This window comes from Sminthopsis crassicaudata, chromosome 4 (assembly GCF_048593235.1).
Source record: "Sminthopsis crassicaudata isolate SCR6 chromosome 4, ASM4859323v1, whole genome shotgun sequence".
Taxonomy (NCBI): domain Eukaryota; kingdom Metazoa; phylum Chordata; class Mammalia; order Dasyuromorphia; family Dasyuridae; genus Sminthopsis; species Sminthopsis crassicaudata.
Window position 1 is genome coordinate 320,620,435 of NC_133620.1, and position 72,089 is coordinate 320,692,523.

The 72,089-nt window shown below is 38.0% G+C and overlaps 2 protein-coding genes across 3 annotated transcripts; both read right to left on the reverse strand.

Annotated features, from left to right (window-relative positions):
- Nucleotides 1-3,912: 3,912 nt before the first annotated feature.
- On the reverse strand, nucleotides 3,913-6,481 carry MYADML2 (myeloid associated differentiation marker like 2). Its single transcript, XM_074265465.1, has one exon. It carries the CDS (start codon nucleotides 6,248-6,250, stop codon nucleotides 5,327-5,329), a length of 924 nt encoding a protein of 307 aa, XP_074121566.1. The 5' UTR covers nucleotides 6,251-6,481; the 3' UTR covers nucleotides 3,913-5,326.
- Nucleotides 6,482-43,375: 36,894 nt separating this feature from the next.
- NOTUM (notum, palmitoleoyl-protein carboxylesterase) lies at nucleotides 43,376-60,060 on the reverse strand. Of its 2 annotated transcripts, none has more exons than XM_074260465.1 (12): nucleotides 59,937-60,060; nucleotides 58,022-58,446; nucleotides 55,746-55,798; nucleotides 55,491-55,586; nucleotides 54,665-54,725; nucleotides 54,420-54,478; nucleotides 53,739-53,841; nucleotides 52,183-52,374; nucleotides 51,578-51,678; nucleotides 49,345-49,492; nucleotides 47,260-47,307; nucleotides 43,376-47,141 (listed from the first exon to the last, which is right to left on the reverse strand). In XM_074260465.1, the coding sequence occupies exons 2-12, from the start codon at nucleotides 58,414-58,416 to the stop codon at nucleotides 46,832-46,834; spliced, it is 1,566 nt and encodes a 521-aa protein (XP_074116566.1). In that variant the 5' UTR covers nucleotides 58,417-58,446; nucleotides 59,937-60,060; the 3' UTR covers nucleotides 43,376-46,831. The 2 variants fall into 2 exon arrangements, with proteins under 2 accessions (XP_074116566.1, XP_074116567.1); XM_074260466.1 differs by lacking the exon at nucleotides 59,937-60,060 and adding an exon at nucleotides 58,803-58,957.
- Between the last annotated feature and the right edge of the window lie 12,029 nt (nucleotides 60,061-72,089).

The following is a 72,089-nucleotide window of genomic DNA, read 5'->3' on the forward strand; positions in this document are numbered from 1 at the left end:
GGGCAGAAGAGTTTTGAAAATTATATATCGGTTTTATTGCATACTTTTTTTAAAAAGCAAGCAATATGAAATGAATATTAATAGTTTCAAAAAAGAATCCTCTTTTTATGTGCAGCTGTGTGTATGGAAATACTATGTGTATGTGTATGTCTGTGTGTTTAAGTTCAGAATAAGAAAGAAAATCACATTTCTGAAGGGAGGAGAGAGAGAGTTCTTCTCCATCCTGCACTAAAAGGTAACTGAAAGCTTACCTTTGCTCACTTACTACCATTACCTGTTGTATTATAAGTATATTGTATTTCCTTGTAGTCAAAGCATGTGGAGCTTCTAGTTCCACACAATTTAAGACAGTTCAAGACTCTAAATGTCCTCCTTTGACATGGAAGTAAGATGCAATATGATGTGAAAGGGACTATACTTATGATTTCTTCATACAATTTGATCTTAGGAAGTTAAGGTCCAGTGAGCTCACTGAAATTTAACTAACACATGATAAGCTTTGATCTCATTCATTCTCCTGATGGAATTGCAGGTACTCAGCCTCAAAACTTCATCTTTGAATTTTATATCTCACTCTCTTATTTCATTCAGTTTTGAAATTTTAAAAATTTATTTTCTTAATGAATCAAAATCTATTTATTTATTTGTTTCTCTCCTCTCCACCTCCTTTACATTAGGAGAAGAGAGAAGGAAGGAAGGAAAGGAGGAAAGAAAGAAAGAAGGAAGGAAGGAAATAAAAAAGGAAGGAAGAAAGGAAGGAAGGAGGGGAGGAAGGAAACAAGCCTTGTACAAAGATACATAGTCAAGAAAAACAAATTTCCACATTGATTATGTCCAAAAAATAAATGTTTCAACCTGTACCTTGAATCTGCCAATAGGTAGACATGATTCAACATGGGTCTCTTGGAATTGTGGTGTCTATTTCATTGAATGATTCCAAGGTCATAGATTTAGTGTTAGACTAAATCTTAGAAATCATGTGGTCATGTCTCCCATTTTCTCATGAGAAATAAGTCAAGTTCACATAGATAGTAAAATCCGCAAGACCAGAATTTGAATTCAGGTCCTTGGACTCCAAATCCAGTATTTTTTCTTCTTTGCCCCCTGCCTCCAGAAACTCTGATATCTATACTCCCTTTTTCAATTCTACTAGCACTATTTTATTCCCTCTTTCTCAGACTATTACAATTGCTTTCTAGTTGATGGATCTTTCTTTAGTCTCTCCTCTCTTGAATTTATCCAAGCCACTGAAAAAATCAGTCATTCTAACTGTCATATTTCACTTATGTCCAATTCTTTGTGGTCCATTTGGGGTTTTCTTGACAAAGAGTGATTTGTCATTTCCTCTATCTCACTTTACAGATAAGACAACTGAGGCAAACAGGATTAAGTGACTTGCCAAAGGTCACACAGCTAGTAAGTGTCTGAGGTTGGATTTGAAAACAGATGTTCCTGACTCCAGACCTGGCATTCTATCCAATGAGCAACTTAGCTGCCTTGTATCTTTTCATTGCATAGGTTTTATGTCACTTCCCTGATTAAAAACTTTGAGTGGTTCCCCATAACCCATTTAATAAAGTACAAACTCTTTAGTTTGACCCAATGAAATAATTTATGTAATGCATTTGAAACCTTTAAAATGCTCTATAAATATGAGCTGTTCTTGTCGTCTGTGAGAGTTTACTTGTCCACTGGAGTAGTATGACTTTTCACCTGCTCCTACTATATCTACCAGCTACCATCTTATTTCTCTTTATTTTACGATCTAATTTTTTTAATCTTTTTTTTTTCCAAAAGAGATTTCCTCATAAGTAAAATGGTCCTGGTGAAAGAGTTGAAACATCACCTTTGATGCTTAGAATTATGTGACCTTAACCAAATCATATCTCCTTATTGCACCTCAGTCTTCTCATCTATAAAATGTCAGAAGTGAACTAAATAGCCATTGAGGTCCCTTCCAGCTGTATAAGTCTTGGATTTCAAAATCTTATCTGACTCTGATTTCATGAGTGGTGTTGATTTTACTTTGCCACTATTTTCTCACCATTCATTCAATATGTACTTATCAAACTTTCATGATTTATTTACACTGAATGAAATAATAATAATAAAAAAGCACAATCCTTGCTCCCGAGGAGCAATAGTTTAATAAGGAAGACAATTCTTTCCCCAAGAAAATCATAGACTTTTTTAAGATAGAAGGAATTTTAGAAAACATATGGATATGATACTCAAATTACATATAATGAAACTCACTTATCCATTCTTATGGCTTTGGCAGTTGGCTGTTTTGCTGTTATTTGCCTGATTAATTAGCAGGTATCACAATGGGAAGCAAAGCTGATTTGCTATACTTGCTCCTTATTCTTCCTTCTTTTCCTCCAAGGAAAAGGACAGAATAAGAATCTTCTCCAAACTGTGCTTCTTTGCACATCCAGTGGTGTTAACTCAAGACAAGGACTTTTCTCTGGGCAATATCAATAGTCTAGAAGCAACCCCAGATTCAGTTTTACAGTTCTGCCTTTGAAGAATTTAGAGAATTATTAATAAAATGAATGAAAAAACATTTGTCAAGTATCATGAAGCTGCTGCCATTAAGATGGAATTTTGTGAAATAAAACTAGCCAGAGGCTTCCCTGATTGTACTCTATTTATGATGGAAATTAGCATGAGAAATGCATACATACACACATACATACATTTATATGTTTGTGTGTATGTCTGGGTTGACCATGACTTTATGTGAAAGGGAAACTCCAAAGTCAGAATAAACCTAATTTAAGGAAATACAAGGGATGAAGAGAAACATATAGTCATCTAATAATGGATAAATTTGAGGATGGAAGGGAGAATTGGAAAGTGAGTTGGTTGACCTCTCTCTCTCTGGTCTTTATAGAATAATAGTTCAGTTCCTTCATTCCCTCCACAAAGGTATCTCCTCATGCTCAAGCCACAAAGGACAATCTGCATCTTTCTGATCATCACTTTAGTCTTACATTATCTCCTCCCTAAGTGTCAGAGTTTAGGACATGACTACTGCTAAGCACTCTGCCTCCATCTCAGTCTTCATTTCTTCTGTATTCTCTCTCTCCATCTTGTTCAAGTTTCCTGTAATACCACATAGTCCAATTCTAAATTGGTATTTCTACCACTTTTCTAAGATGAGGTAAAGCAGCAAAAACTATGAGCCCCAGAATTATTAGTAAAGATCCTGACCATTTCCTCTGTCTACAAGGGAAGAAGGTGATGCAAAAGCTGTTTTATCTATAAAGAAAACAACTTATGTAAGACATTTTGGAAGGAAAACAAGTGGATTTGCAGATAGAGGATGCAAAGTGAGATAGAAAAGAAGCTAGTGAAAGATCTAAAGGAAGGAGTCTAAGGGAGGGAGAAAAGAGAGAGAGAGAGATAGGAAGGAGCTGAGGATGAGGCAGTTTGAGATATGGACTGGCACTAGGAGGCCAGAGATAGAAATTTGTGATTCATTTGCATAGGGCAATAGTTGAAGCTGTGAAAATAGAACAGATATGACACTCAACTGGCAGGGTTTCATAGCAGTTGCTGGGAAAACTACCTGAACTGGGGTCACATTCCGAGCCTACTCTGTTGCAGGTTCTGCCCTGCCTATCTAGAAACAGCAATAAGAACTATGAAAACTTGTGTGTTATGGAAACCAGCTTCCTACCCTGGAAAGGAATAAAGAGCTCTGACTCAGAGAGATAAATATATAAGGAAGCTGAATTTGCTAATTGTATGTTCCTTGGGTATGTCTCTAGGTCCCTTTTCTGGGTCTTATCACTTTGAATAAATTATCTCAGAAGTCTCTTTTAACTCCAATATTCTATGAATGAGTCTATAATATGCTTGTCAGGGAAAGGAATATTTAAATGAAATGATGCACAAATGGTGTACAAATCAGCTTTTACTTTATTTCCATTTTTATGTATTTCCTGAAAGATTAAGAAGAACTTAGCAGCTGCTGTGTCCAAGTTCTCTGTAGCCACAGGGTGAAACCAAGATGGAGTTAGAGCATGACATGGTCAACTTTTTTCCATGATATGGGATCATCCTAGATTTTTTAGTAGTGGCCTTTTGAAAGGGAGGTGCTGGTCTAATTGAGTGTAAACTTGCTGCTCCTTATGGGAATCCAGAAGTCCATAAACTGAAGTTAAAGGGGAAACTATGCTACTCAAGATATTCCAGACATTTTGACCCCAAACACTGGCCTTCATTGCATGGGAAAGTCCCAGGTATTTTAGTTTCTTGCAATGCATCATTTTTACAGAATTCCCCAAGTGTTCTTGCCAGGTAATGGTGGATTATAGCTGGGTTCTCATTCCATAAGAAATGGTATTCATCTCCATCTCCAACCTCCTCCTGGCTGCTCTCCAGATCCAAACTTTCCTTCTTGCTAGTTCAGTGAAGAGCCAAGAAATAGGAAGCAAAAAGGGAAAGCACACTGGACAGGATGTCAAGATTTCTAATTAGAGCTTTGCCACTAATCAGCAATGTAACATTGAGCAAATCATTTGAATTCTCTAATTTTCCATTTCCTTACCTGTATAATGAGGGGATTACACTAAAGGGTCTCTAAGAAGGGAGGTTCAGACAAATCACCTGCTAAAAAGTAATTCTCCAAAAATAAATTTTAAAACAAAAGTAATAACAACAACACTGATAATGTGACATTAAAATAATAAACCAATGAAATTCAATAGACATTTGAGGCATTCTATGGGTGCAGTGCTAATTCCTGAGGATATGATAAATAAAACACTTCCTGCCCTCAAGGAGCTCTCTCTCTCTCTCTCTCTCTCTCTCTCTCTCTCTCTCTCTCTCTCTCTCTCTCTCTCTCTATATATATATATATATATATATATATATATATATATATATATATATATATATATATATATATACTGAGCTCATACTATAAGGCAAATAATTTTGAGACAAATGGGTTTTAGGCAAATTTTCCCATTCTGGCTAGACAATATGATATCTCTTTCCTCCCCATTTAGAATCACAACTTTCCCTGGGTTACTAAACACTTCACATGAACTATTCTTCCCTAAACCATTCTTTGACTGTGGTCTTCCCAATGTCAATCTCCTCTTTTCTCTAAGTCTACTGTCCTCCCTGCCTCAGTCTTCCCTCCTTGAAGGCTCAGCAGCTTCTCCCCAGACATTCTCCCTCTGCTCTCCCTTCCCCACACACTTTTTCTTTGCCTCAGGTAAATCTAGAGGGAGAAGAGGGAAGCCCAGAATAGAGAATGTGTAAGTGTCTGTGGGTAGGTGGGCAGAAGATGGCATTCGCTCTGTTGGTCCTACAGACTGGGCACAAAGCGGATCCTCTGGGAGTAGGCCAGGTCAGCAATATAAAAGAGAAAGTTGACATAAGTGAAGATGGCCACCACCAGTTGGCTATCCCACGGACAGCTTCCTTGAGGACATCCTGAAGGCCTTGAGGGAGTCCCATACTTGGGGTCAAAGCAGAAGACAGGCCAGACCACAGCTGCACTAAGGTAAAGCAGCACAGCTAGAAAAGTGTACACGACTACTATGCGGTCAAAGGGGAAGCCCAGGGTTCCAGCCCGACCGGTCACACTCATGCCTACCACTACCACGGTGCCTATAAAGCACACGCTGTACACGGCCACGCACCATTGAGTGGCCACAAAGCGCCCATAGCGGCTGTCCTGGACCAGGGCCCCAAAGATGATGCAGGCCACAAAAGCCTGGACTATTTTCAGTAAGCCCGACACTGTGGCCATGTAGCTGGTGACCTGGCCCGGCCGAGCCCTCGTCAAGACTACTTCGGTGGCATAAGTGACAAAAACTAAAGCCGCAAAGACGCTGGCGGCCAGGCGGAAGTCGCGGGCAGTGCAGCCTTCTGGCTCCGGGGGGCACTCGAGCCTGGTAAAATAGAGGGGGTAGACAATGGCGGCCGTGGCAGACAGAAGGGTGGCCAGCATGGCAAAGGCTGCTGTGAAGTTGCCCCAGGAGAGACGGAGGCAGCCATGGAGTCTGGTGAATTCAAAGGCCACCACCAGACCAGTGAGGGCAAAGCAGAAACACCAGGCTGACATGCAGAAGGTCCCATAGGCGGCATCGAAACCGCCCCGGTGTGCCACGAGGCTGAAGGTGGTACAGCCAAATGCCAGTTGTAGCAGGCGGGTGGTGCCCACTGGGGAAGTCACAGCTCCCAGGTTCAGGTAGGGACCTCCTGGGGGGTCCATGGTACTCCCCATCCCTCCGACCTGAGAACTCCAGCCTCACCTCCTGGGGGATACTCAGCCAGTCTGTTCCATCCTACCGGTATCTAAATCCCATCAGGATGGGGCTGCCTTCTTCAGGGACTTCTCGGTTGTCACCAGATTCCCCTTTCAGTCTCCGTTGCTGTCCGGACATTGCAGTCAAACCAGCTCAGTAGTGGCAGCGGCAGTGCCAGCAGCTCTGCGTCTTCTCTGCAGTAGAAGGCAGCTGGCCACCCCAGCGGTATAAATAGGCATATGTATTCATAGACCCAGAATAGCCCAGCCCCCAGGCTTGGACCCTCACGGCTTCCTAATTATGCCAGATCTATTAACCCGGTGGTGGCTGGAGCTGAGTCTTTCACTGCTCAACAGCCACATTTAGGCTACTGGGGGTTGTCTCTGCCAAGGACAGGAGGAGGTTGTTAATCCTGGAACACGCTGACTCTCGTCCCAGTGGCTGGGACCCACAGGGCTCCTAGGAGAAGGACTGTTGGGGGAACTGGCCTCAGGGCTTAAGAGCTGGGGGTGGGGACGGTTGAATGGGATGAGAGTGACAGGGCAGATGGCCTTAAACTCAGAGAGGTCTGTTCCATTATGACCTTATCTGTCCTTTCTCTCCTCATTCTTACCCTAGCTAGTCAGTCACTTGGGCAGACTTGCACTGATTTCAGGAGCCTTTTGTCTTTGGCTAACCTTTCCAACTCTTCCCCCTCCCCTCTCTTCACGCCTCCTCCCCTCCACATTTTAGCCAACTCATCCCTTTTTTCACGATGCAAAATATAATAATCTGTATATGGGAGCAATAACTGTCTCACTATGATTTCCCTGGTCAATTAAGATGGTTTAGTGAACACTGGATCCAGAGTCAGGAAGACCTGAGTTCAAATATAATCTTAGACACTCACTAACTGTGTGAAGCAGGGCAGGTAACTTCTGTTTGCTTTAATACACTGGCAAAGAAAATTTCAAGCTATTCCACTCCCTTTGCTAAGAAAACCCCAAATGGGGTCACTAAGATTCAGACATGACTGAACAACAAGAATAATTTCCCTCCTTTCCTGGTCTTCAACTCCCTGTCTTCTTCACACTTTATTAGATTAGGGTTTGGGGTAGGGGAGGGAGGGAGAAACATTTCTTTAACCTTTCTTTTCTTTCTAAAACTGCGAACACTGAAAGCAAAAATAAAAACCAAAAATAATTACCACCACTTCATACATACTAATTTTTATAGGATTTCTACTTCAATGAAATGTCTAAGGGAAATGTTTTAAATTTTGAATTGTTATTCTAAAAACAATAATCTCACTTTTGTATAGGATTTTAAGGTTCACAAATCTTTTGCTCACAGCAACTTTTGTGAAGGAAGTAACTCAAAGTTTTTTCTTTCGTTTTCTTTTTCTTTTTTTTCTTTTTTTTTTTTTTTGACTGGACCTGTGATTTCATTGGCATAATAAGGAATTTCCAACAAGGAATCATTCTATACCAAAGTGGAACTATATCCTCTTAGAGATGCCTAGGACACTGAGAGATTAAATTACTTGCCCGAATTATAAGGAGCCAGAGATTGGACTTTGTTCTAGACAAGATTTTACATCCCATTTGACCATCTATTCTAGACAGCTCCTTGCCATCTGCTTTGCACCAACTCCCTCCAGGTCTCTCGAGGCTATGCCCTAGATAACTTAGTTCACTTACTTTAGAAATCATAACCTTGGGGCTATGTTGTCCTGATTGGTGAATAAGACAGTGCAAATGCTTGTGGTTCTCTATATCTAGGTTGCCCCTTATTTCTGACCATGTTTTATATCCTATTTGATCATTTACTCTGATTACCTCCCACCCTGCTCCCACACTCCTGCCCATTACACTTCTTCCCAATTATTTATCCCTATCTTTGGAAAAAACAATCAAATCAATTCTACCATTGCTTGCAAATGGTATCATCCTTGTTAGTTTTCAAACCAAAATAACTTTTCCAGGAAGATAGATTTTCTGATTTCAGGCCCCGCACTTTATTCACTTCACCACCTAGTTGCCCTGATTCCCTTATACTGTTTTCACTAACAAGAATATGGGCTCCTTGAGCAATTTGGAATTATGCCCAAAAAGTTATCAAACTGTGCATACCCTTTGACCCAGCCATACTACTACTGGGCTTATATCCCAAAGAAATACTAAAGAGCGGAAAGGGACCTGTATGTGCCAAAATGTTTGTGGCAGCTCTTTTTGTTGTAGATAGAAACTGGAAGATGAATGGATGTCCATCAATTGGAGAATGGTTGGGTAAATTATGGTATATGAAGGTTATGGAATATTATTGCTCTGTAAGAAATGACCAGCAGGAGGAATACAGAGAGGCTTGGAGAGACTTACATCAACTGATGCTGAATGAAATGAGCAGAACCAGAAGATCACTGTACACTTCAACAACAACACTGTATGAGGATGTATTCTGATGGAAGTGGAAATCTTCAACATAAAGAAAAGCCAACTCACCTCCAGTTGATCAATGATGGACAGAGGTAGCTACACCCAGAGAAGAAACACTGGGAAGTGAATGTAAATTGTTAGCACTAATATCTGTCTGCCCAGGTTACATGTACCTTCGGAATCTAATGCTTATTGTACAACAAGAAAATGGTATTTACACACATGTATTATATCTAGGTTATATTGTAACACATGTAAAATGTATGGGACTGCCTGTCATGGGGGGAGGGAGTAGAGGGAGGGGGGGGATAATTTGGAAAAATGAATACAAGGGATAATATTATAAAAATATATCTAATAAATTAAAAAAAAAGAAAAAAAATAATATGGGCTCCTTGAAGGCAGAGATTACCTTGCTTTTATTTTTGCATCTCTAGTGCTTAGCACAGGAGTTGGCATACAGTAAGGGTTTCATTAACTCCTGACTCCAAAACTGGCTCTCTTTTTACTGTTACTTGGTTTTTCTTCTTTTAAAATAAAACAAACAAATTTTCCCACTGAGTGGATGCCCATTATTTGGAGAATGGCTGAATAAGTTATGGCATATAAATGTTTTGGAATATTATTGTTCTATAAGAAACAACCAGCAGGATGATTTTAAAGAAGCCTGAAGAGACATGAATTGATGCTAAGTGAAATGAGCAAAATCAGGAGATACATGGCGACAAGAAGATTATACAATGATCAATTCTGATGGATGTGGCTCTTTTCAACATGAGATGATTGAGTTCAGTTCCAATGATCTTGTGATGAAGATATATACCCAGAGAGAGGACTGTGGGAATTGAATATGTACTATAGCATTTTCACTCTTTTTGTTGTTGTTTGCTTGCATTCTATTTTCTTTCTTATTTTTTTTTTCATTTTTGGTTTGATTTTTCTTGGGCAGCAAGATAATTGTATATATATATGTATATATACATATATATATATGTAGGATTTAACAAATACTTTTTACCATTTTTAACATATATTGGATTACTTGCCATTGAGAGGAGGGAGGGGCGGGAAGGGAGAGGCTGGAACACAAGGATTTTGCAAGGGTTAATGTAGAGAAATTATCCATGCACATGTTTTTAAAATAAAAAGCCTTAATGAAAAAAATTTTTTTTAATTTCCCCAACTATATGAAAAGCAATTTTTAACATTTCATTTAAAATTTTTTTGAGGTCCAAATCTATCTCCTCCTTCCCCGTCATTGAGAAGGCAAACAATTTGATATAGGTATTACATGTACAGTCATGCAAAGCATAATTCCATCTTAGTTATGTAAAAAAAAACCAGACAAAAGTTAAAAAATCATATGCTTTTATTTGCCTTCAGACTCCATCAGTTCTTTCTCTAGAGATGAATAGTATTTTTCATTATAAATCCTTTGGATTTTGGATCTTTGTATTGCTGAGAACAGCTAAGCCATTCACATTTGATCAACCTATAATATTGCTGTTACTGTGCATAATGTTCTCCTAGTTCTGTTCACTTCACTTTGGATTAGATCATGTAAGGCTTTGAGGGTTTTTCTGAAAGCATCCTGCTCAGCAGCTAAGTGGCTTCCTGAAGTCAGGAAATCCTGAGTTCAAATTTGACCTCAGTTACTTAACACTTCCCAGCTGTGTGACCGTGGGCAAATCATTTAACCCCAGTTGCCTCAGAAAAAAAAAAAAAAAAAAAAAGCATCCTGCTCATTGTTTCTCATAATACAACAGTATTTCATCACAATCATTTACAAGTTGTTCAGGCATCTCCCAGTTGATCGCATCTCTTTAATTTCCAATTTTTTTGTCACATAAAAAAAGAGCTGCTATAAGTATTTTTATACACAAATACATTTTTCCTGCCCCCTCCCACTCTTTTGGTCCTAGTAGTGTTATTGATGGGTCAAAAGTTATGCATGATTTTATAGCATACAGTTATCCCTTCCACATCACAATTTACTCCATCATGATTTTGAATATCACAAATCAGCAAAAGTAATTAAGTAGAAATTTTGAGGGAGTTTTGTGGAAGAAGGCCAGAAGAGAACACATAAAAAGTTTAGAAACTATGAAATGCACAAAATATGTGTGTAGTGTTATATAAAATTAACATATTCTATGTTTCAATTCTGTAAATACTCCAAAAAAGAAAAATAAAAAATTCTTCTCTGGTACAAAAGAAGAGCCAAAAATTTTACTTGAATTTTCTAGATTGCTGGATTACCCTTAACCCTACCATCAACCTTCCATCTCCATGATACAGAAGTGATAACTGGAGTGCCAAATTGTTTTTCAGAATGGTTGGATTAGTTCACAACTCCACCAACAGGTGCATGGTGTTCCAATTTTCCCACATCTCCTCAATGTGTCCTTTTATTTTTCTATCATATTAGCCAATCTAATAGATGTGAGATGGTACTTCAGAGCTATTTTGTTTTTCTAGATGAAAATTATAATCCCCACTTTCCAAATGAAGAAAATTGTGTTAGAAATTGAGTTATTTGTTTTGTTTTTGAAATATAACATATCAAAAGCAGTATTTCAATTAAGTTTTTTCACTTCTGTGAGGGCCATCCCATGGAACTATCTTAAGAGTTTTTCTTTCTGATCCTGACTAGGCACAAGCTCAGCATTTGGGTGTATCAGAGATGAAGAACTCTCTGGTGGTTTCCAATCTGGGAGACTCAGAACTGAAAGGACTTGTTTTGGTATGACATGGAAAATCCTAGGTGGTCCCTGGATTCTTCCTGTGAAACTAATAGGGATGTAGGGCTCTGTATCAATTACAAAGAAGAGCTATGTGGTTCCCTCTTTTGTTTGACACTTCTACATGGCAACTTTTTTCACTAAATTCCCTATGGGCAGGTAAGGAGGAGAGGCAGTGTTCTTCTCCCTACTCATTCCATCCCCAAATCCCTCAACTCCTCTCACATGGAACATGAACTCAGTTGAGTTTATGCTTTGTTTTCTTTCCTGGGTATGCAAACAATTATTCCTGAAACTTGGAGGCAACCTCAGTACCAGAAGTCCTCATTCCAATGAGTGGCAACAAAGGAAACTTCTGACAAACACCAACAAAAGGATGAACCCAAGTCTTCAGTCTAACTTCTCAGAAGTCACAGACTCTGAGAGATTGAACACAGAACCAAAGTGAAATGTGAAATGCTTAATCAAGAGTCTTGCAAATGGATTTATATTTTGATCAGTATCAACTGTACATCAAATGATAATAGAAAATGTAAGTCAAGTTACTGAATCCTATTTTAAGTTATTCTGATAATGGATAGTTGAAATCTTTTATGTCCATCAACATTTCTTTTTGTATAGGAATTGTGTATTGCATAGTGAATATATTGTGTATTTATTGTATATTGAATACTTTTAAATTTCCTAATTTTTGGGAAGACCCTATACATAAATTGTAGTCTAAATTTTAAGGAATTTTTTTCAAAGGGAGTCTTAATCAGCTTAAGAGGATAAGAAATGAGAGTTAAGAAGAAATAGAATAGTGGAATAGGTTAGGTTTACATATAATAGTCAACGACTGTAGTAACCTAATGTTTGATAAACCCAAAGACTCCATCTTCTGGGATAAGAACTCACTATTTGATAAAAATTGCTGAGAAAATTGGAAAAGAGTGTGTTAGAAACCAGGCATCGATCAACACTTAACACCTTATGCCAAAATGAGGTCAAAATGAGTTTATGATTTAAACATAAAGGATATTATAAGTTAATTAGGAGAATAAGAGATAGTTTAACTCTCACATCTGTGTAGAATTAAAGAATTTATGGCCAAAGAAGAACTAGAGAACATTATGTAATGCAAAATAGATAATTTTGATTATATTAATTTTAAAAGGTTTTGTTCAAACAAAACCAAGCAGTCAAGATTAGAAGGGAAGCAGAAAACTGGGAAACAATTTTATATCCAAGGGTTTGGATAAAGACCTCATTTCTAAAATATTTAGATAACGTACTCAAATTTATAAGAATATAAGACATTCTTCAATTGTCAAATGATCAAAAGATATGAATAGACAATTTTCAGATGAAGAAATTAAAGCCATTTCTAGTCATATGAAAAAAAATGCTCTAAATCACTATTGATTAGAGAAATGGAAATTAAGATTTTGAGGTACCACTTCATATATCTCAGATTGGCTAAGATGACATGAAAAGAAAATGATAAATGCTAGAAGGGATGTGGGAAGATGGGCACTAATACATTATTGGTGGAGTTGTGAACTTCTCCAACCATTTTAGAGAGCAATTTGGAACTATATTCAAAGAGTAATCAAATTTGTTCATTCCCTTTGATCCAACAGTGCCACCACTGGGCTTGTATCTCAAGGAAATCATAAAAAAGAAAAAAAAGACCCACATGTGCAAAAATATTTGTAGTAGCCCTTTTTTCAGTAGCAAGGAACTGAAAATGGAATGGATAACCATCAGTTGGGAAATGATTGAATAAGTATGGTATATGAGTGTAATAGAATATTATTGTTCTATAAGAAATGATCAATAGGATGATTTCAGAAAGACCAGGAGAGACAACACAAACTGATGCTTAAGGAAGTGAGTAGAATCAAAAGAACATTGTCCACGGCAACAACAAGATTATGCGATGATCAATTGTGATATACTTGGCTTTTTTCAGCAATGAAGTGATTCAGGTCAATTCCACTAGAATTGTAATGGAAAGAGCCATCTGCATTCAGAGAGAGGACTATGGGGACAAAAAAGTATTTTCACTTTTTTTTTTTTATCGTTGTTTGCTTGCTTTTTTTTTTTTCTCTTTTTGATCTGATTTTTTTGTTTGTGTGTAGCATGATAAACCTATATTGGATTACTTGCTGTCTAGGGAAGGAAGGAGTTAGGAAGGGAGGGAGAAAAACATGGACACAAAGTTTTGCTAGAATGAATGTTGAAAACTATTTTTGGATGTGCTTTGAAAAATAAAAAGCTATTGTAAAAAAGAAATGAGAGCTTATCTCCCTTTTATTAAAGACCAGATTCCACCATGATTGATGTTGGCCCCAACTGTGTGCCTAGTTCCAGAGAAGTTGAAATTGTTGGTATCAAAAATGAACAAGAATTCACAACAATTGAAGATGATATAATGGAAATTCTAAGTTTCATACATTACCTTTTTCTATTCTACCATTCATATGTAAATATGGATATACTTATTTTATCTTACTTAGGGAGAAGAGTAGGTTATTGGGGAAAGGGAGAAGGAAATATGTATTTATATAGGATCTTTTATGTGCCTGATAGTGTGCTAAGAGTTTCACAAATCTTATTTCATTTGATCCTCACAACAACTCTGGGAGATAGGTGTTTTTAGATTATCCCCATTTTTTTAATTGATAAAACTGAATCAGAGATTAAATGACTTGCCCAGTGTTACACAACTGGATTTGAACCCAGATCTCCCTGGCTTCACACCTAGGACTGTCTACTGTGCTAATAGCCCTTGTGTCCAACAGTAGTTCTTTAATAGTAGACAAGCATACTACTCTGTATACTATGTTGTTCCTTAGACTAAATAACAGTTTATTTAAAACTAGTTACAATATCAGATACTTGCAGTTTTGATACCTTGATGGATCTGCATAGCTGCATTGCTCTCAAATACAATGTCATGGTACATTTCTGCCTCCAGAGGGCATATTCATTTCGAGGAGAAACAGCAGAAAAATTCAGGCTTTCTTTCCTCATTGGCCTTCTCCTTTTGCCTTTTAATCTAGATACTATTGAATAGGCACCAGACCTTATAACTCTCAATTGTTCAATTGAACAGTGGTAATGATGAGGTTTAGATTTGGGGTACCCAAATGAAATTAGGGTTTCTGGTGGTCAGGGAGTTAAATGAGGTCTAGTGGCAGGTTTGGGGTATTAGGAGTCAAATGGAGCTCCCCTGCAACCCCTCAGAATTTTGAAAGGGTAGGGAATTAAATGAGGTCTAGTGGCGGTACAAGCAGTTTCTCTGTAAAGGAATTTACAGACCTGAAAACCTAGATTGATAAAAGAGGTTTATTATGGGGATTGTAAGTAAGGTTAAAGTCTGGTTAAAGTCTAGTTAAAGAAACAGGTGAGAGTAAAGAGGCACTGGAAACAGTGGGCAGAGACCCTTGGCATGCCAAGTGTAACGTAGCATGGCATGTTTAGAACCTCTGCAAAGAGAGGATTTTAGTTTGACTCTTTTTATAATGAGAGATTTAGCTAAAGGGGCCTGTGGGTGAAATCCCAAGTTGGCTCAGATCCTGTGAGGCTGGGACAAGCCCGGATCTCCTATTGGAATTCAAAGGGGTGCTTTTGACCAGGATTTGTGAATCAAAGGTGCAGGCTTCCTGAACTAATAATGCATTAGCCACAAGGGGCCGGGAGTAATCTGAATCACAAATCAGTTTTCTTAAAGGATCACAAATCAGTTTCTTAAAGGGACCACCACAACCCACTTCAGTAATAAAATCCAGTTGATTTTATTTTTTTAAGATTCACTTTAAAAATTTGAATTTAACAAAAATAAAATAAAATTAGTATATCCACATATAAAGTAGAACAGAAAAAAAGTTATATATGAAGCTTAGAAATTTTATTATTTTATCTTCAATTGTTGTGAATTCTTTTTCATTTTTGATACCAACAGTTTGGTTTGCTTATTCTTTTAAAAATCAGGCTAGCTAATTATTTATTCACTTTATTACTTTTCCTTAAGCTCCTAGTTTTACTTGCCAATAAAATGGATTTTTCTCTCAATTTTGTTAATCTTTTGATTTTAAGAATTTCTACTTCCATATTTGAGTTTTTTTAGTTACTGCTTTTCTTTTCTTTTCTTTTTTTTTAGTTCTCTGATAAATTTATTGATTTGTTCATTTTTTTGTTAATGAAACTGGAAATATAATGTGTTCCCTAAGAACTATTTCAATTGCATCCCAAAAGTAGCATTTTTAAAGATAATTTTCTATTATTTGTGTGATTTGTTTTTTGATCTACTAATACCTTAGAATTAAATTATTCCAGATCCAATTAATTTTAAATTATTTCTACAAAGAATCTTTAAAATTTTATTAAATATAATTTATTAAACATAATTACATGTGTTGTGCTATTTATATAGCATATAATTAAATATGTTAAATATAATTATTAATTAAAGAGCCATAAAATATAAATTTTTTACATTATGGTCTATAAATAATACATTTAATATGCATTTTGAGGAGTTTTTATGATATAATACATGGTCAATTTGTGTGAAGATATCATATACTAAGTATAAAAGTATACTCAGTATAGAAATATGTATAATTATTTCTGTTCCCATTCAATGGTTGCCAGAGATTTATTATATCTAACTTTTCTAAAATTCTATTCTATTAATTTCTTTCTTGTTTATTTTACTGTTCAATTTGTTTATATCTAAAAGAGGTACATTAAATTTCTCTACAATCATAATTTTATTCTCTATTTCTCATTGCAACTTTATAAACTTTTCCTTAAAGTATTTTGATGTTATACCATTATTAATGTTGATTCCTTATCTATCATTTCATTAGATATAGTGTAGTTTCTCTGTTTTAATCTCTCTCTCTCTCTCTCTCTCTCTCTCTCTCTCTCTCTCTCTCTCTCTCTCTATCTTTTATCATAGTGGATAAAGCACTAGACTTGGAATCAAGAAGACTCCTCATCTCCAAGAGATCAAAGGTAGCCTCTTATTAGTGATGTGACTTTACTCCACCTGCCTCAGTTTCTTCATCTGTAAAAATGAGTTGGAGAGGGAAATGGCCAAACACTCCAGTATCTTTCCCAAATAAAGTCACAAAGAGTCAGATATGACTGGAATGAGTGTACAACAAGTTTACTATTGCTTTGTTTGAGATCATGATTGTTATCTCTGCTTTTTTGGACCATGCCTGAAATATAATTGTTTTTTTGCTCCAGCTTCTTTTTTAAAGTAAATGTTTATGTTCTAAGTGCATTTCTTATAAAAACATATGGTTGGATTCTACTTTCTAATCTATTCTGTCATATTTCATTTTATGGATTAGTTCATGGTTGTTATTGTTACTTCTGTACTTTATCCTTTCTTCTTTTGCTTTTTTCCTCTCTTTGTTTTCTCTCTTATTTATTATAAAGAAGAGAAAGATGGTGAAAAGAGAAAATGCTTAATACCAGTGTTCTATCATTGAAGTGATTTGTTTCCATTTCACCCTCACTCTTTCTCTCACCCATTCCAGATCACAGGTTTTTAATTTTCTAGTTTATTCTTTTTTCATTTACCAGCCCCCAATAGTAGAATTTGTTTTGCTTATGATTGATTCTTCACCAATGCTAACTTCTCTTTTAACAGCCTATACACACACATATATTCCTTTTCTCTGTCTGCCTATTTCCATAATGATCCTTTGTCACATCAACACACATTCATTAAGCTCCTACTACAAGCCTGACATTGTGCTATGCACTAAGGATACAAAGAAAGACAAAAACAAATAAACAACAACAACAAAAAACGGTCCTGGGTTTCAAGGACCTCACAATCTGATAAGAGAGAAAAAATGCAAACAACTTTGTACAAAACAAAACACAATCAGTACCAGATGAATAAGAGATAATCTCTGAGGAAAAGACAGGAAGATTAGAGAATCAGGATAGATCAGAAGAGTAGACATTTTTAAAATGTAGGACTTTGACGGAGACTTGAAGAAATCTGGCAAACTCAGGAGATGGAGAAGAAAACAGAAATATCCAGGTTTGGGGAAGAATTGATGAAAATGCTTAAAATTGAGAAACAGAGTTTTGTATATGACGAACAGTAAGGAGACTAATGTCAGTGCGACGCTGGGCAAGTCACTTAACCCCAATTACCTCAGCAAAAAAAAAAAAAAAAAAAGAAAAGAAAAGAAAAAGAAAAGAAAAAGAAATACTAGATTGTAGAAGAGCGATTTGGAATGTGAAGAATTCACAACAGATGTTATCACAGCCAAAAGGTGTCCTTTATTGACATGAAAAGCTCACAGGCAAAATAAAAAATGATTTAGCAGTTAGTTGTACATAAAGTGTACCTTTTAAAGATTAGAGGGAAAATCATGAGAATGATGAGGTGAAGTCTAGTTTTGGGGTTTCCTTTCAGGGAACCAAAAATATGATGTTTAGGTTTTGCGGTTCCCTTTCATAGGGAACTGTGTTGGAAGGGTGGGTGGGGTGCAAGACCCCTTCCCAATCCAATTAACTAATTGGAGACATCATCGGGTACAAAGAGAAAACATTTATTTAATCCCTGCAGGGAGAGACCCAGACACACAACTGGGAGACATCACAAGTCTCACCATGTATTCCTGGAACCTGGCCAGCTACTGGCTTGTCCAGGTTTAAAAGGCAAAGAACTCTGAGCTTTTTCATTGGATAGACTAAAAGGACGTAACCATCCTTGACCAATAATCACCAATGCTGGCTGCCTCCCAAAGGTCACATCACTTCCTGAAGCTTCCTGTATCTCAGGTTCAAAGTTCATTCCTACATAGAGCAAATGACCTTTCCAAGTTCTCATTCTGGGAACATGTGACTCAATACTGAGAAATACTTCATCCAATTAGTCCCATTCAGAACCAAATGATGAAGTCTAGATTTAGGGAACCAAAATGAGATTGGGGTTTCTGGTGGTCAGGGAGTTAAATGATAAGGTCTAGTGGCAGGTTCGGGGTTCAAGGAACCAAATGGAGAGATTTGGCTCCCCTGCACTCCCTTGGGATTCAACACAAGGATAGGGAGGTTTGAGGAATCCCCATCTGGCGGTGCAGAGATTCTCTCTAAAAGAATTTATAGACCCAAAAATCTTGATTGATAAAAGAGGTTTATTATAGGGAATGGGAAGTAAGGTTAAAAATCCTGACAGAGAGACATAAAGTCTCATTAGGGAAATAGATAAGGGTAAAGAGAGGGTAGCACTGGAAGAGAATATTATTCCAGTGGGCAGAGGCTTCCTTGCCATAGCAAACCTGGCATAGCATGGCATGGCATAGCATGGAATATTTAGAACCTCTGCAAAGAGAGGATTTTAGATTGGCTCTTTTGTAATAGGAGCTTTGGCTACAAGCTGAAGGGGGCTAGTAAATGAAATCCCAAGTTGGCTCATCTACAAGCTGGGTTTCAGCTTGAGCTGGAACTTGAATAGAATTGAATGAGTTTCTTTAATTCAGTAGGGTTGGAATTCTTTTGCTCTGGACTGAACCAACCCCACCTAGATAACAGAATAAAACTGTTTGTCTTGTTTTCCTCGCGTGGGATCTCTCACTGAGGCAGAGTTGAAGGAGATTTTCTCTTTTAAGGAGTTTCGAGTTTCGGAGTCCCTTCTTTAAGAGGAAGTAAGGGCAAGATATAGAGAGTTAGGGAGGAATTGGGGAGGGTCCTGGTTGAGAACAAATTTTCATGAGTGAGATGTCTACTGAATAGCTGCTGGAGGAAACAGTTGAGAAACAGTTGAGTATGCCTTTAGATATTCTGACAAGACAATCAGGAATTTGGACTACCTTTGTGTGTGACAGTAGGAACAGGATGGGTTCAATTAATCTATATCATTCCTGACAATAGAGACAAGATGAACTGATCAAAATTCCTGTGCCACATCATAGGGAATAAAATATAATCCTGGAAAGACCAGGGTATGAAGGGCTTTAAATACCAAAGAGATGATTTTATATTTGATTATGGAAATGATAGGGAGCCTACTAGAGTTTATTGAGAGAGGAGGTGGAGGGAGGTGTCATGGTCAGATCAGAGCTTTAGGAAAATCAATTTGACCACTGAGTGGAGAATGGGCTAGAGTAGGGAGGGGCTTGGGAAAATGAAGAAATGAAACCCTGAACCAATTTGGTAGCAATGTCAGAGGGGAGAAACCTCTATTGACAACTTATTGAATATGAGAGGGAATGAGAAAGGATGAGGAGTCAAGGTCAATATCTAAGTATGGAGCAGATGACTGGGAGATAGATGATGCCATCAACAGTAATAGGGAAGTTAGGAAGATATGAGATTTTGGGAGGAGAAATAATGAGTTCAGTTTTGGATATGTTGAGTTTAAGATCTCCACAAGATATCTAGTTAGAGCTGTCCAACAAAGCTGGTGGATTTGCAAGACTGGAGATTAGGAGAGAGTTTAAGGATGAGTAAATAAAGCTGAGGATAATCTTCATAGGGATAATAACTGAATCCGTGGGAGCTGATGAGATAACCAAAAGAAATAATATAAAAGAAAAGAAAAGGGCCCAGACATAGTGGAGACAACCATACTTAGCAGTTGATACAAGGATGAAGACCCAGCAAAGGAGAACTAAAATGAGAAGTCAGATAGGCAGTAAGTGTGTGTGTGTGTGTGTGTGTGTGTGTGTGTGTGTGTGTCCCACCCTCTTTCAGTTCAGATGAAATTGACTAATTCTTATTTCCCAACCCCTTTCTTCTATTCCTCTTCTTCCAATAACCCATCATTTTTCATCATTTCTCTTCTTTTCTCCCTTATAGTCAATTTCCCTCTTTATTTTTTATCAATACCATCAAAACTGAACTAAAAACTACCTTCTATTTTCTGTTTGTCTTATTTAATTCCATCTTTGATCCTTGAAACTATTAGGGTTTTGAAAAGACATTAATTTCCTCTCCAACATTAGAATATAAGTACTTCATTTTCGTATAACTCCTTTCAAAAGATCCACTGTGTTTACCTTTATAGTTTTCTCTTGAATCATGTTTGCATTTCAAAGCTTCTCCTCAGGTCTGCTCTTTTTATCAGGATATTTGAAAGTCTTCTCTTTTATTAGAAATACATATTTTTCATATAGAGAAATGACTCAAATTTATAAGAATGTGAGCTATTATCCAATTGATAAATGGTCAAAGGATATGAACAATTTTCAGATGAAGAAATTAAAACTATTTCTAATCATATGAAAAAATGCTCTAAATCATTATTGATCAGAGCAATGCAAATTGAGACACCTTTTGAAGTACCACTTCATATCTCTCAAATTGGCTAAGATGACATGAAAAGAAAATTATAAATGCCGAAGGGAATGTGGGAAGATTGGAACATTAATATTAATTAATAATATTGGTGGAATTGTGAACTGATCCAACCATTCTGTAGAGCAATTTGGAACTATGCTCAAAAGGCTATCAAGCTGGAGTATCCTTTGATCTAACAGTTTCTCTATTAGGTGTGTATCCCAAAGAGATAATAAAAAAAAGGAAAAAGGAACCATATGTGCAAAAACATTTGTTGCAGCTCTTTTTGTAGTAATAAGAAACTGGAAACTTAGAGTATGCCCATTAGTTGGAGAATGGTTGAATAAGTTATGGTATATGAATATTATTGTTCTATAAGAAACCAACAGGGGCAGCTAGGTGGCATAGTGGATAGAGCACCAGCCCTGAATTCAGGAGGACCCTAATTCAAATCTGGTCTCAGACACTTAACACTTCCTAGCTGTGTGACCCTGGGCAAGTCACCTAACCCCAGCCTCAGGGGGGAAAAAAAAAAGAAAGAAAAGAAACCATCAGTGAGGTGATTTCAGAAAGATTTGGAGAGACTTACATGAATTGATGCTGAGTGAAATGAATAGAACCAAGAGAACATTGTATACACAACAACAAAATTATATGATGATAAATTCTGATGGAAGTGGCTCTTCAACAATGAGATGATTCAGGCCAGTTCCAATAATCTTGTGATAGAGAGAGCCATCAGTATCCACTTGTGAGGGTTATGGGGACTGAATGTGGATCATAATATAGTATTTTCACCTTTTTTGTTGTTGTTTGCTTGCTTTTTGTTTTCTTTCTCATTTTTTTCTTTTTGACCTAATTCTTCTTGTGCAGCATGATGATTATGGAAATGTGAATAGAAGAATTGCATGTGTTTAACATATATTGAATTACTTGTTGTTTAAGGGAGGGAGTGGGGAGAAAGGAAGGAGAAAAAAATTAGAATCTAAGGTTTTGCAAGGGTGAATATTGCAAACTATCTATGCATATATTTTGAAAATAATCCCCCCCAAAATACAATATTTTTCCTTGTGGGATTATGTATAGTCTTATATTATTAACTATTTTAGGTTTTTTTATCCTTTTGAATAAAACTGTTTTTAATATCCCATTCCAAGGTTTCTTTTTCTTTTTCTTTCTTTCTTTTTTTTTTTTTTTTTTTTTTTTTTTTGCAGTGACTGCCAAGAACTAGCAAATGCCAATGTGACTACTTCCTTGATATTTGAACACTTTCATTTTAGCTTTTTAAAGCTTTTTTTTTTCTTTAACATAGAAATTCTGGATTCTGACATTTCTGGGAGGTTTTTTTTTTTTGAGGGGGGGAAGGTTTCTTGTAGAAGATAATCTATGAGTTTTTACTATTTCTAATCTGCCCTTATTTCATTAGATCTAGAAAGGTGGGTTATATTTTAAAATAATTTTTTGAAATATTATATCCCAGTTTTTTTCAGTCATGATTCTTAGGTAATCTAATTACTTAGAGTATATCTTCTTGACCTGTTTGTTTTTAAAATCTATTTCTAAAGCCAGTTATTTTGCACAGTATATGTCTTACAGTTTTTCCTATGTTTCTAATTTTTAAATTTTGCTAAAGCATTGTTATTTCATGGAGTCTCTTTTTTGTCTGATCCATTCTAACTTTCATGGAGTCCAATTCTTGGCTAACTCTATTCTAAGTAATTCACTCTTCTTTCCATTTTTTTCCTCCTATATTTCTTGCTTCATATTTTCCCTCAAATACTCTTTTAGTCTTTATGGGTAAGTCATTCTGGTTTTTTTGAAGTTCTACTTAGATTTGTGGAAAATTTTAATTTTTCTGGATTTACCTCTTGGGCTTTTCTCAATCTTTAGTATTTCTTTATTATGTTCAGCATTTTCTGTTTACTCATATCACTAACCTTATTTTCTATATTAAGGCTTTATTTTTGTGTCAGACTTTGCTTGTTCCCATATTTTCAGAAAATGTGGGCAGGATCTGCTTAGTCTTAGATGTAGTTTCTATGATTACTTATTTGTCATGTCTCTATGACCTGTTTTTCATGCCAGTTTTTTTTTTTTTACATTATTTACCTTACATTTTCATTCTCTGTAAAAATTCTTGGCTTTTGGCTTACTCTCCTGGTATTTTTATTTAAATTTAAGTGTCAGTATGCTATCTGTCTTTTACACGATACCAAATTTGAAGTTGGCTTTCTCTCTACTGTGACCCCCAACAGAAACCTACCAGATGTTGATTATTCTGGTAGCAGGACTCCTTAAGATTCAAGATATTTTAATTCCCAGATATTGCTTTGAACTTCTATCTTTTTGTGGCTTCTGCTATAGTTTGGCTGTAGACCAACTGAGTTCTAGGAAATCTAGGCACTGGTATGGTCCTTTCTTTTTCTGAAGTTTTAGATGCAAAATGCCTTAGCTCTAGACATGGATTACCTGGGTGGTTATCTGACTCTATCTCCTTCTGTTGGTTGAATGTTTTCCTGGGCCTGATCTTGGACATTAGTCTGACCTTATAGTCTACTGTGGATTGTACTGTTAGCACCATCCATGTAGCAGTTTTGTTCACTCCCTATGACACAATTACAAAAGGTACTAATTAAAGCCAAAGAGGAAGGACAGGATACATCTGATTTGAGAATAGAAGCATAACCTGTGACTAAAGAGTTTGACTCTTCAGGTCAAGAAAGGAAAAGATACACTCCTTTTAATCTGGAAATTATCAAAGATCTGAAAAAGACTTGCACTCTTTATGGGTCTACATTGTCTTATGTTAAGATGGTATTAGAGAATTTGGCTTATGAAATTTTAACTCCTAGTGATTGGAAATCTATAGCAAAGATATGTTTAGAACCTGGACTAAACTAGTTGTGGCTTTCTGAATATAGTGAACTCTGCAGAATACAATCCCAATGAAATAGGCAACATGGAGTTAATATACCAGTCACCTTTGATCAATTAGCAGGTACAGGTCCTTATGAAGACACTTTAGTGCAGATTAATTACCCTGTAGCGGCATATGAGCAAATTGCTTCTGTTGCTATCAAAGCATGGAGCATCCTCCCAGGAAGACAATTTAGAGGGGGAGCCTTCATGAAAATAGTGCAAGGTTCAAATGAACCCTTTGGTTCCTGAAATTAGTGTTACCCCTTTGAGATGGATATTTGAAGGTGAAACTGTAGTTTTTTACTCCTTTTGTAGTTCAAAAAATCCCCATCAATCTATGGAGCATAGACATCTTATAATAGTTAGGATTACAAATGAGTACTTTGGTTTTTTAGGCAGGGTTGATGTTGAAGGCCTGCCTGCACTCTCCTCTGTTTCCATTCAATGGAAAACTGATACACCAGTGTGGGTGTAACAGTGGCCTTTAACCAGTGAAAAAAATCAGGTCTTATCAGATATAGTACAAAAGCAACTTGACCAAGGACACCTATAACTTCTCTAAGTCCTTGGAATTCCCCTGTATTTGTTGTAAAACAGAAATCTGGAAAATGGAGGATGTTGACTGATTTAAGAAAGGTAAATGAACAGATGGAAACTATGTGAACTTTTGAGCCTAGACTTCCATCTCCTACTCAACTGCCTAGAGAATGGTCTTTTTGGGTTTTAGACATTAAGGATTGTTTCTATTCTATCCCTCTGGATAAGGAGGATATGAAAAGATTTGACTTTTCAGTACCAAGCGTTAATTTAGCTGAACCTTATAAAAGATATGAATGGACAGTTTTGCCACAGGGAATGAAAAATAGCCCTACTATGTGTCAAATGTATGTTGTTGCTGCTCTTACTCCAGTAAGAAAAGTATTTCCAAAAATTATGTTGTTACAATACATTAGGTGTGCACGTGAGGGGCAAATGTTAGAAGCATGTCTACAAAACACCATAGAAATACTGAGGAACTACAAATTGCATATAGCTCCAGAAAAAGTTAAAAGACACTCTCCTTTTCAATATTTAGGATATGAAGTATATCCTAAGGTACTTATAGTACAAAAACTTTTTTTTAAGAACAGAGAAGTTGAACACCTTAAATGACTTTCAGAAATTGATAGGATGCATCCATTATATGACATTTTAAGGGGAGATAATGCTTTAGACTCACCACACCAGCTTACAAAAGAAGCTCAAGAGGCTTTGAGAGAGGTCGAACTGGTTTTGTCCAACGTGGTTTAAAAAGTCACTCAAAAACCCTTGGAAATATCAGTTTTTGCTGCAAAAGAGGCACCCACAGCAGTCCTTCATCAAGGACACAATGTGATAGAGTGAGTGGACCTCCCAGCACAACCAGACCAAAGCCTTACTCCTTATCCCATGCTTGTGGCTAGAATTTTATTAAAGGCCATTAAGCTAGTAGTACAATTATCTGGGATAATACCTGACAAATATACACCTTTTATACCAAGGCACAAGTTAATGTATGCTGTGAAAACATCTGAGAGTAGCAAATTTTATTGGCCATAGCTCCAAATTTTACACATGGGTCTCCTTTAAAGATAATGCAGCTATTACATAATTGGCAACAGATTTTTGAAGAAAAGGTTTCTAAGGTTCCTCTTAAAGGTCCAACTATCTTTACAGATGCATCCAAAATAACATTTGTACTGTATACTCTCATGAATTAACTATAAAGAGAATTCCTTTTCAGTCCACTCAACAGAATGAATTGTATGCAATCATGCTAGCTCTTATTTATTATCCAGTGGATGTAAATATAATATCTGATTTGGCCAATTCAGTAAGTGTGGTACAAAGAATTGCCACAGTGCAAATAAAATGTGTAGCTTCCTATATATATCAGCTCTTTAAGGAACTTCAAGAGCAAGTGAGAAAGCATTGGGTAAGATATATATCTTGCATGTCTACTCTCATAGTGGACTTCCAGGTCCTATTTTTTATGGAAATTCAAATCCTTCAGATCAAATCAGATCATCTTCTAACCATGTTAGCCAATACTCCTTTATTTCACTCAGCACAAGAATCTCATTTTAAATATTATCAGGCTGCTTGAGTTTTACTTTTGCAATTTGGGATAACAAAAGAGGAAGCTTAGGAGCATAGTAAAAGCCTGTACAGCTTACCTTCCTTTCCATGCTCCAACACTCCCTCCAGGGAAGAATCCTCATTGCCCAATGAAATTTGGCAAATGGATGTGACCCATTATAATTCTTTTGGTCATCTGTCTTTTATCCATGTTGTAGTAGACACTTTTTCAGGATTTACTTTTGCAATACTAGCAGCAAAAGAGACAGCCTGAGTGATCACTGAATTCCTTATACAAGCTTTTGCAATTATGGGTGTGCCACAAGCAATAAAAATAGAAAATGGACCTGCATATATTTCTAAACATTTTGACACTTTTGTGCACAGTATCAGATTTTACACACTACTGGCATACCTTTTAATTTTCAAGGACATGCAATAGTAGAGAGGAGAAACAGAGACATCAAGACACTCCTCCAAAAACAAAAGAAAGGGAGAGTCACAGGTAACCCTAGAGAACTTTTAAATTTAGCTCTTTACACTATTAATTTTAAAAAAATTTTTGATAACGATGCATGGCTCCGATAGACAGGTTTTATAACCTGACAGAACGTCAGTGTCCAGTGAGAGTAGCTTCACTATTTTTAGGTAATCACCAGGTGATGTGGAGAGATCTAAAAAGTGGTGAATGGAAGGGACCAGATAGGTTAACTGCTTGGAAGAGAGGGTTTGCTTGTATCTCTACAGATGGAGAAGGAATCAGATGGGTGCCAAAGAGTCATATTCACCTTGTCCATCAGAGAGAGACAGAGAAGAACCTTGAAACAAAGCAAAAGACCCAAGAAACATTAGATAGTTCCATCTCTGACTACATGTGCCACTGATAAAACATGACTGTTAACCCAATGTGTATTTCCAATTGAGTCACAAAATCAAAAATTGTCAATGAGACTGCTGCAGGACTTCAAAATCTGTGGGAATCAAATGTATGTTGTTGCTGCTCTTACTCCAGTAAGAAAAGTATTTACAAAAATTATGTTGTTACATTACATTAGGTGTGCATGTGAGGGGCAAATGTTAGAAGCATGTCTACAAAACACCATAGAAATACTGAGGAACTACAAATTACATATAGCTCCAGAAAAAGTTAAAAGACACTCTCCTTTTCAATATTTAGGATATGAACTATATCCTAAGGTACTTACAGTATGGCTGCTGAAGGAGGTGTATGTGTGATTATTATTTATTTACCCTCCTTCTAGGACTTATGAATATGTATAATTTCTCATGTTGATTCATGTTGTTTGTTATATCATTATTAGCTGTGTTATATTACTTTGTGCTTGTGTAATACCTTCCAAGCTGGTGGATTTATGTATACCTGTTTAAAGTAAAACCCTTCAGTCCAGAGGAAACCTGTTAACACTATCTGCTTTGGTGTTCTCGCCTCCTTTAGAAGTTAGGGAGGATATGATCACCTCTCTTTTGGTGTTTTCACCTTCCTTCTTGAGAAGTCAGAGAGGCCGTGATCACCTGTGTTCTAAAACAAAAGAAAGTGGGAGATGTAGAGGGCTGGAACTCTGGAGAAGTATACTTGAAACAAGGATACTTACAACGAGGTGTTAACTTAGTGTGATCCATGAGATAATGGTTCTCTAGTTTACATATACTTAATACTTAGTATAGTGATGTAATGGCTCTCTTGTTCACATGTACTCAGTATGCTGTAAATATGTAATTGTAATAGGGTATTTAAGGGCTGAGAGAACTGGAGACACAGTCAGTCAGTGAACAGACTGTGAAGAAGAGAATAAAGACTTTAGACTCTATTCCTGACCATCCTCTTGGTGATTATCCTGCTGAGACCAAGGCCCATCCAGAGGACCTCCAGAAAGCTAGTCCAGCCATTACAATATCTCATTGGAAAATAGATCCAGGAGACAGAATTTAAAAATTATTGGTCTACATGAAAACTGTTAGAAAAAAAACCTGCCGTGATATTCTAAAAGCAGAAAGTAAAATAGAAATTGAAAGAATCCACTAATTACCTCTTGAAAGATATTCCCAAAATGGAACCTCCTAGAATATTTTAGCCAAATTCCAGAGCTCCCAAGTCAAAGAGAAAATGTTGCAAGCATCCAGAAAGAAACAATTCAAGTATAGCAGAGTCACAGCCAGGATAATACAAGGTTTAGCAATTTCCAAATTAAAGGATTGGAGGGCATGATTCCATGATATTCCAGAAAGCAATGGAGCTAGGATTACAATTGAGAATCACCTATCCATCAAAAATGAGTATAATCCTTAAAGGGAATAAGTGAATAGTCAATGGAATAGGGGATTTTCAAGCATTTGTGATGAAAATTTGATTTTCAAATACAAACTCAGGAGAAGCATAAAGAAGTAATCAGGAAAGGGAAATTATAAAGGACTTAATAATGTTTATCTGTTTACATTCCTACATGGGAAGATGAAACTTGCAATTCATATATAGACAGAGGATACAGGTGTGATTTCATTTTGAAGGGATAACATCTAAAAAATAAAATAAAATCAATATATTCCAAAAGTAATATACTGAGAGAAAGGGGAATGGAGAGATGGAATAATGTAAATTATTTGCCATAAAAGAGGCAAGAAAAAAGCTTTTACAATGGAGGGGAAAAGAGAGAAGAAGTTGCTTTCATTAGAACTGGTTCAAAGAGGAAATGACATACAAACTCAATATAGTTAGAGAAATCTATCTTACTTGCAGGAAAGTTGGAGAGGAAAGGAAAGGAAGAAGGGTTGTTACCTCCCAGCTGCTTACCTCAGTGGGGGTCAACTGGTTTCTCACCTTCACCAGGTCTTCAGACTTCTCCGGCTCTGATTATCTCCATCAGAGAGCTACCTCTTTAGAGGTTCCACCACAGAACACCAGAGTCACTCAAGTATGGGGCAACAGGTCTTTATTCTAACTCTTTACATAGTGTTCCCTAACTTCCCTCTAGCATTCCTTCTGGAGTTCCCATCTTTCTTCCTCGGAGTTCCCTAGAGTTCCCTCCCCCGCCTTCTGCAACTTCCTTTTTATAGTCCCCTGGTCACATGACTGAGAGTGCACGAGTTTGAGCAAGATCAGCAAGAGCAAGGAGGCTTTTCCTTATTAATGAGGTCTACTTAATACCTTGAATGCCCTGTTATCAGGCTCAGGCAGAATAAGCCTCCAAGTGCCTCTTATACTCTGCCCTTGAGATCTGCCCCTGACCGTAACAAAGGGTGACAGAAGAAAGGACACATTGGTAGAGGGGCTGGTCAGAAGCCCCATTTGAGGAAGGACAGGGTAAAAGGAAAGAGAGAGTAGAATAAACAAGATGGAAATAAGCTAGCAATAGTAATTATGAAAAGAATTTTGAAGCAAATTTTTGTGATGAAGGCTTTATTTTCCAAATGTATAGAGAACTGAGTTAAATTTATAAAAAAGAAAAGCTATTCCCCAATTGACCATGATAAAGACCTGGAAACAAAGGAGATACCCATTAATTGGGACATGTCTGAATAAATTATAATATATTAAGATAATAGAATGCTAACAGGCCATAAGAAATGAGGAAAGAGATGATTTCAAAGAAACTCAGGAAGATTTTTATGAAATGATACAGAGTGGAATGAGCAAAATCAGAACAATTTATACAATAACAACATTTCACCCTCATTTCCCAGCAATTGCACTGCTTTTGGACTTCTTTTGATTTCTCCATCATACCCCCTCTGCCAGGTACCATTTCCCCATCTTGCTTTTCAACTTTCTTTTGTGTATTATCTTTCCTCATTAGATTGCAAGCTCTTGGTGACAAGGGACTATTTATTTTTATTTGTATTATTTGTTGCATTGTGCCTAGTATACAGTAGGTACTTAATAAATGTTTATTGACTATTAATTATTTGAACATTGTAAAGACAAAAATTTTGAAAAACTTACGGTCTTTCTTCCACCAATGTAATGATCAACCACAGCTACAGAAGATTGATGATAATCAGTATTATCCATCTCTTGACAAAAAGGTGAATTTGGGGCAGCTAGGTGATGTAGGGGTTAGAGCACCAGCCCTGAATACAGGAGGACCTGAGAGTTTAAATCTGGCCTCAGATACTTACCTCCTAGCTGGTGACCTTGAGCAAGTAACTTAACCCCAATTGCCTCAGAAAAAAAAAATAAAGAAAAGAAAAGAAAAGAAAAAGAAAAAGAAAGAAAAAAAGAGAAAAAAACAAAAAGGTGAATTCAAGATGCAGAATGCAATATAGATTTTAGATTATGGTCAATATAGGAATTTGTTTTCCTGGACTATACATATTTGTCACAAGAGTTTTGTTTTGTTCTTTCAAATTAGAGGGTTTGAGAGAAAGAATAAGTCATCGTTAATTGAACAATAAAATGAAAACAAATTACACCATCAAGAACATGGTTTCTCATATTTCTTGATGATTGTTCATATCTTTCTATAAATCCTTCATAAAAGATTATCTTAGTTGCTAGTAATCTTCATTTAGTTTCTTAAGATTATGTAATTGTTAGTGAACTTCTTGGGATGTCCATCTATTCTTCCTCTGTCTTCTTACATGCCTGATCCAATCCTTCTTCACTTAATGTATTTACTAAATATTATTTTGAAATAATTTTCTACCCACAAATCATTGTTGGCAATATGTTACAGAGTACTTAGATCAATTATACCTGTCTCTATTGTCCTTTGGCTCATCTACAATTTTCATTTTTTGGAAAATGTTTCAAGCGCTATATAGCAATAAGCAATATAATATTGCCAAGAGAATAATGATGTTTAAAATATGAGTTATTTCAGAAAACATCTTGAGATTGTTGAAAACATTATGTAACTTTAGAAATTCAATTTAGTTCATTCACTTCTTTTCAATTTAGTCACATATTTTTTTGAGCAAGCCATTTGTATTGAAAGATAAATTGAATGAGCTGCCCTATATTATAACTTGAAATAAGGGAGATTGTCTTTCACAGTTAAACTGCTAGGAAATGGTATCTACCCTTCTTTCTTCCACTTCCTCTCTCACTCACTTTTCAACCCTTTGCAGTCTAATTCCTTAACTCATAACTTAATTAAAACTGAAAATTTTCTAAAGTTAAGAATGATATCTTAAGTGCCAAATCTAATCCTGATTGTATTGATGTATCAATCCTCATTCTTCTTGACTTTTCTATAGCATTTAACATTCTTGACCACCTTCTCTTGGATATTGTCTTTTCAGAGAGACACTGCACCGTCTCTGGCTTCAAAGAAATAGAAAAGGAGCTTGTCCTCAGACTGGATAGGGGTGAGATATCATCTTTGTCTCCTATGGCAATGAATACATGGCTATTGAGTACTCTAAGATGCATATATTTAAACAACAACTTAGAGGATTCAGGCAAACCAAAGATTGTAATAGTGGCCAGAGCTAATGGGTGTCAGAAAAAGAATTCATCAGAATCATAGGAACTTGAAGATAACTGATTTTATATATATATATTTCAGGAAGTTACATAAGAACACTGTCAGCTTCAAAAAGCTCTCTCTTGGTGGACAAATGTTTCTTATGTGGATTCAATTGAACCAGTAAACTTTGGAACCTACCTGGACTATCTGATAGGACAATAGGAAGCTTTATCTTAAAGGGAGAAAAGAACTTAAAGGGCTAGGATTTCTTTACTATATTTATTCTCTATGCCTGTGGTTCATTCCATTTGTATTTTCAGTTAATGCCCAAATTTCCATAGGGACCTAGTGTATGCAAAGGGAGAATATGTCTCCAATTTGAGGGAAAATTTTTTTGTGCTAACAATTTGTGTTGACTTTTAGCAAATCACTTTTTAAAAAATTTAATGTTCTTCTAATTACATGAAAAAACAATTTTAACATTATTTTTTCTCAAATTTTGAGTTCCAAATTCTCTTTCCCTTTTCCCCACATTGAGAAAGCAAGCAATTTGACATAGGTATACATGCGTAGTCATATAAAACACATTTCCATGTAAGTCATACTGTGAAAGAAATAAGAATGAACTCCCCCCCCAAAAAAAAAAACCAAAGTAAAGAAGAAAATACCTTTTTAATCTATATTCAGGTTCTATCAGTTTTTTCTCTGGAGATAAACAGCACCTTTTATCATAAATCCTTCAGTGTTGTCTTGGATCATTGGATTGTATTGTAATATTAATATATTATTATAATAGTTATTCATAGTAGATATTCACACAATATTGCTGTTACTGTATATAATGTTCTTCTGGTTTGCTCATTTCATTTAGCATTAGTTCAAATAAGTCAGGTTTTTCTAAAAGCATTCTGCTTATCATTTCTTAAAGCAAAGCTTCTTAAACTGTGGTGTTGAGTAAGTGAATGTGGAGATCAGGAAAAAGTTGGCAACAGTAAAAAGTATCAAATATTGTTCCAAGATTAAATTCTTTATATAAAAATATATAAGCACACCCATCTCATTAGTATGACAATTTACTTTCATCTTTAATAAATGGTAAAATAATATGCATACAAAAGAATTGTTTTAAAATATTTTTTATGATTTATTATCATAAATATTAAATTTGTATACCTATTTTATATACATATATATTCAGGATTGCTCAAAAATTTTTCAAGCAAAAAGAAGTCACAAGTAGAAAAAGTTTTAAAAGCCTTGTATTAAAGCACGAGAGTATTCTATCACAACAACTTGTTCAGCCATTCCTTAATTGATGGACAGCCCCTCAATTTCCAATTCTTTGCCACCACTAAAAGAGCTGTAAATCACTTTTTAAAAAGCTAATTTATGCCTGTGGACTAAACGTTAATGAAAAACATACTGGTGGAGGCTTGTGAGTGGCAGTATAGTAGTAGGAAACCTACTTCTATTTTCTAGGGAACCATACTGTCACTGCCAGTGTTGGTTGGGAGAATTATCTTAGAGCAGGCACTACAAATTGAAATCATAGCATTATCAAAGAAAAAAAGAATATAGAGAACTTTATTTCAATAATTTCAATAAGGACAAACCTTTGGTTTTCAGAATTTCATAAAGATAATAAAAATGCAGCATCACAAAAGAAAACCTACAAAAACCTACAAAGAAGCAAAGATGGACAGTTCTGAATACAATGTTTTCTATTATTATATATGCTTCATTGAATTGGAAATGTTATATTTTGAATTCTCTCTTATGTTTTGCTATGTGCCTAACAATATTTTTTCTTTTCCTATTTTGTATTTAAGTTTCAAATAAATAAATACATTTTAAAAATAACAAATGTTAGCCAGATTTGGAAGTTTTGCTTATAATTCACAAGTATAAGGTATGGTATTTGTAATTTATGACTATAAAACAATGAGAACTGATTTTCTTTTTCTTTTCCTGAGGCTGGGGTTAAGTGACTTACCCAGGGTCACACAGCTAGGAAGTGTTAAGTGTCTGAGACCAGATTTGAACTTGGGTCCTCCTGAATTCAAGGCTGGTGCTCTATCCACTGCGCCACCTAGCTGTCAATATATAAATCATTCATAATTGATTATTATATAATATTGCTATCACTGTGTACAGTGTATAGTATACTATGTACAGTATTCTCCTGATTCTACTCATTTCATTTTGTATCAATTCATGTAAGTCTTTCTGAGTTTTCTGAAAATATCCTCTTCATCATTTCTTATAGCAAAATAGTACTACATCACAATGATATGCCACAGATTCTTCAGCCATTCCTCAATTAATGGGCATCCCCTAAATGTCCAGTTCTTTGCCAACATTAAAATAACTGCTATAAATATTTGTGTATATATAGATCCTTTCTTTTCCTTTGTGTTTTTATCTCTTTGGAATACAGATCTAGTAGTGATTTTACTGAGAAATGACTCATGTTTAAACATTTTATGCTTTCATTGTAAATAAGAGGAAATCCTCCTATAATTGTTTATATTGATCATTTCTTTGCCCCATATTAGTCTTTCTTCTTTGGAGCATTGGTAGAATTCATTAAATATTTGTAAAAGTTTGTGAATATATATAGAATATATACTCTCTCTGTATATAAATAAAATTTTATCTTCTTATGTAATAACCACTATTTTGCAAATTTATTTATTTTATTTTTCTGGTATTTTGGAATAATTTAGCCTTGTTTGCATCTTCATTAATACAATGTTCAAGAGATTGTCTCATCAACAGATTTTAGAACTAATAAGAAATACCTCCTTCAACTTATCCAATGTTTTACTTTCAGATAATGAATTCAATGACATGAATGCTACATTTGTAGAGAGTGAAACAGAAAAAGAGCATTCCTCATCTAAGTTCAGCATAAATGAAATTATTTAATAACTAATAATCTGAAAGATAATTAGCAACATGATGCTTATTGGATCCAAGTTCATGGTAAAAAAAAATGAAGAGTCACAATTCAAATGTAAAAATAATTCTTGGTGATAGGTGAACTTCTCAAGCAATGTGATGATACTTGCAACAGCTTAATATTATACTTCAGTAAGGTCTTACTGTGAATTCCACAGCTCATGTTATTAAGCACAGTTCTCCTTTAAAAAAGTTTTATTTTAATGATGAATGTTGGAGGGGATGTGGGAAAACTGGGACACTAATACATTGTTGGTGGAGTTGTGAAAGAATCCGGCCATTCTGGAGAGCAATCTGGAACTATGTCCAAAAGATTATCAAACTGTGCATACCCTTTGATCCAGCAGTGCTACTACTGGGCTTATATCCCAAAGATATACTAAAGGGGGGAAAGGGACCTGTATGTGCCAAAATGTTTGTAGCAGCTCTTTTCGTAGTGGCTAGAAACTGGAAGATGAATGGATGTCCATCAATTGGAGAATGGTTGGGTAAATTATGGTATATGAAGGCTATGGAATATTATTGCTCTGTAAGAAATGACCAGCAGGATGAATTCAGAAAGGCTTGGAGAGACTTACATGAACTGATACTGAGTGAAATGAGCAGAACCAGAAGATCACTATACACTTCAACAACAATACTGTATGAAGATGTATTCTGATGGAAGTGGATATCTTGAACATAAAGAAGATCCAACTCACTTCCAGCTGACCAATGATGGACAGAAACAACTACACTGGGAATTGAATGTAAAATATTAGCACTACTGTCTATCTATCCAGGTTACTTATACCTTCGGAATCCAATTCTTAATGTGCAACAAGAAAATTGGATTTACACACATATATCTAGGTTATACTGTAACACATGTAAAATGTATGAGATTGCCTGTCATCTAGGGGAAGGAGCAGAGAGAGGGAGGGGAAAATCTGGAAAAATGAATACAAGGGATAATGTTATAAAAAAAATTACTCATGCATATATACTGTCAAAAATGTATAATTATAAAATTAATAAAAAATAAAATAAACTTACAAGAAAAAATGTTAATAAAGTTTGGCAATTTGGCAATATCATGTAAGAATAGAGTGGAGAAGAAAAAAAATAAAAATAAAAAGTTTTATTTGGTGAATCAATGCTTAGACTTATCCAAAAATGTACAAGTTTTGAGGACCAAAAAGCAATAGTCAATGCTAAATGATCCATTACTCTAGATTATTTAGAAAAAATGTATTGGTCTTATTGTTGCTTGTGATGGTCTTGGTGAAAGAATCTACCCATTAAAAACATGTAGAATAGCATATGGGTGTGTTCCTTCTTCAATAAAACCATGTCATATAATCAACTCCTAGATATAAAGAAGTATCTTTCCTTTGACTAGAAAACTGAAAAGTGGCAAAATCTATCTTAGAACAAGTTTGTTTGTTTGTTTGTTTTTTCCTAGAATCATCTAGCAATGACATCAAACTTGAATAGGAATGCATCCCTGTAGACTGATTATTGACTTAGAATAGTACAAATTAAATTTTATTAAAATTGTCAGAAGGTGGTTAGGTGGAGCCATAGTATCAGGTCTGGAGTCAGGAAGACTCCTGAACTTGAATCTGGCCTTAGACACTTAGTAACTATGAGACCCTGGGCAATCACTTAACCTCATTTTTCTCATCTGTAAAATGAGCTGGAGAAGGAACTGGTGAACCACTCCAATATCTTTATTAAGAAAATCCCAAAGTGGGGTCAACAAAGACTTTGACATGGCTGAAACATGTCAGCAAAAATATTCCCAATGTATACATAATGGTTGCCGAGCCATTGCTGCCTTGCCAAGGTACACTGTAAATTTATCCAATATATATCAAACAAGCCAGACAAATTTGACCTAAAATTTGGATTGGTAGTAATTACTAAAAGCAAAAACTTGTACAACAGAACCTTATTAATAGCTGTATAATACTTTTTTTTTAAGTTTGTGATTCAAACGTCAACCATCAAGAATATATGATGAGGTTATTAGAGATTGTCCAAGTAGGAAACTGGAAATTACAACTATGGTTGAAGATACAGATGTTCTTCTAGCCAAAATGTGCCATACACAACACTACAAAGTACCTTAACAGGACCACAGTTGTTATTTGAACAAAAACAAAACAAAACAAAAAAACTTTACACTAAATGAACAATGAAAAAGTATGAACATTAAAATGTGATTTCCATATTATTGGTTACAAAAATATATTTGATAATAAATATTTTCTTTCTCCTATCTGCTTAAATGAATTTTAAAAACAAATAATTATAAACAAATATCTTATTTTGAATAAAAAGTTCCATCCTATATCTATTTTCTTTGCCTTATAGATTTAAAAAAAGCAATGAACCAATGAACACTTTTGAAGAATTCTTAAATTCTGGTCCTTCTTAAGAAGAGGAGATTTATTTTGCCAAGGCAAGGAAACATCATTGACCAGTCTATGTCATAGTACTCCCCCTACTTTACTACACCCCTTGGTAGCAAGGTCATAAAGCATGAGTTTTATAAAGTCTAGAGCACAGTCTCAAACTTGCATAGAAATGTATCCCTATGGGCTGCATATTGACTTAGCATATCACAAATTAACATTATCTATATTGTGTTATATTTTTATTAAATATTTCCCAATTAAGTATCAGTTTGATTTGGGTTCTATTCAGAAGTTTTGCAGACTGCTTATTGCTTCCAGACTGTAATTTTTTTTTTCCTTTTTCTGAGGCTGGGGTTAAGTGACTTGCCCAGGGTCACACAGCTAGGAAGTGTTAAGTGTCTGAGACCAGATTTGAACTCAGGTCCTCCTGAACTGAAGGCTTATGCTCTATCCACTGTGCCACCTCGCTGCCCCAGACTGTAAATTTGATATCTCTGTTCTAAAGAATTTACTAGCACTTACCATCAATTTTAGTGCTGTTTATTTTGACAATACTAATCTTGGGGTTTAATGAAATCTAATATGTAAGTAGCATTGGAGAGAGAACTTAGCATAATACAGAAAAACAGCAATAAAGATATCAGTAATATAATAGTATCCTGAATGAATGAACAAATATGGAAAAGAATGAAGAACAGAAATCTTGGGTTTTTCTTCTCCTTTCTGAATAACCAAGTCCTGTATTTTAACAATGTAATCCATATGGAGGAAATTGTTAAATCTCAATTTCATAGTGGATTTCTTCTTGTAAAGGAGTGACAATGAGCAATATTGTCCTTAGAAAAATCCAGGTTACATCAAGGCCATAGTACAGATGATGTCACCTCTGGCATAGTGATTGATTTGCATTATGGGCCAGGGTCATTTCAATAAAATAGATTGGACCTGTCCCTGTGCCAGTATTAATTTTAAGACTTCCTTAGTGGGTGGCAAATCTTTCTGCCTCTCCTGAGGGACTTTTCCTTTCTTTCAAAAGAGCTAGGTAAGGACTCTCCCTCACTTTCATCCAGAAACTGAGGATTGCTACAATGAAGCTAGTTTCCCACTCCAACCTCCCCCCAAAAATACACATTTACTATAATTAGTTAGAGATGGTCTCTCCTTTCCCGTGGCATTAAAAAGAAAAACATTTCTCAATACCATCCTGGTCCACAGTATCCTTTCTGGAAAAAAAAAAAAATTATCCAAATCATTTAAAGAGAAAAAAAAAAAAAAGACATTTCAAGTCAAGGATATCTAAGTTGTATTACCAGGGTTCATAGATCTTCTGGTAAGAGGGATCAAGAACCTTGAAGAACAGAAGAGTCTGAACCAGAGATAGAATAAAGAAGAGATGGAGAGAGTCACCTACAACTGACTAAATAAACACAGCCCATTGTGTATTGTGTAAAGCTTCTGAAGGCTAAGTTTCAAAAAGTGTTGGAATTGAGAATTTCCCTCTTTAATAAGATAGCACTGAATTGTCATGGATATGACTTCCTAAGATGTATGTCACACAACTCCCATAGTTAGGAGTGTGTGGGACAAGGGCCACTGGCTCAAATAAATTGAATAAATTAAGGGGATTTCTCAAAGTAAAAACAGAAAGGAATTTTATTATGCTTTTATGAGAAAGGGTATCTCCCTTCCAAAAAGCAGTTAGGCAAGGATAGTTGAGGCCCAGGTAACAGATAGGAATTAATATATGGACCTGGTTTAACACTCCCTATAGGCTGGATCTTTGCCCTGATTAGCCAGGACAAATGACCTCACATTCTAAATCATAAATGAGGAAAAACTTTCAACCCAACCACATCTTGGAGTTTCAGTACCAAAGTGGCCCCAACTTAATCTCACAAAGAAAAGATCCCACTCCTTGTAAACCATGTGATCTCTGGAGAAAGAAATGTGGCCCTGGGGCACAGCTGACCTTCACTCAATTTTATAACACTGTCTCCATCTTGTGAGACAGCTTTCACAGTTCACTTCATTTAGGAACATAATGACAAAACTGTTATTTAGTAGAGGTATATCTCTTATTCAGTTGGGAATAGGTCAAACCATGAAAGTAGTTAGCACAAAAGCTTAAGAAGAGAAGCTCTGTTGGATAGAAGTAGCAGCTTCATGTAATTACTGTAAGTACCCTGCATGTGATGGCTGAGTTAGCACCCTGGATACCTTAGAATCAGCCAGAGTCAGGATAAGCAAAAGTCCTTGGTCTTTATTCTTGGTCTTTAGGGGTAGGAGTGAATTGGATGGAAGCAGAATCTCCGTGATCTACCCCTTTGTCTCCCACCCAGAAGTGACTCTGGCTAGTCTTACTCCACTCCCTAGTCCCTCCTACAATTCTCTGTATACACCAAATGATTGGGTCAGCACAGGATAGTGGGAAGGGCCATTTTCCAAGCATATTCTAATACAGTATTGTCCAATGGGTAATCAGCCTTAAGTGCTTGATTGTCCGACCTCGGTGCATTAACTCAAAGGTTTCAGCCCTTTACAGCCTCATCCTTAATTGGAAGAATTGTAAGGTCCTATCCTCAGTACAGTATTGCATTAATGGTACCCATATGCAAATTAACAATAAATCCACTGCCCATTTTCTGCTGTTTTTGTAGTAATTGCTTAGTTTAATAGAGTTACTAGAATATCTCTGAGTGATATTGAAGTGCCTTATTAATAATGGTATGTAATTGGAGACATTGACAATATTCTCTTGACCCCAAAAAGAAGGGTTTTTTATTGTCTAGTCCTATTAACTCCAGGCCCCAGGTCATTAGACTATACCTTGATACTATCTAAGAATTAGTTATAGATAAAGATTTATCTGACCCAATTCTCAAGACTCTTTAACTCATGAAATTTATAGCTTAGCTCATTGGGAGTACTGGTCTAGACCCCATCCCTCACAATATCAATGCTTAGCAGACCAACAATAGTCAATGAAGTATAGTTTCACATACTTTTCAAAATGAGAAGTTTCTGTAACTAGACAAAGTAGTCTTCCAAAAGCAAGGTCTTTCCTTATAGGTTCGTTGGGCTATCCAAGGATACAAGGATCTCTAGCAGAGTGACAATATTTTTTAAGGTTATTAATACCTGGGAGACTCTGCTGAGCATGGACTTTAAATACAGAATTTAAATTCAACAATAAGGCTTTTTTGTTTTTTGTCCTATACAACTTCTTAGAGATCATTGTATTTTCTTCTACCCATAACATGTAACTCTGGATGGGATGCGATTATATAACTCTGTATCATGTATTCATTCAATAGCAACTGGGGCCCCAAACCAGATGATTAAATGTTTTTCAAAAGTGGTATAGAAAGTACCTACTTTGAGGAGCTAGTTATCTCCATAACTTTAGTGGTTATTTGATGTGGTATTTCTGAATGCCTGCCAAAGACTTCACTTAACCTGGTCTTTATGAACAAAAATATTTAAAAGATCTTAGAATAGAACTAGTATTTTCCTGACACAGCTTTTTCTGGGCTTCTCTGATAAAGCTTTCTTCCCACACAAAACCTGATTCTCTCTCTCATATAGATTCCTAATAGATAGGTATAAAAATTTCCAGCCACTTGTAGTCTAGGTCTGCTGGAACTCTATCTTCCCAGAAATCAGCAGGAGTCAGGATCACTAAACGTCTTTATTCTAGATCTTTACTGTCCCCTCCAACGCCAGGTCACGAGTGTGAGAGAGCATGAGTTCCACCACCCAAGTTTCTCCTACTCCTCCCACACAAGTCACTTCCCCCTCTTTGTCCCACCAATCAAGTCAGCACAGAACAGCTCGGGAGGGTCAACCTTCAAACAAGTTAATAGGGAACCGTCCAATTGGCAATTAGTCTCACGTGCTTCATTATCCAAGTGCATTGCTCAGTTCTAGCCCTTTACATAGGTCTCTTAGACTTGTTGCCTGAAACCACACTAGTTATCATATTCTAATGATCTATTGACCTATATCTATATTCTAATGATCTATATTACTATTTGGAGATGAGGAAATCCTCATATCCTGAAAAGCTAGGTGCTGTTGAATCACTGTTGAACTTTTTCTTTGTTAAATATTCACGGATTTATGAATACCTCAATTAATCCCAACAATGAACATATTCCAGGGGTCTGGAATTAGAGCCACACCTACATAGGCTTATGGGGAGAGACTGCTGAAGGGCACAATATAGGCCTTCCAAGACTGTAGACTGTTTTGTGCCTCATTGGGAAGAGATAGACTTGTGGTGAGTGAGTTGGTAATTGGGTAATCTTTATAAATATGAAAAATTCCATGTGTAGAAGTAAATTTCCCCTAAAATAAAGATGCAAATAGAAGAGTGTAATGACTTCTGCCCTATTTTATCTAATTCATGTCTTCCCACAAAACTAAATACAGATTAAGGAGCATGAAATGAACAGTCATTTGAAAGGAGGCATGAGATCCTTTCCTTTTTCTTAGATAAGTGATTCCAAAAATTATGAAATTGGCATGCATAAAATGAATAAAGTTGTATCATTGTCTTTTCAGTCTATTTCATTAAAGAAATAAGTTTTTTCTAATTGCACTGATGCCATTGATGGCAGCTTGCCATATCAGAGAACATCTGAAGAATAATTGATTTCTGAAGTGGGGTGGTCATATAGCAAGAGCAATAAATAACCAGAGGAATATCAATATGAAACATTGGTGACCATGCAAGGCCAAGGGAAGGCCATTACCTGGCTAAGTATTTTGGAAAATTTATTGGAGGATGTGAGAGTTGCATAAAATGAGATGTTGTGGAAGTGTTGCAATCTTCATTATTGGAAGAAATTCCCCTATGGGGATTCCCAGTGGATAAAAGTATCCAAGTAAACAGTAGTACTGCCTTAAATGTTTTGCCTGGTTCTTACCATTTCTCTCACACTTGTCTGGAGATGGACAGGAAATCTCTTGTACTTTCAAGATCTATCCGATAAAAAGGCTCTGTAAATTAAGTCTTCTTCCCATTTCCAAACTTTAGCTCTCCCCATTGGCCACTCTCTTGGATTAATTTCCCATTATCAACATCTCAAAGTCCTTAGCATTTTGGGAAACCAAATCCAAGAATTACATTCCAAAAGCATGGGGTTCTTCCAATCCTCCTTGTAGACCTCAAAAGCACAGAATTCTGGCAGATGGAACTTCTGGGTCACCTCTAGACTAGTTCTGTTCCCTGGAATTAATTCTTCTCCTTCATAATTTTTAATCACCATATTTTTTGTTACCATTTTTTCTGAGCCACTTGAGTTCCATGGATTATTTCATGACACTTATGAAACCAAGGTTACGGTAGCACTGCACAGAGAAAAATTACATCAAAATCAACTGTTCTAATCTTAACTCCTTGTGCACTTAATTCCATCTCCTTCAACTCCTTCAGAACTGCTTCCTTGATCATTTCTCCCAACTTTCATTTTCAGTTTCTCTTTTCCCTGTATCTATCAACAAACTTACACTTCCAGAATTTTTTCCCCTCAATTTGCTACCACTTAATCTTTCTCTTCCTGTTGACTAAACTTCTAGAAAGAATTTCCTAACTTTTCTGTCTCCATTTCCTTACCACTCATTAGAGTTATAAATAGAACCTGCTGGCAATGGTTTGCTAGGCAATACAGTTAAAAGGATGCTGCTAGTACAGTGTAGTTCAGAAGGAAGAAGCAATTGAATTTAGCACTTAAGTTAGCAAGAATAATTAGTTTAAATGGAAAGCTACTAATCTCTTTCCTTTCCATACTTCTAGGTGAGCTCCTCCTCAGTCCATTCTTCTTTCTTATTCCTGGCAGATGAACTACATGCAAGGGTCTCAATAGGGCCTTGTGTTCTGGGGTCAGAGGTTTTGCTCCCTAATGAATTTGTCTAAAAAATATCATTTGTGTTGGAGGTTTTTTTGGTCTGTGTTTTCTTTCACAGTATAACTTTTATTGAAATGTGTTTTCCTTCTTACTCTTGTAACAACGCCCTAACTGACTTCCCTGATTCTGATCTTTCCCCTCTCCAATTCATCTTTCACACAGTTGCCAAAGTAATCCTCCTGATGTATTGATCTGACTACATCCTTTAGTAACCCAAATCCTTTAGTAGCTCCCTGTGGAATAAGATACAAGTTCCTTAGCCTAACATTCCTAACCCTATAGTCTGCTTCTAACAAAACTAGAGTAATACTTTTTATATTTTTGTCTGTAATAGACATGTCTCCACCATAGGCATATCTGGAAAAGTCTTCTCCTACCACATACACCCTCATCTTTGTCCATTTATACTCTTATCTTCTTTCAAAGACCAACTCAGGTGGTGTCTGTTCTATGAAACATCATCTGATTTTCCCAGTCAGAAATGAACCATCCTCCTTGAAAGTTTCAGTCCATGCTTAATTTCCCCCAAGGAATTTAGGCTTTTTCTGACAGTTATTAGCATACATCCATTGTTTTATTTCATCATTGTATCTACAGAACCTAGGACAATATTTTGCACAAAGTGCTTAATAGATATTTATTCAATTGAATTAACAAAGTAAGCATCATCTGAAACTTGACAAAGTTGAGTTTCCTACCAGAAAAAAAAAAGCAGGATCTGAAAGCAAGAGTTTCACCTGAAGTAAATGCCATTCCTGTTCTTGGTACTCCAGACTGAGTACCAAGGATGCCATAAACCTATTAAGGGATGATGCTCTAATCTTAGGCTTTCCAAACCAGACTTTAGGCTTCTCTTTACTATCATCTCTTAATAGGAAAACCAGCAGGAAACAAAACTGCACTTTCAAATAAATAAGACAGTAAGATGAGGTTCTTTGGTTTTTTATTATTTAAAAAAAAATATGTTACAAAACAATATCATTCATCTTATATTCTTGCTTAATTCCTTTTAAAAAAATTAAAGTAATAAAAAAGTCACTTTATAAAATAATACAAAAGGTCATGAAAAGGCCTGGAAGATGAGGACTGAATTAGGGCTTCTGGTAAAATTGAGGAATCCAGTGCTTTAGGCTCTGCCCCATGGACCAAAGGTTCTGGGAAGAAAGGGTAGAAAAGGATAACAGGGAAATCCATGCTGGTGACAGAGGTAGAGCCAGGTGGGGGTTCAATGAGGGTCTTGCTTCATTTGATGAGCAGTCAGTCTCTGGACAGATTGCATTGGAAGCAATGGGGAGGAAGAGTTAAGACCAGAGACCTCAGCCAGGGAAGGAAGTAGGAAGAGTGAGTGGAAATGATGGGAACATTATACAGAAAATAATTACTCCCTCCTAGAATTTTTGATCAAGAAAAAGATGAAAGCCAAGTAAGGACTGAAATGCATCCTAGATTTTTGAAAAACAGTAATAAGGGCTCAGAGAAAAGACTGCGTAGGATTCCTATGGACTAAAAATTCTATGGGGGATATCTGCCTACGGGAATGAGATACTCTCAAGAATTTCTTGGTGATTGAAGTCACTAAGGGAAACAATTCCAATGAATAAAAATAGATGACCAAAGACAACAATGTGGATATATTGTGAACCAGACAACTGAAATTTCAAAGAGATATAGAAAGAAGATAGGAAAAAAAGGGAAAGGGATAGAGAATGAATATAAGAACATGACACTGTCCCATAAATATAGTGTAACAAGTGCTAAAGCTCAGAATAAGCTGAGGATAGCTAGGAAAGCTAAAGATAACCAAAAGCAAATGATATTTAAAAAACCCTATTCAGACAAAAGAAGACTAAATAAGACCAAGGACAGATTCTTGAGGGGTGTGTATATAAGTGAATGAAATAAAATAACTGACAACATAAAATAAGGGTCTTTGATTCTAGTTTTCTTTTATGTTTTCTGACAAAGAAGATGAACTCTGAATTGATAATAACAGAGAAAGGAAGATAGCAGGGAGTTGATATCGAAGAGGAAGAAGGAAAGAGTAAAAGAATAGCTAGATGTCCTTAATCAGTTACCATGGCCAAAATGGACTCCTCTTTGGATCCTGAAAGGGGTGCCATTGATGGAAGAACTACCTGTCAATGGTATTTGAAAGACTTTAGAAAATGGGAGATGTATCACAAGACTAATGAAGAGCAATTGTTAGCCCAATTAAAAAGGGATGGAAAAAAATTGTCTACAGGCCAGCAAGTGTGACTTCATTTCTTGGGAAAACTCTAGAATGAATCTTAAAGAGAACAATTGTAGAGAGTTGGAACTCTGGAGAAGTATACTTGAAACAAGGTGTTAACTCAGTGGAATTGATGAGATAATAGTTCTCTAGTATACATATACTTAGTACTTAGCATGGTGATGTAATGGTTCTCTAGTTTACACATACTCAGTATACTATAATGATGTAATTATAATAGGGTATTTAAACTGGGGACAAAGTCAGACTCAGGGGGAGACTGGTTGAGACTGGCAGACTGATAGAAAAGATTGGATCAGACTATGACAGACACAGACTATATGAGACAATAAAGACTTTGGACTCTATTCTTGTCCATTCTCATGGTGTCAATCCTGCTGAGACCAATGCCCTTCCGGAGGACCTCCAGAAAGCTAGTCTGAACATTACAAACAATCAGTGAATATCTAGAAAAAGGATATCAATCAAAAAGAGCCAGCATGGCTTCGTCAAGAACAGGTCATACCAAACAAATGTTATTTCCTTTTTTTTTTTTTTTTTGAACATGATTACTGAAGGAGCAAATTAGAGTGCTGTGGATATGATTTACTAAATTTTAGTCAAGCATTTGATGAAATATCCACATTTTTCTAATGGAAAAGTTGGAGAGATATGGGGTAGGTAGCAATATAATTAAATGGATACAAAATTGAATGGCAAAAAAAAGAAAAAAAATTGAGTGGCAACTCAAAACAGTAAGTCATTCATAATTCAATGATAAAAATTTATAGGGAGCATCTAGGAAAAACCCCCAGGGATCTGTGTTTGGCTTTGTCCAATTGAATATTTTTATCAATGACTAGGACAAAGTCATAGTAATCAAATTTTAAGTGACACAGCAGGAATTTAATGATAGCACTGTCATTTATGACAGGCAGGATCCAAAAAGGTAGGCTAGAGAAATCAGTTGTTGAAAACCAATAAGATTAAATTGAACTAAATTGAAGTAAGATTAAATGTAAATACTCACCTTTCCATTAAAGAAGTCAACTTTCCAAGGATAGGATGGGGGAAAGGGCATTGTTTAACAATACTATGTTGGGGAAAAATCTGGAGGTTCTGCTGGACTACCAGTTTAAGATGAGTCAAAGTAGGAGATGGTAGATAATAAAGTTAATATAATCCTAGTCTACATTAAGAGGAATAAGATAGGGGGCAGCTAGGTGGTGCAGTGGATAGAGCACTGGCCTTGAATTCAGGAGGACCGGAGTTCAAATGTGGTTTCAGACACTTAACAAACATTTCCTAGCTGTGTGACCCTGGACAAGTCACTTAACCCTAGCCTCAGAAAAAAAACAAAAACAAAAACAAGAAAACAAAACAAAAAAGGAGGAATAAGATAAAAGGAGGGGACTGGGCCTGTATATTCTACCCCTGTTGGATCCTCTTTGGAATATTGTTTTCAATATCAGATAACACATTTTAGGATGGACTGGATAATGTCCAGAGAAGGGTGCACAGGATGATAAGAAGCCTAGAGTCCATGCCATGAGAGCATTTGAAGGAGTTAGGAATGTTTAGCCTGTAGAAGAGAAGATGTGGAGTGGGGTTAGGGAAGGGGAACACATGGAAGTTCTAAGTATTAGAAGGACTGTCATGGAAGATGGATTAGACTTGCTCTGCTTGACTTTTAGAGGGCAGAAACAGAAGCATTGGGTAAAAGTTGCAAAGAGACAAATTATTAAGAAATAAAAATTATTAGAAATAAAAATTAGGAAAACAATTTCCTAACAAAGCTATCTAAAATTGAAATGGGATGCTTCAGAAGGCTCTCTTCCTATCCCCATTGGAGGTCTTAGAGTTAAACTGAATAGTCCACATTGAGCAGGTTATAATGAAGATTTTTTTTTGACTGTCCATTGAGAGCTCTTCCAAGGTCCAGTGGAGGATGAACAGGTGGTTTAGTGTTCTGTTGGCCCCAATGGGACACATGTGTCTAGATCTAAGAGGCAATAGGCACAGAGCAAGAATGTGAGCTTGGTCGTATGAGGTGAGGTGGAAAAAGGAAGGGAGGCAAAGGGTCGGGGGAGGAGGGGGAGGAGGGGGGGAGATCACCCTCTCCTGTGCTGGCCATGAATCATTTCCACATGCTGACTTCATTTAAGTCCCACTGCTAAGCATCCCCAGGAGCTTGCCTGGATCTAACCCTTGTTGCTGAGCCATTTTTTGTACATCAAAGCCCATGTGCATGAGGAACTGGATTATGTTCATCTCTTGTCCTGTAAATTGGTCTCGGATAGTGGGACAGGAGGGGTTACAATGGGGCCAGGGGCAATTGTCAATTAGGTGAACTGGACAGCCCTTCAGGGGGGGTGCTTTGCCATTTTTGTTGCTCTCATGAAGACTTCGGTCCCAGCAATGAAGTGCTCGAGGCAATGAGGTGCCCTTCACCTGAATGTCTGTCCAGTGGCTAAAAAAGATTAAAGCATACAGGTGAGCGAGGGGGTGGCAGAAAGATGGGTTAGGAGAAGAAGCAGAGGGAAGCTTGTAGGTAGAACTGAATCGAATTATTGTCCTGAGATACTTACTTTCGGATGATGATCTCATGGGATAGGCAGGCAGGGGCAAAACTAGCCCTGTATGGGGGAAAGGAGATATAATCAGTGATTATCAGTTACCCACTGGTGCCAACTTCAACCCCTTTCTTACTACAATGTACTCAGATGCACTCTGTCTTCCAAATTCTTTGGCCTGTGTCTCATGCTTTTCTACCAGTTCTTTGCCCCCTACATGTAGAATCACAGATTTAGGGCTGGAGAGTATTTTGGAAATAAGCTAGTCCAATGCTTTCATTTTGCAGATAAAGAAACTGAGATGAAATGAATTGCTCAATTTCATACAGCTAATAGTTGACAGATCTAAAATTTGAACTTGAGTACTCTCATTCCAAATCCATTGTCTTTTATGTTATACCATATCATCACTAACTTCATTTTTCTGTTGTTTTTTTTTTAACTTATTTTTTTCTGCTTATACATATACATTTTTTTTTAATAATACATTTCCTTATGAATCATGTTGGGAGAGAAAAATTAGAACAAAAGGGAAAAACCACAAGAGAAAAGAAAAACAGAAGAAAAAGATCTTTTCCACAAAGATGTTTCTTTCTAATTAGAGGCTTCTAGGTGGTACAGTGGTTAGACTACTGGGCCTAGAGTCAAGAAGAGTGAAGTTCAAAGCTAGTCTCAGACATTTAGCAATTGTGTGATTCTCTATCTGCCTCACAGTTACCTCAACTATAAATTAGGAATAATAATAGAACTACCACTATGGATTTGGTGAGAATCAAATATTTGTAAAAATTTTAGTGCAATAGGGTAACTAGGTGAATAGAGCACCAACTCTGAAGTCAGAAGGATTTGAGTTCAAATCAGCCTAGTGACCCTTGGCAAACCACTTAACCCAGACAGCCTCCAAAAAAAGTGTTTAAGCACAATGCCTAGTACACAGTAGGCACTTAATAAATTCTTATTTTTTCCATTTATATGAATCTGCTCACTGACCTCCACTTATGAATTTTTTTCTTATGTAAATGCTTTTGCACATGCTATTTTCCACAATAGGAATGTCCTCTTTCCCCTAATGCATCGCTCTATCACCTTCAAATTTCTGTTCAAAATCTATTTTCTCCTGGAGATCTCATCTAAATTATCCTATCTGAAACCTCACTCCTTTGCTCAGGTTCTTGCTTAGCCTTTTTATAGGCATTCACTAAATACTACTATTTTCATATTTCCTCATTCAATTTACTTTTAAAGAGTTTTTCATATTATCTAATAGATTGATTATAGGCTATTTGAGGATAAGAATCAGTTTGTTTTTGTTTGCTTTTCCAACAGTTAGCACAAGGTTTTCTATATAACAGATACTTAATAAATCTTTGTTGAACTTGCTAAATTGAACCAGGGGCATGTGATAGGGGAATTATAATCATAATAAAATTAACATTTACATAGTGCTTACTATGTACCAGGAACTACTGTTAATCTTCACAACAATCCTGGGTTCAAATATGGCCTCAGACAAGTCACTTAATTCTCTTTGCCTCAGTTTCCTCATCTGTAAAATGAATTGGTGAAGAAATAGCCAACCACTCCAAGAAAATCCCAAATAGGATTATGAAGAGTCAACTACGATTGAAAACGATTGAACAATGCAACCATTTCATTTGACCTTCACAATTATCCTGTTGCTATTAAAATCCTCATTTTAGAATTGAGAAAACTGAGGCAAACAGAGTAAGTGCTTTACCCAGGCTCATACAGCTAAGAAACATGTGTGACTGGATTTAGCTTCAGGTCTCTCTGGCTCCAGGGCCAGTACCATATTCTGGATGATTGTAAGATATTTTTCTAACCAGGGAACTCAAAGCAGAGGTTTTCATACAAGGAACACTAGAAGTAGTGGCTAATGACTGGCTCTCACCTGCCACCACATTCTGTCTCAATTTAGGAAAAATATTTAATCTCCTTAAAGGATCTTGCTTTCTCTGCTTAGGAATTCAATGGTAGATGATCTGGGCATGGTGTCCAGGAAATTGGAATAAACTACCCCCAAGTTTTTTGACCTTGTCCCTCACCTTGTGCCCCCACCTTCATGCTGAAGATACTCACGACACATCCTTTAGAGTATTCCGAAGCTCCCTGCCAAGGTTCTGTATATAAAGCCATTGCCCTTCTTGCACAGGCTGCCCTGTGAGATGTACATTATCCACAGTCAATTGGGCCTCATCAAACAGCCATTGTACTACAAACACAGGACCTAGGACAAAGCAAAGGCATATATTGTCTCAAAGCATAGTCTTCCCACACCTCCATCCCCACCTGATTTTCCTCAGGGACAACTCCAAGTATTCCCCCCTAATCCCCTACTAGTTTTCTCCTACCTTTCTTTAGGGATGGGAAGTATTTATTGTCTTCTGCCTATAACTCAAATTTTTCCCACCTTTAGGTCCATGCTCTTGCTCTACACCCTTCTCTTGGAAGATCTTTCCAATTTCTTTCTGAAAGCATCTTTCCCTTGCTTTACAATTTGACTGTGAGGACTTATCTTCTGGGGAAGTTTACCCCACTGATGGATCTTTTATCCTGCATCCCCAACCTCATCCCACCCTCCTGATTTATGCACAGGAACCCAATTTCCCTTTATTTTGGGCTTCAGAACCCTAAAACCACAGAATGTCTGAACTAGAAAGGATCTAATACAGTTCCTTCATTTGACAAATGAGGAAATAGAGGCAAAGAAAAAGGAAAATGATTATCCCAGGTCACACAGCTAGTTAAGTGGTAGAACTGAGACTAAAAACCAAGACTTAGGTTCAGCGCTCTATATTCATGAGTTCTTTCCATTCTAACACAATGCCTCTCTTATATACTCTTATATTAATGCTAAAAGGAAATTTAGAGAATGAGTGACTTGATTCTGGAATGAGGGGTGGGAGAATAGGAAAAGGGAGGAGTTGGAATTACTTCTTGTTTGGAGCCCATAGTTAAATTTTCAATGTGAGGATTCACACTTTGGAAATAGGCCACCACTACAAATCAGAGACTGGGTTGTAAAATCATTGAACAGAGCCCAAATGAATTAAAAGGCTCAAAGAATAAAGTTATCAACAGGATGAAGGCTAATAATAACTGACATTTATATAGTGCTTTAAGGTTTGCAAAATGTTTCACATCTATTATTTCATTTGAGCCTCACTTTACCCCTTGTTTGAGCTCCAATTCCCTCCAATTCTAAGCATCCCCAGTGGTTGTCCCTCAGTGACAATTCCTTTTAAACAACTTCAGTGGTTTCTTAGCTCAGAGCTGAGTACCACAGAAGTCAGTTCATTTCATTTGGGAACAGCTCCAGGTGATAGAAATTTCTTGGTTCTTTTTAAGTATGCACTAACTCCTTTGAGGCATATTGATCTCCTTAATCAAATAGCTCATATTCTATCTCAAATATTTCTTGGCTGTGTAATCCTGCACAATTGATAAATTCTCTGAACTCTAATTTCCTTATGTAAGAAATAGGGACACTAAAGCCCATAGTACTTACTTACTTACCTTTCTTCAAAGTGAGCTTCAAATCTTATATGCAAAAGTGCTTTACAAACTTTAAATTACTAATTAATTGTCTGTTATTGTTATGATGAAAATAATAATTAACTTCTCTAAGGCTAAAAATCAAAAGAGAAAGTACAGATTTGTATTGGATTCCTCATTTGGAGCTTCCCACAGCAATCAAATTAGATGCCCCCTTAAAAAAAGGATAAATAATGAGTGTAGGCGTAGCTAGATGGTACAATGGATAGAGCACTAGTCCTGGAGTCAGGAGGAACTAAGCTGAAATCAGCCTCAGATACTTACTATCTGTGTGACACCTCCCCCACAAAAACACACACACACACAAAATCAGGAAGATCTGGGTACAAATTCTACTTTTGGCATTTACTTGCTGTGTGATCAAGGATAAATCACTTAATCTCTTAGATAACTCTCCATGTTATAGGTGAATTGCCTAGCTACATCACTGGAGTTTTCACTCTAGGCATCCCTTTACACCAACTAAATTACAGGTCCAGATTAAAACAAAACAAAACCCACACAACAAAGAAACCAAACCAAAGCTAGACTATTAGCTCCCTGAGTGTAGGGGCCAAGGCTTTTTCTTCCTCTATATCCCTTAAACAATGTAGAGAGTACAGATTCTGTGCTGACTATGAGCCCCTCCCCACATTCCCAGAATTTGATCTCTCAACTGTTTACTTGTATTCCGAATTTTCAGGGAGAATAAGTGGGGGCTTTGAGATCTTTTGCCATCATGCCTCCTCCTAAGCCCCAAGCTCCCACCCCCACTCACAGCGCAGGGTAGGGTAGATTTTGTATCCGAAGAAGCAGTTCCACTCCTCGCCTTCCTTGAACTGTAGCCGGCAGCGCTCGGGGACGACCCCGTTCCAGTACCTGGAAGGCCAGGAACTTTGGAATCAGGCCAGCTCTTGAGAACCTCTTCCAATCCCTCAACTGTGGGATGGGGGGAAGGAGGATCCCATATAGGGTGACAGCTAGATAATTTTCCCTCTAGTTAACTCTGCCCACCATTCCATGGGTACTCACCTCCCATCACTGGGGCCATGGGCCTAATCCAACACTATCCCAAACCCAAAGAACTCAACTATTGGAATTTGTACTTGATTCAGTCTTTGGTATTGCTAAGAATTTCCTTCTACGCTCTCATCCCTGTCTTAGACTGGAAACGCAAGCCATTTCCAAATCCAAGCCCTGGATTGGGGTGTCATCCTTCAAGCCCCAGCTGTATCCTGGGCAGGATGGGTCTTTTCTATTTTGGGAAGAAGGGCTCAAAGGGCAGTGATGTCTGATGCTAAAAAAGGGGAGTGGTATGGACATCTGCAGCAGGATGTCAATAACTTGGGAGGGGTAGTAAAGGAGGGCAGAGAAGGCTGTCACCTGATCCCTCGGCGAATGGCTTCAGTGGGTGCACAGGTAATCGTGTCAATGCAGTCTGTTCGTCGGTACTGCCTGTTGTCCAGGAACCATCCAGAGTCAGCCAGACCCCGAACCTGGATGGCTGAATAGCCCAACTCCTCTAACTGCTCTGCAACCCGGTCCACATTCAGAAGAACACCAGTGCCTCCAGCACTGCCAAGTGAGAGAGAAGACATAGGGTCGGCTGATCCAGCCAAACAAGTAAGCCAAGACCATTTCTAGAAAGGTCACTTAGCCCTGGGCTCATTGCATATTTTGATGTTATTTATTTTAAGAGAGTCATTGGAAAAGTGTCTGAATTTGGCAATAATGGTACTCAAATTGAATCCTGAATGGGTTTGCTACTCACTGCCCATGTGAATTTGAACAATCACTTCACCTCATTGGCTATGTCCTCTCTATAAAATGATAGCACTGGACAAATGTCTTCAAGAAGATATATAGAAAAACAACAGCACTCCACTTCTTGGCAGAAGTAGGAGAGCCATAGTTGTGGTATGTGGCATACAGATTCAGAATTAAAATGTATTGAAATGTACATGTACAAACATATAAGAAATGTTTTTTTTAATTATTATTTTCCCTTTAAAATGTTATATGAGATGGCTCTCAGGCAAGGATTGGGGAAGAGGGATCATGGGAGAAATTCTGGTAATGTAAGAAAATCAGTTAGTCAACAAGCATTCATTTATTGTCTACTACATACCAGACATTGTGCTAAACAATGAGAATGCAAATACAAAAAAACAAAACAAAACACCCAAACCCAAACCAACCCCCAACAAATATATCAATAAAATTTATTTTTAGAAAATAATGGGAATAGACTAAATAATTTATATGATCCCTTTCAAATGTAAATCCAGTGATTTTAATGATCTCTTTCTTTCTCTTCATTCTTCCCATCCCATACTTTCTCAGAACATAGTCATATCTAGTGTTTCTTCTGAGAAGTAAGGGCTAGTGGGATAGAAGGATCACCATCTTGGGAATGGAAAGACCTATGTCCTATTCTTAGCTCTCTATCCCTTCTTCTGAGTCCACTTTCTCATTTGCAAAGTCAGGGAGTTGAATGAGATGATCTCTAAAGTCCATAGAAAATCTTCATGTTGTACTTGTAGGTCAAGTACCTGGAGCAAGCCCTTACCATTTTCAAAGATATGCATATCCCTAAAACGAATTGGGATTAGTAACTGATGTGTTTAGCTAGAATAGTTAGTCAGTTGGTCTAAATAACTCAAAACAAAAGCTTTTACTGGGATGGCATCAGAAGTATAGTAGTAACAAATATAATAGGTAAAATAAGATAACTCTAACAAGTGCTTTTTAAAAAATGAATTCCTGTGAAACAAATTATTTGAGCATTGACCAGTGTCCTTTCCTTTGTTTTCTACCCTGCCCTGCCCCCAGTTTAATGCAATTTAATGGTTAGCAGCTCCTGGAAATCATTCCTCTATATTCTACATAGTTTATTCTCTCCCCTCTCTTAGCCTCATGTTCCTCCTTCTGCTACTCACCTGCTTCCAGCAAGCAGCAGTACCTTGGCACTGGTCAACCCTTTGCCCAGGAGTTCTCGAACCACTTCCTGGATAATAAGGGCTCCCATGAAAGCATACTCATCTGTAAAGCAAAGGAAGTGTCTCTGCTTTAGAGAAGCATTATTGCTTAAGCAATAATGGTCCTTCTAATGCCCTCTCTCTACTCCAGCCCTATGAAGAGTTTAGGCTTCATTCATTAAAATGGCTATCTCTCACTTGGAAAATTGGGCTCTTTGGGAATTTTAAGTTTGGGTGGACAAGGCCGAATTGAGTGCCCACTTTTTTTTTTTTTTTTTTTTTTTTTGATGAGGCAATTGGGATTAAGTGACTTGCCCAGGGTCACACAGATAGGAGGAGGTATTAAGTGTCCGAGACTAAATTTGAACTCAGGTCCTCCTGACTTCAGGGCTGGTGCTCTATCCATTGCACCATCTAGCTACCTTGAGTGCTCACATTTTAAAGACAAAACTATGTCTACCATGCCCCACAAAAGTCAGGGCTACTTGTCTAAATGAAGAAGATAGTACGAAGGACAAATACCCGGGAGGAGATTTAAAAGGTTTTAGGACTAGAGGAATCATGACTAGGTTAGAATAGCCATGGATCCCTATGGCCATGAAAGAAAAGAGAGAGAAGGGACAGAAGAAGAAGAGAACTCACTGGTTTCAGACTTTGAGGAAGCTCCACTCCAGACATCACTAGAGCAATAGGGAATAAAGCTGCAAAAGAAAATGTTGATAAGACTGGCAAAAAAAAAAAAAAATTTCTCTATTCTAAATTGATACTTCCCCCAGGAAGCTTAAGCTCTGCTTTTCTGTTGGATATGCCTCTAAAATTTCTCCATGTTGTGATTTCACCCCATCTCCCACAAGGAATAATCCGTATCCCCCATACTTATCCCTTACACCATGTTGGCATTCCACCAGTGTGGATTCTCCTCTGGTTGGGATGAGAGAATGCCAGTACCTATAGGGGAGCAGAGAAAAATAAGGGGACTTTTAGTCAGGCTTGAAAATTTTGATAGAAGGTGTGCAGATATGTTGGCACTATAGGGAAGTGTCAAATTAAGCCCTAGGGATAGTGGAATATTAGAGTTGCTACCTCTATCTAGCCTAAGACAAACATTAACTATATATATATATATATATATATATATATATATATATATATATATATATATATATATATATATATATATATATATATATATATATATATATATATATATATAAAAGACACTTTGTGTCTTTATTATCCTTATCAAAGAATGTTTGGTAACCTTCTAAGTTTGAAAATACAGGAGATTAGGAGTGATGAAGAAGAGCTATACAAACAGAGGATGCTTCTGAGGACCTGAGAAGTCTTTTTAGACAGAATAGTTTAAAAAGTTAATAATTAGAATTTCTCATTTCTTTAGACCAAAGGCCTCAAAATTTAAGATGATTCCCTTTTACAGCTGCCAAAATTGAAGCACTGACAGAGTCATAACAACTTAGTAATAGAGTAATAGAGCTGAAAGCTGCCACTTCTCTTTCTCTAAACATAACTCCTGAGAAAAGTCAAGGAGTTAGGGCCAGGCAGTGGGAAGTTACCTAGTACCAATCTTTCTTTAGGGAAAGGGGTCTAGAGTCCAAAGGAAGATTGGGAGCTATTAAAGAGAGGCCACATAGACAGGAGAGTGAAGGAAAAGATAGCCATGCAAAGTGAAAGAGTATATGTATGACTGCTGACCTGTGCGAGTTCTGGGCCAGTCTTTGGAGCTCATAAGGCGCCTCATGGTGTCATAGCGAGAATCACAGTTCTCCCGGTTGAAACAATACCAGCCGCCTGCCAGGTTAGATCCATATTGAGTGGTTTGCCAGCCTTCCAGCCCTCCTTCAAAAGGACCCTCCCTAACTATCATTCTTTACCCTTTTTTAGTTCCACAGTTCTTAGCCTTTTTCTCTTCCCACCCTCATCATCCCCACTCTTCACCCCAAGGCCTACCTTCCAAAAAGAGCAACCAACGCCGACTGCCCTTAGACTCCTTGAGGTAGTAGCTGTAAAAGAAATAGGATTAGTAGGTCAACTAGATCTCCCCCGGCTCTCTCTATCACACAGATAAGAAAGGGTTATTCCACCTGTCACCAAGTCAGGGCAGCCCTGTGCCACATGGGGGCGCAAGAGACTAGGTAAATCTGTAGCAAGTTGAAGGTTAAAAACTTTAAAGAAGGATAAGGTTTTGGAAAGGACAGAAACAGGTCTCCTGGGGCTAGTTTTAGGAAGAAGTTAGGGCAGGTTCAGATTCTTTTTACCCCAGAGGGACGAGCCAGCTCAAAGGAAGAGTTGTTAAAGGAAGACAAAAGGGTGTTCCTGTTCTAAAGGAAAACCCGGTAGAGGCAATCCAAAACTTTTGTTCCCAGGCCAGCTCTGAAACAAAACATGTTTGTGACCTTGGGCAATTCATTTGACCTCTCAAAACCCCATTTCCTTAGCTATAAAATAAAGAAGATAATAACCCACTCTTCATGCCCTGCACTTGTGATGGAAACTTGAGAATATTCTACAAACTTGTGTTCTACATTGAAGTATTGTTGCTAGGGGAAGGAAGCAAGGGGCACCTTCTACATTGATCTCCAGTTAATCCTAGAGTGAGAACTAAAGGAGGAAAAAGAGGAGTGATCTGCATATTCCAGTCAGTCAGAGGTGTAGTTAGGAAGGACAAACATGGTCATAAGAGAAGAAAAGTAGGGGGAGATAAGATGGAAAAGAATGATGGAGAGTTAAGAGTAGGAAAAAGGATTTAGGGGAGGGAATCCTGGTTCAGTTTTGCTCACTGACTCATCACCACCCTCTCCCAAAAGTCTGCTTGTCTGCTGTGTCCCACAATGTAGTCATGTGTATGTCCAGTCTTTTCTTTTCCCTCTCTCCCCCCGCCCCCCGGCCCAATAGTTAGAGTTCTCTTCCAGGGCAGTAACAAGTGTTTTCTATTCCTACTCCTTACTTCCAGTCCCCAAGTCTGTGCATTTCATGGATATTAAATTCATGGGGTTGATAAGACATTTGGTAAACAGCTGTTTATGATGACTGTCACTAATTTGCTGCATAATCTTTGCAACATTACCTTTCAGCCTCATTTTCTGGCTCTCAATATATAGAGAAGTCCTACTTCCCTTCCATTCTCTTCAAGGTACTACTTAATGGCATCTTTCCTTCACTCCCCACCCTCCATCCCCCACCCCATACACACACACACACACACACACACACACACACACACACACACACACACAGAGCCATGTTCTTTCACCTAGAGGGAGAAATAATATCCCCAAAGTTGGTTATTTAGTTTCAGAAGGTGGAATCCTGGATTCCAACAAACCCAAGGGCTTACACTGTGCTGGGCACTGAGGGTATGGATATTGGGTCCTCTTCTTCTTCTTCTTTTTTTTTTAAAGATATTCATTAGCCAAGTCAGGTAGATTAATGAAGCAATCTTTAGGCAAGGAAGTACCCCTGTCGCTGACTTTCTTCTCTACATTCTCTTCATTTCTTCAGATGGAAAGGAACCTGAACTTATTCTTAAGATATCATGGCATCCTTTCAAAGCAACTGACTTTCTTGCAGGGAAACTGAGTGGATTACTTTTCTTCCCTCATTGACCATTTCTTTGGAGCCACATATTGGACAAGACAAAGGATAATAGGTAAATTCAGGACTTTTTATAGTCTTGAGCTAGAGTGGATTCAAAGTCTTCAAAGGCTTCAAAGTTTAGAGTCTTTCCCTAACCTATCATAAGCTGGGAAAATCTGAGGGATGCTTTTCTACCTAGAGTCTACTCCAGGAAAAGGAATGGACTTAGGACCAGAGGAGAAAGGGCTCCCACTCACTTTTTCTTCCTCCTCTTTCTTGGGAGAAAAAGCTCCAGGGTCTCTAAAGGAAGAGCAGACTAAAGTCTTCTGCTACTACTACATAAATGGGGGGGGGAGTGGGAGGGGGGGAAAGGAGGATGTATGCGGGAGGGGGGGAGTGGGGGCAGAGACTGTGGTGTGGGATGGGCTGAGATCCTGCTTCTGTTCTCTTGTAGTTTCCTTAGGAGAGAGAAGGCTGAAACGGCGTCCACCTGCTGCAGAAAGGAGTGGAGTTGGAAGAGGGCTGCAAACTAGGGAGAGGTGAATGTGTAACCATTGGAGACCCGAAGGGCCTGCACAGATCGGGATCGTGGGACTAGAGTTTGGAGGAACGGGAGAAGGTGAGAGGATTCAGTCTCTGAAGTCACTTACCCGGCGGGGCTACCGTCATTACAAGTCACCGAGGTGTTGAGCAGGAGATGAAGCCGCAAGTCCTCATCCAGCTTTTGCGCGGAACAGGGATACAGAGACTGTGCCAGACTCTTGATCTGAGACATAAAGCTGTCCATGTTGCCTTCCACGGCCGTGAAGTCCAGCGGGAAGCTCTCCACTGGCTGCCCTGCTACCTCGCCCAGCTCCCGGCCAGGAAGCGCCTGGGGTTGGGTCTGGGGCTGAGAAGGAGGCTGCTGCTGCTGCTGCTGCTGCTGCTGTTGTTGCTGCTGCTGCTGCTGCTGACCACGCCGTCTCCAGGTTTTCCTTCCTTCGCTGCCGGGGCCCCAGTGCAATAAGCCCAGGAGGAGCAGTACTCGCACCGCTCTTTGGCCCATGCCAGCGCTGGTCCTGTCTTTCCGGGCCACCTGCAGGAGAAGCGGATCAGCGGATGAGCCCCAGCGGACTTTGAAATCCGAACCCGGGCGCCGCAAGGTCTGTGGATCCCCGGCTGTAGTCCTACTGCCCTGGACTGGGCACTGGACTCCAGCTAGATCCTTGCTTTTTCGAAGAGATTGTCCTTCCTAGGGTGTCCAGATCCACTCCGCTCCACCGTGTCTCCGGTGGGCTCTGGGCTCTACGCTAGCCGCTAGGCGTCAAAGCGATCTCCTTGGCCCCGAGGCTCAGTCCTCTTGCCCCAAGCTGTGCAGGCACTGGGTAGCCTCTACTTGGACTGGGCTGGATTGGTCTGGGCTGGGCTAGGCTGTCCCAGGCAGATGCTTACTCTCTCCCCGCACCCTACTCCCCGCGTCCTGCTCCCCGTTCCGCGTCTAGAGGAGGGCAGTTCTGGGTCTGGGCGCTTTGGCTCGGTCCCGCTCCAATGAGCGGCAGGGGCAGAGCCTGGGCGTAGTTTGCGGGGCCCGCGGCTGTCCTGGTGCCCACGCGTTAGATGTGCAGCCACCGCCTCCCGGGCCTTCGCGGAGCTCAGGGGCGGGGGTGTGGGGGGTGTGTGTCTGGGGTGGGGGTGGCGGGGGAGGCGGTGATCTAGCTTTTTTCTAGGCGGAGGCATCGTCTTTTCTTCCTAAACCGCAAACATGACAGAGGGGGCCTGGATTACCCCGCCGTGACCGCCTGAGGCGCTCCCGGCCCCGGCTTGGTGTGGGGCAGCGCGGCTGTGGCTCCTAGCGCTGCCACAGCGGCTCCCATTAAGGGAAAGCCAGCCAGGCGCCTTTCCCCTATCCCGCCCCTTCCTCCCCCCCACAGAGGGCTGGGGGAAAAGTAAGGAAGGGATTGTTTTTACGGGAAGGGGGGAAGTCACCTGCGGGGGAAAAAAATTAACTCTCTTCCCCTCCCCCCCTCCCAGAACTCCTAAGAGCTGGCGGTAAAAACAAAACAAAACAAAAAAACCCAAAAAACAAAAAACAAACATCTCCCAGGGCGGGGACAAAGTTTGGAGACTGGAGTTCACTGGGACTCTATCCCTATCCATTCCTTTCACCTCAAGTTTGGAGAACGGTCCCTGAAAGATTAAGGGAGGGCACAGCTGGAGAGCGCACCTGGAGCAACAGGACAATGACATCCCTGGAATCCTCTAAACTCCTCCGGCCCCCTCCCCACTTCTGCCCGCCTACCCAAGCGCAGCGCGAGCAGCACCTGGGGCCGCTGGCATTTTCCGAGAGCTAGCAACATCTGGAGGGAAGGGGGCGGTTCATGGATTTAATTCGTGGGTCTTTTAGCCTTGAAGATTCCTCTGACAACCATGCTCCCCAGGGTTGCGTACCCTCGTCCCCGCCCCCATTTGCCTATCGGGATTCGGGAATCGGGAGTCAGCGCCTGAGAGTTTCCCGACACCCCCACCCTTCCACCCTGGACATGATAGGAGTTTCTAGCTCCTGACTCAATGGAGCCCCGAGCTCACCGCTGGCTGTGCCCTGCACGGAGTTGCCCTGCTGATGGGGCTTCCAGGCCACTGGATCTCTCCTCCTCCCTCGCTCCCCTTCCCAGCTCCGCTCTCTGGCGCTGGCGGACAGCCGCCGGGGACTTTTATCTAGCTAGGACCGCCGGATCAAAGCGACGGCTGCCCTGGGCTTCTCCGAGTCTTGGGTGTGTGTGTAGCGGGGGTGGGGGATAGTAATAGTCATCTGAGCCAGGGTAAAGGGTGGAGGGGGAAAGAATGGACAGGTGTAGCTGGGAACAAGGGGCTGAAACAGTAAGGGGAGCGTTGGTAGGGAGGAAAAACTGGCTACCTCACATCACATAGGAACAGAAACCTCTTAATCCCGATGTGAGCAAGTTAGGATCTGCCTGAACTAAATCTTGGCACAGGTTTTTTTTTGGGGGAACTGTATTGGAAACCCCTAACCACAATGACATAGAGAACTACTATTTGGTACTACTCAGTGCCCTTTGGATGACTTTTTATCCTCTCTTAAAAGAGTCTGAGGACTCTTCCGCCTCAGCCCCACTGTCCTCAGAATTCAATGCTATGGGATCAAAAATGTATATTCGGGAAGCAACCTTAGAGGCCGTGTAGTACAACTATCTCATTTTACAGATTAGGAAAATTGAGATGCAGAAAAGTTGAGTGGTTTGTCCAAAGCCACTTCTCGTTAGTAAATGGCAGATCTAAAATTAGAATCCAGATCCTCTCACCCCAAATCCTGTGCTCTTTCCACAAGATCACACAAAATAATGTGCGGCAAAGCTGGGCTTTCATCTGACCTCTGACACTGAGACAACGCAGACAACTGGGCTGGAATCCGGGAGCCCTGTAACCAATTCTTTGTGACCTTAGGCTTTTTATTTTCTTCTAAAAGTAAAATGGAGGCTCTGAACAGATGAACCTTAAGGGGCCCACTCCTATCCTTCCAGCTTTTAACAGCTATCGACTCATTAAACACATAGCATGCTAGGGGATGGAGTAGATTGAGTACTAGGCCTAGAGTCAGGAGGAGGAGTTCAAATCCAGCTTCAGACACTAGCTGTGTGACCTGGTCAATCACTTAATCCTGTTTGCCTCAGTTTCCTCATTCATAAAATGAGCTGGAAAAGGAAATGGCAAATCACTCCAGTATCTTTGACAAGAAAACCCCAAATGAGGTCACAAAGAGTCAGATGCTGACTAAAATAAATACATAAGAGAAGTTGTCAGAAGAGGGGACACTATTATTTTCTTTCTAACTCTAATCCTAGGATAGACACATTAAGCATTTTATAGTTTAGGTAGTTAGTTCTACTCCCTCAATTCACCTAGCATAACACTTAAAACATTTTTGGTACTTTTTATTTTTATATCACTTATATTTCACAAAATATTCCTTTCTCCTACTCTATCCAAAATGCCATCTCATAACAAATAATAAAAAAAAAAAAAAGAAAGAAAAGAAAAGAAAGGAGGGAAGCATTTTAGTAAAAGTAAGCTCTGGGGAATAGGGGAAGCATTTTAGTATTAATTAAGTCTAAGCATGTATGTACCCTTATTCTACACCTATAATCTTTCACCTTTTATCAAATGAGATAATATGTAAAGCACTTTGCAAATCTTAAAGCATTATATAAATGATATTATTTATTAATTATTTTTAAGGAAACGAGATGCATTTTCATATCCTTAAGTCTGATTATTATAATTACACATTCATTTTCCATTTTCATTTTTATTGGTTGTGTTGTTGTTCAGTCATATTCAGTTTTCTTGACCCTATTTGGGATTTTCTTAGCAATGATACTTCTCCAGTTCATTTTATACATGCAGAAATTAAGGGTTAAGTGATTTGCCCAGGATGTTACAGCTAGTAAGTGTTTGAACTAGATTTGAATTCTTTTTTTTTTTTGACTTTCCATCTAGTGTTCTATCCACTGGACTACCTAGTTTCCATACATTGTTTATAGCTATTATATTGTTATAGTTATTAGGTATATTGTTTTCCTGGTTCTGCTTATTTTGCATTATATCACTTAAGTCTTCTCATAATTCTCATGATATAGTGAAATAACATTTTGTTACATTATGTTCCAAAATTTGCTTAGCCATTTTCCAATCAATGGGCACTTACTTTGCTTAGAATTCTTTGCTACTGAAAAAAAAATACTACTATGAATATTTCAAAGGATATGTTATCTTTTTTCTATCTTGACTTTAGATATGGGTATTTGTATACACATATATACATGCATGTATATACTTTATACATGATACATATATGTATACACAGATGTATATGTAATATACATCAGTAATATCTCTGGGTCAGGACATATTGCATGTTAATCACTTGCAGGGTATCTATCTACTTTGTAGGTTTCAGCATAGTTGAACAAAGATTGAAACAATGAAATATGAATAACTCTTTCAGATGCAAATTGAGGAAACAGAGGCTTGGAATAATAAAATTTCACATGAAAAACAGAGGAAGGATCTTCTTCTAGGGTACAGACTGTCTTAGTGCCTTTTTAGGCACTTTTATTTATGTTAAACCAATAAGATTTGGGAAAGTAGTAAATAGTCACCATAAGTTAAAGTGAGATTCTTCATGAAGGAAATCCATCTGTGAGCCAGGAAAAAAATATGAAATAGGAATTTCCTCTTCTGTTCTCTGAGTTAAGGGTCACAAAGTTATGAGTCAAGGTCTTGAGGGAATAGGAGAGTCGCTTCTAGGCTAAGGATCTGCTGCCCTTGAGGAAAGCACAGTAACACCCAGATAGGGCATCAGGCTGGAGGTGATGGAACTTAGGGAACCCATTAGATCATTCTGTTTAAATAAAGATACCAGAAAGCCAAACCATTATCATAACATCTTGCTTAGTACTGAGCTTTGTGAAGACTCTCTGGAGAAAGAAAAAAGTGAACCCTCCCAAATTTGGAGCTGCACCTTGGCCACATGACTATTTCTTTTGTGTTCTAAGTTTGAGCCCACTTTCCCCTCAAGGATTCCATGTTTATTTTGGGGAAAGTACACCCCCGGTTTTAAGAGGACTGCTTTATAATTACTGTTTTTGTTATAGTTGAATAAATATTTATTCTAAGACCTGAGTCTACTAGCTGAGAAGAGCACTGATGGGGCAGGTGAAATGCAATGTTAGTGGTAGACTTTCTTCAAATTAACCTTAAAATCTGAGGTAGAAGTCGTCCCTTTGGAATTTTAACCAGAGTCTTTGATTCCAGAATCACCAGTTTTTCTACTGCCTCCCTATTTTGTTTGTTCCTCCATGGAGACAGGCAAAGAAAAGAGTTTTTACTTAGGTCATATTGTGAGTCAGTGATATAATTATTAGAATCCAGTATTCTTTCCCAGATAAGGAATATAGTAGATTCAGCTCTGGACATGGAGTCAGGAAGATCTGAGTTCCATTTCAACCCCAAACATTTACTGTCTGTGTGAAACTGGGCAAGTTACTTAACTTCTCATGTCCTTAGTTTCTGCATCGATAAAATGGGGATGATAACATCTACTTCACAGGGTTCTTGTGAAGACATAAATAAAATATCATACACATAAAGTACTTTCCAAACCTTAAAACTGTATGAAATTCTAGCAATTATTTCCCTGGGAATGCCTCCTTAATTCACAAAGGCTGGTTAAGAAAATACCTCAGGCAGGGGGGCGGCTAGATGGCACAGTGGATAGAGCACCAGCCTTGAATTCAGGAGGACCCGAGTTCAAATCTAATCTCAGACACTTAACACTTCCTAGCTGTGTGACCCTAGGCAAGTCACTTAACCCCAGCCTCAAAAAAAAAAATACTTCAGGCAGATAGGCAAGAGTACTGCTACCTCATTCTTGGACCACTTTACCTGCTGTTTTCACCTCTCTCTAATAGGCTGACACCCGCTTCTGCAACTAGACCTCTTCAGACTGCCTGAAGTTTTCCTCACAGGTTGGGTAGAGATTCTGTAGCCAAGGTGTTTTTACTTCTTAGCTGGGAAAAGACCAGAACTCTTTTGGTTTTTCTGGAATTAATAGCTCAATGTGGAGAAACTCCAAAATATGATTTATAGGCAATGACAGCAGTGAAGACCCTGGCTTCCTGTTTCCTAACATGATTCTTTTCCTTCCCCTCCTCTCTTCTTTGTGGCTTGGTTGCACTAGAGTCTGCTCTCTGCTAAATGCAGCTGCTTCCCGTGATAGACAGCTCTTATTCACACAGATTTATTCAATGTCAACAATATTTCATTTGGGACCAAGATTCTGAATGTCAACATAATTGTCCTCATTTCAGCCTCCCCAGACCAATGAAATGAATGACAGTCATAACATTCATCTAGTATTTATTGAAGGGTAGTTTTTCCTACAACTTTGTTCTAGTTAGATACTATTAGGGTACAAAAGGACTATTCTACTTTTTTATAAACAGCAAATAAACCTATTTTTTCAAGCCTATAAAATAGACATCATAGAAGTTATATAGATGAGAATATACCAGATAATACACAAAGTGAATGAACTCTGCCACTGGGAATGGAATTGAGCTGAAATAGCTCAACCAACAGAGTATTTTTAGAAAATTTTAGAAACAAAATATGAAACAACCAAAGAATAATTATAAACTTGGATATGGGGGAGCGAAAGATATAAATTATATATTTATAAACCAAATAAGAAGCTGGGTCTGGCACAAAAAGGATCAGAATGAAGTGGGGAGTTAGGAAAATTTTCTTAGGAGAATGAATCTTGAGCTGGTTAATTGTAAATATACTAGTCTAATCCCAAAAAAACTCCATAGATTTAAAGCTGGGGTTTTGTTCAACTCCTTCATTTTATAGAGGTCCAAAAAGATGAATTTCCATTGTACTCTTGATCTCCTGAATGTTTTTTTGCTGCAATAAATATGTGGAAATAACAAAATTTTCATTAGAAATATCAACTAATTTATTGATAAATCTGTAGAAGGGATTCTAAGAAAGATTTCTAGAAATACAGTCGTATTTAGCTATTCCTATACCCCCCTTTCTCCCAGAGTCACATAAAATAGTCACATAAGCTCAGGCATCTCCTCTACATGTTACAATCACCTGCCACAGAATTTTCAATACTGGACATTTTCAAGGGATCCAAGAAGTGAATAGAGCCATGACATCATCTAGCCCTTTCTTTTTGGAAAGTATCTGAAGAGATGGATATTTAGCTCAATTTTAAGGGAAGAAGGTAGAACTCTAAGAGCTACAGAATTCACTTGAAATCAGAAACAAGCCAATCATTAAAGTGAGTGAGAAAGTGGGATGGAAAATGGATTGGATTGTGTTTGCCTGAAAACAATTCACATTGATATAGTAAGAGTTGAAAGTTTGCAAATCCTTTCATCACAGCAACCTTGCAAAGAAAGTGAATCATGATAAGTATGCTTCCCATTTTACAGATAGGAAGTGGGGTGTTAGAAAACTAAGAAAATTTCCCCAAAGTCACACAGTAAATGTCAGGGCCAACCCTGGCAGCATGATAGAAAGCATTGATTTTGGAGTCAGAGAGCCAAGGTTCAAATCTTGCCTCTGACATTACTTGTGTGACCTTGGGTAAGGTATAACTTCCCTAGGTCTCAATTATTGAATCTTTGAAATGAAGGGATAAGATTAGATGGTTTTTGAGGTCTTTTCCCGTCATAAATTTAAGATTCCTTTTTCTGGGTATCCAGCATTAGGGAAATGGGAATCTAAATCTTGGCACCTTATTTCAGTCACTCATTGACTCCTTATCCTATCTACCTTGAGAATGAGTCAGATGGGAAGTGTTAGAGGTCTGATGATTTGGAAATTAAGAATTGGGTTCAGAGCTGGGGCAGTCCCTGGGGCTTGTCCTAGTATATAGTAAAGTAAGGATAATGGGTAATGGGGTAGGGTGGGATGTGGAGGGAGGCTGTCAACAACTCTGTGGGGTTTCTGCCTTGGGCATTGTGGTGGGAACTGGGAGAATCTGAAACAGATGTGCTGATCAGAAGAAATATGTCTGAAGGCCTGGGATGTCTGTCATCCAGTAAGCCATGAGTGCCCATTTTATGATCCCACCCGAAGCTTTGTCTCTGGGTCCCGCCACTGTTCTCTCTTGGGGGCCTCTCCAGAGGGACATCTAAGCAAGGAAACTTGCAGTTCTAGGAAACAGCTCAAAGCTCAGCTTAGAAGTCTTATTTGTTGTTGTTTTTTTTCTTGTTGCCTCTTAAGTGGGAAGCCAGATGGCTGCCTTGGGGCAATGAAGTTCTCAGGGCCTCTCCCCAGCTGTGTGAACATCTCTTAGCCTTATGTGAGGGGACAATTTTGAACCATATGTATGTCACCCACCTAGGCATCTCTCTCATTCTATGTGAACCTCAGAAGTCTCATTTAAAAATGCTATTTCAGGCTAGACCATCCTATTCTCTCATGTTTCTTTCCTCTACCCTTCTCTGAGTCCTCTAGTATCCTTTAGCTACTCAACAATCCATTCAAATTTTGTCTGCTTCTGAGTTTCTAGTCCATGAATGATACCAAGGAGTCACTATGGTGAAGACCTACTAGGGTTTTTCCCAAGTCTTTTTTTTTCCCCCATGAATGATCATTTGTTGGAGATATTGTAGAAGGAATCCAAGCTTCAGGTAAAGGTTGGATTAGGTGGCCCCTAGGATCTCTTCTTATTCTACGATTCTCCATGGCCTATGCAGAGTATTCCCTACTTCTAGATGAATAGGATATCTTTCTTTTGTTACACTGTTGTCCTATCTCAGTGACCAAGTCCTCTGGGAATAAAACTCCTGACAAAGTTGGTTAGGTTCTGAGAGCATCAGGAGAAATTTCAGATCTTTCCAGTGACAGGTCAATGTATTTGGCAGCTCACTATCCTAGGATATTTAACATGGGAGGTCATCGCCTTTAACCTCCTCATTTTACAGACAAAGAAATTGAGGCCTGCAGAATTAAAGAGGTTTGTCCAAGTTTTTACTAGTAATAAGTGACAAAGTTGGAGCAAAAGGAGACAACATTTTCCCAAGTACAGAACTTTTGAAGGTGGGTTGGGGAAAGGGTTGTATAGGCCAGAGTGATGATCGTGTATGACCTCCATGTTATTGGTCAAGACAAGGCAATTTATTTTGATTAGAGGGTTATATGGCCCAGCTCAGGCAGATAATGAATCCAAAACCTAGGATTGGTCTCTCAATTACATTTGGTTCCAGAGTCAGGAAGAGAGAACCTGTTACCAAAATGGACTACATTACATATGCTACCTCATTTAAGTCTCACAATAACCATATGAGATAAGTGCTATTTTTATCCCCATTTTACAGATGAGGAAACTGAGGCTGAGAGAAATCAGGTGACTTGCCCCAGGGTCATACTGCTAATAAATCTAGAAAACGGAATTCAAGCTGATTCCAAGTCTATCCACTATACTACCTAGCTACTTAGATTCCTTCTCTGTCCCTGGACCCTATCTCTGACTGTGAAGTTTCTGCCAATGAAGTTGTAAGGGTTAAAAAGCCTCTAGAAGCAAGGAATGCAGTTCAAGGCATGTGGGAGGACCTGAGGGATGAGAGGTTCTGAGGCACAGGCCAGTCCTAAGTGGAGGGCACAGCCCCAAGAGGCGGTGTCTGATTCCAGGTACCACACCTCCCTCCTTAGTGCTCTCAAAGCCTAGCATGCCTCCCTCCTTCTTCTCAGGCCAATCACAATATGCCAGGTTCCTAGAGGACTTCCCCCTTCCCCCATATCATCAGTGGGATATAAATATATGCTATCTCAAAATAAAACTCTCTTTTGCTTCACCCCTACCTAATGGTGGTCTGTCTCTATGGGATCTGGGTTGGTGCCCGAAGACGGGTAAGTGTGGCCTAGCCGTGCCGTCGACGGACAGGCATTAAGAGTAGCTCTAATGCGAGCTACCAGGTTAGAGTAGTCCATAGGGGTGTAACAGAAGTCTGTCCGTGGAGTTGTAGATTTGGAACTATAAGACCTTAGAGGTCCTCTGATCCAATACCTTCATTTTACAGATGAGGCAACTGAAGTGCAGAAAGATTAAATTACTTGCCCAAATGTATATAGGTAGCAAATGTTAAAAATGAAACTGTAATAAATTTCCCTTGTTGAAATACATCCCTTTCATTAATAGAGATGCCATTCTATACATTTAGAGAAGCAGCGCTTGCCTTTTTCTCAGAGAAAGATCTCATATTCTAAAAGATACACTTAGACATTAGAGTCTGTATCAAAATTGTCTTCCTCAGTATCTTTCTTCCACTCACATATTTAACATAGTATCACTTAGATCTCCTATCAAACCTAGCCTTGGTTCAGTACACAATCATTCTTTGAGTAACTGCACTAGGCAGGTAACCAAAAGCCTGACTTGAAAGAAAGCCTCTTGGTTCCTATCTATTTCATTGATCTTATGGAAAACTTCAGGCAAGCTATTTATCTCCTCCCCAGAGCCTCTCCTGAATTTCTTCAAATCTCCATTTCCTTATCTAAGAACAATTGCCTTCTAGGACCAAATCTGAAGAAGAAATAAAGGGCCTAGGAAAAAGTATTTTGAATTATCCTGAATATACAGTTTGGAGGAGAAATGCTAGAAGAAGTAGGATCTAATACAATATAGGAATTGTGGGATCTTAGCGAAGATGGAGCAAGAACCTTTTTTTCAGCCAGGGCAAAGAACATTAAGCTGGTCAGCTCTCCATCAAACTGAGATTCTGGAAGAGTCTTCAATTTGGTCCTCTCTCTATCTGGATCCAGGACCTGGTTCTTCTCCAGGTTCTTTCCTCCTCTGGGCCCCATGTTTCTTATTTGATCAACCCATTTTGATCTAGAAGTGACTCTGACTAGCCATGTGACCTTTGACTTTCCCACCCACACTTGTGATCCACATGTGGCCTTTGGAAAAGCAAAGAGCCAACTTTTAGATCTCACCACTTGGAACTTTTCAGCTCCAGTTACTTCAAAGAGGGTGATGGGAGTGGTTGGGGTGGTTAGGGTGGTTGGGGTAGGGACAGAGGGGAGAGAGGGGACTGAGGGGAGAGAGAGAGGGAGGGAAAGAGAGGAGAGAGAGGGGAAAGGGGAGAGAGAGAAGAGAGAGGGGGGAAAGAAGGGGGAGAGAAGGGGGAGAGAGGAGGGGAGAGAGGAAGGGAGAGAGGAAAGGAGAGAAGGGGCAGAGAAGGGGGAGAGAAGGGGGAGAAAAGGGGAGGAGAGGGGGAAGAGAGGGAGGAAAGGAGGGAAAGGGGGGAGATGGGGGAGAGAGGAGGGAGAGAGGGGAAAAAGTGGGGAGAGGGGAGAGAGGGGAAAGAAGGGGGAGAGGGGAAGGTGATTGGGATAGTGGAGATCCGGCTTTTGTTCTTAAAGGGCCAAGCCACTTTCAAATGCAAAACAGATCATTGGAAACAGCTGGTTAACTTCTACTAGGAAAGGAAAATCTGGATTAGAGGGAGGCAGAAAGGCAGGCTCAGAGATGGAAAGGTGGTATAGTCTCCAATTGAGTCTAGCCCTGGAATTAACTCTTGCTGGCTCAACTGATTTTCTAGTTGTGAGATCATTTTCTTTTGATTTCTTTCTCCTTTGACCAAAGATTAGCTATTGAGAGAGTTGACAGTTTTTTTTTTTTAATTTGCCTTTTATTATTATGAACTTGACAAACACCAATAGACATTAACATTTCCCCAAAAAATGAAGAATAGAAAAAAAGGAGTGCATATGAAACCACAATTTTCCACTACATAGGGGTTGGCTTAAAAAAAAATTTTTTTTTTTGGTATATTTAAAATTTAACATGGTTGTTCCAACACTGTCCTGTTTATTTGCCTATCCCCTTTTGAACTTTCTGCTCTTTATTTGTATAATGATTCATTGACACTTTTCTTTCTTTTTAAAAAAAGTATTACTCTCACTCTCTTTTCCATTCCTCCTCAATTATCCTTCCTTCTTTTAAAAAAAAATAATCATACAAATACTCTATTCCTCCTAAATCATTTTTTCCCCAACCAAAACCAAAATCCTTTTAAACAAATAATCATTGTCTACCAAAAGAAATACACAAACCGGCCATGTCTGAAAATGTAATGTTTCATTCTGTATTTATGATCCTATTAGGAGGTGGAAATTAGGCTTCTGATCTATTGATTATTCATTGCATGGATCATCATTCTTAAGTATTTCAATTGTTTTTCTTTATAAGATTGTGATCACTGTATAAATGGTTCTCCTAGCTCCTCTCATTTCATTCTTCTTGCTTCATAAAAGTCTTCCCATGTTCTTTTTTGTAAGTCAAATCTGGCCAATGACATTCCCATATACCCACAGTAGATGAAGTGTGCTGAGGAAACTGCTGCTTGAAAGATATGATGATAATGGAAAAGGTTCAGTTTCCCAATTTGAAGCATTTACAAATATTCTGTAACTGGTTTTGGTCTATTAATTAGATAGTGAAAAAGAGATTGTTGATTGGCTGCTAAGCTTTTATCTCTTCCTCTTTCTTGCTTGGTTGTGTTTAAATGAGGAGACAAAGATAAGACCTTGGTAAGCTGCCACCAAGTGGCCCATAAATACATTACCTTCTTGTTGCTTTTGTCTTTTTTATACAGTTTTCTTGATTTGGAGTAGAGATACTGGAGATAGTTAGAACTTTATGAACTTTGAAGAGTCAGAATATTGAGCCAGAAATCCATAGCCTAAATTTGTGCCGAGATAGGCAGGAAACTTAGAGAAGAAGAGTCTGGATCAGAGGGAGGCAGAAAGGCAGGCTCGGAGATGGAAAGGTGGTATAGTCACCAATTGAATCTAGCCCAGCATTGAATCCAATTGAACTAGCCTAGCAGTAGCAGAAATGCAAACTCATCCATTCGTTGATTTCATCACATTTAGAAGTGAACTTGTTAGTGAGTAGCTGAGTTCAGTTTGAGTCCACTCTTCCCAGTGAATGTGGTAGTATAGAGGATAATGTCATCCAGTATTGTAACCTTTGTTCTTGTTATATTTACTCAGTAAATATCTCTCTGTTAAAAGCTAATTGGTGTTAAATGAAAAGGAAAATGTTGTTAATTGTTAAAGGACTAATAACTGGCAAGTATTCAGGAAAACCCACCAGGTTAGGGATTCAAGCTAACAGTTTTAGAGAAAAATACCTTCAACCCCTCAGGTGAACACCTAGAACACTGAGGAGGAGATGTTGTTAACCTTGTTCAGAGTGAAAATTTATCACTGTATGTGAGATGTTTTGAAAGTTCTCAGAGAATGTAAATATTACAACTGAATTAATATTTTTGATAATTTTAGCTAATTAATATTCCAGTCCATTCATATGTAATAACTCATTCAGTTATTATCCAGCTTTATGGCCACCCACTTTGCTTTCAATTTGTTTCAACAAAACATGTTGTTATAAATTTTTTTATTGGTAAATACAGATTCTTCACCCCCCCATCTTTGGATAAAAGCTTAGTAGTGGTATCAATGGGTTAAAAATTATGCACAGTTTAGTAATTTTGTTGTTCTAGTTCCAACTTTCTCTTCAGAATGATCAGACCAATTCAAAGACCATGATTAGTGCATAAGTGTGCCTATTCCTTCAGTCCTTCCTACATTTGTCATATTCCTTTTGTGTCATCTTTGACCATGTGATAAGTAAAAGGTAAAGCCTCAGAGTTGTTTTAATTTGTATTTTTTTTTATTTTTAGTAATAGAATTTTTTTTTTATATGTGGTTGACATCTTACATTTTTTTTTAAGTGTGAGAATTATCTCTTTGAGAGATGATAGACTTAAGGCAGAGAAAGAAGTATATGTTTTTGGACATGGCCACTGTGTAGATGTTTTGCTTGATTATGTTTATTTATTACAATGTGCTTTCTTAATGTGATAGAGGACTGACCAATGACAGAAGTCTTTACAAGAGTGCACAAAATACTGATGATGTAATTCCCCATGTGGAAGAGGAAGGGAGTTTTGGGGAGAGTCATGATGTTGTGTATTGGAAGTGCCTTAAAAATTTTGGAGCATGTGCAAATATTATGTAATTAGTTCAGATCTGTTAACCAGGTGGTGAATAGCAGTCTCTTTGATTGACTGCAGGTTCAGAACAAGAACTGGGAATGCTTTCAAAGGGCAGTACCCAAACATAGCTTCT

What these genes read in the sequence shown, in the direction of transcription:
- MYADML2 (XM_074265465.1), bottom strand. Translation starts at nt 6,250, where the DNA reads ATGGGGAGTACCATGGACCCCCCAGGAGGTCCCTACCTGAACCTGGGA.
- NOTUM (XM_074260465.1), bottom strand. Translation starts at nt 58,416, where the DNA reads ATGGGCCAAAGAGCGGTGCGAGTACTGCTCCTCCTGGGCTTATTGCAC. An exon ending in TTGGTTGCTCTTTTTGGAAG is followed by an intron (nt 55,587 to 55,745) that starts GTAGGCCTTGGG and finishes CTAACCTGGCAG; the next exon opens with GCGGCTGGTATTGTTTCAAC. An exon ending in CATGAGATCATCATCCGAAA is followed by an intron (nt 47,142 to 47,259) that starts GTAAGTATCTCA and finishes AATCTTTTTTAG; the next exon opens with CCACTGGACAGACATTCAGG.